Source organism: Trichosurus vulpecula, chromosome 4, assembly GCF_011100635.1.
Source record: "Trichosurus vulpecula isolate mTriVul1 chromosome 4, mTriVul1.pri, whole genome shotgun sequence".
Classification (NCBI taxonomy): domain Eukaryota; kingdom Metazoa; phylum Chordata; class Mammalia; order Diprotodontia; family Phalangeridae; genus Trichosurus; species Trichosurus vulpecula.
Window position 1 is genome coordinate 215,075,432 of NC_050576.1, and position 60,948 is coordinate 215,136,379.

Sequence of the window (60,948 nt, forward strand, 5' to 3'; positions counted from 1 at the left end):
AGTAATTGATTGCATCTTATCATAAACACATAGAACATAAATGGATTCCTATATGTGGAGTTAGTAGAGAGAGATCCTGGGTCCATACTCTATCTCAGACATTTTACCAGCTGTGGGTCCATGAGCACATCACTTAACCTTGACGAGGCTCACTTTTCACACCTGTAAAATGGGGAGAATAATCCCTCCCTCCCAGGGTCGTTGTGAGGATATAAGAAAATAAATGTCAATAATGGAGGGAGATCCACAGGTGTGTAACATTGTCTAGAATGTCAGTTTTTTTCAAAGTATTGATTGGTTTTGCTGAATTCTTCTCATCTTTTTCTTTAAAAAAAATCCTTTGTTATAAGGGTTGTCTTTCTGAAGGAGGAAATGGAAGGATACAAGGGGAGAGCTAGATAAAGTAAAAGCAAAAGATATCAATAAAACCTATGTATTTATTTTAAATAGTGTCTCAAACCTTCAAGTGCTGTGTGAATGTCGACTATCATCTTTGCATCTGTCGATGTCGTATGTGGTATTGAGAGCAGCTCTGTCACGTACCTAGGACCCTTCTCTGAGGTTGGGGATCCAGCCAGTATCCTCTCCATTCTCCCCACCCCCACCCCCCAATTATCTTGTCCTCGTGGTTTATTTTTAAAACTTCACTATCTTTCCTAGCAGCCCTTATATAACTCATCCCACCCCTTTCTCCTCTCCTGTCCCCCACCTCCTCACCCCCTGGCTCCACCAAACCTGTTTAGAACCTACTCCACTGCCTGCCTGCTAAGCTGGCCCCCACCATCGCCCCCTGGGCTGAGAGCCACCCTTGGCCAGGGGGTTGGATCTTAGACCCGGGGGCTGGTAGTGACTGGCTGGGAAAAGGTCTGCTTTCTAGCCGGCCCAGATTAACCTAGCTCTTAGCTGGGCTATGGAGGGCACATTTAGGTAAACAGCACTAGGGGAATGTCCATAAACACAGTCCAGACTTTAGTTACTTATTGACTCACCAATGGGGGCAGGGAAGTGACTGATGTCACCAGGAAGTGCTCTAACTTCGGACAGAGCCTCTTACGGTCAGCAGTGCCCATGAGCGGCCGTGCCAAGGGGACATGACCAGGCACCTTGAGAGGAGACCTTTACTTAGCACCTCTCGAAGTCTCTCCTACATGCTCCATGGACTATTATATTCACAGGCTCTCTCTCTCTCTAGGGGTAAAGTTGAAGAAGTGAACCCACCAACCAAAGTCTTGTCCCTGGATCCTGGTTCTCTTCCACTCTCTGGTCTTATCCATACATGTGAGCTATATGACCATGGGCAAGTCACGGCTTTGGTATGGCTTAGCTTCCTCATCTGTAAAACTTAGACTATGGACCTTACAGAGTCATTGTGACATTTTGTAAATCTCAAAGGGCTGCATAAATGTGATTTGTCATGATGGCCATGCAGCATGGTATAAGGGAAAGACTATTACAAAGACCTGGGTCTAAATCTTTGTTCTTCCTCTTAGTGACTTGGAGGAAGTTACCTACCTTGGGCCTCAGGTTGCTTATCTTGCAAAATGGAGGGATGGAATAGACTTTAAAGGCCCTCCTAGGTCTAAAATGCTGCTGTTCTTTGTCCCCCTGGAGAAAGCTCACAATCCAGCCTAGGTCCCTGGGCTCCTCCCACTGCCCCCAGGTGTAGGGGTGCTGTGTGAACCACAAGTACCAAAAGTATGGCAGAACCCATACTTTTAGACCGAGAGCTTGGGCACGGCCCAGTGGGGTACTTGATCCTAAATGAGAGGCCTCTTTGCTCTATGGCACTGTGGCCTTGTCAGTGCGGTTTCCTCCCCTGATCGCTGGCTCAGGTTAAATCCCCCACACTTCCCAGTTAGAGTTTGTGCCCTAGTCCCCATCCCCAAAAGAGGGAGGAACAGTGACGGGGCTGAGATCTTGGGTGCCAGTCAGTTCCCTTCTGGCTGTCCCTGCTGAAGCTGAGGGCAGGGGTTCAGTTCTGTTACTTCCCCCTGATTCCAGGGCCATGCCTCACCCGGGAGCTGAGAACTAAGTACGTTAGCCTCCTCAGACTGCATTAGCCAGAGCAGACAGCACCAGCCCTATCAAATCAGGAACCATTTGAAGAGGAAAGAGGTGGAGGTGGTGGGAAGGAGCCTGCGGGGGTGCGGGCTTTATAGGGTCAACAAGCCATCTCCAACAAGCTTCTCCAGCAATTTGAGAGGTATAGACAAAGACCTAGATCAGATTAAAAAAGTAAAAAAGTGAGTTGGTTTTCACCCTGTCTGCCTGGGAAAAGAGCTGAGTGAAGCACGAGGTTAATATGGAATAAGGACAGACCCCCATTGCCCCACTAACACCTGCGTTAACACTAACACCAGATTGCTCTAATGGAAAGATTGTTGGACTCAGACCCCAGGAAGCCCGAGTTTATAATCCTGGCTCTGACATTGTGTGACCATGGGCAAATCATTTAATCTTTCTGAGCTGCAGGATCATGTGTAAAATGAGGGGTAATTTTACTTCAATTGGCACAAGATGGTTTTGTGCCAAGGATGACAAATGTTAAAGGGCTATAAATGAGGGCTGTTTCTCTTATATCTCATCCCTAGGGGAGCTCACAAGGGAGGGGATGGGGCCCTCCAGCTCCATCGTGCCCACGGCCTTGCTAGAGCTGCCCACTGCATGGGGGGGACTCAGTCAGACCAATCGTGTCTACAACAAAGTCTTCTCTCTCTTCCCCTGGTGGGGCTGGGCAATTCTTTCCAGCCACCGTGTAGAGAGCAGCTGCCGTTTTTGAGTTCCCAGATTGCATCTTTTCTTCTCATAGTCTGGAGTATATCAGGCCTCAGATACCAGTTATCGTATTTGTGTATCTACATCAGTATTTTTGGCTCTGCCCAGCCTGGTTTACAAGTTTAGAAAATGCTCCCCATCTTTGAAATTCCTCCTCCTTCTCCCTCACACCAAGTATACAAGTCAAATCAGTATTAATGACCATTAAGATTTACATATACATTTTTGATAATATGGAGAATGAGGGTAAAAAAAAATTAGAGCAATTAAAACCTTCCCCACCCTGACTGCAAGGAGTTGTAAAACTTCTATGGAGGGTATGGAAAAGAAACAGGAAGTTAAAGAGTTTTTACTGACCCAAAGTAAATCTGGTTTTCCCTGCGGGGAACAAAGGAGGAACAGGAAGGAGTTATTATCTGGGCTGAAGTTCCTCACTGCCCTTGGTCATAGGTCACCATCTCCACTCCTTTGGAACCCTTTGCTCCTAGTCAACATCATAGTGATGACTTCTCTGGTGCCAGTGTCCTCAAGGGCGTCTGGAAGCTCTGGGGAATTTGTCCCAGGTTAAGCACAAGGCCCCTGGCCCAGGAAATATCTAGGATGTCTGCTTGACCAGCAAGCAGAACTTTTCTGAGTCCTGAGATTCCCTGGCAATGCCTATGGATATGGCAAGACAGGTTACATACTGAATGCCAGGGGCAGATAGAGAGAGAGCCTGGGACTATCTAACTCATTGACTGACTGAACATTAGGTTGTCAGATTTAATAGCTATCATTTAATATAGAGTTTTTATGTTTTCAAAGTGCTTTACATTCACTATCCCATTTGATCCTCATCGAAATCCTTTGAGGTAAGAACTATAGTTACTATTCTCCCTGTTTTTTACAGATAAAGAAAATAAGATCTACAAGTACCATGGGGTAGACAACAGTAAACACTGTCACTGATGGTGAGAACCAGTGTTGGATAGTGGAAAGAATGCTGGTGGCAAAGCTGGCAACAAAGGGAAAGTGACAAATGTTGGAGGGGCTGCAGGAAAACAGGCACATAAATGCATTGTTGGTGGAGCTGTCATTCTGGAAAGCAATTTGGAACTGTGCCCGAAAAGGTACTAAACTGTATATACCCTTTGACTCATTGAGAGCATTACTCAACCTATATCCCAAATACCTATGAAAGAGGAAAAGGCCCTATGTGGGGTTGTTGTTTGTCTTTCATTTTAGAAGAGGACCGATGACGTCATGGGGTGATGTCTTGACTGGCTGGTGAACTGGACTTAAGTGAGGTAGAGTTATACAAAGCCTCACTCTCTCTTCCTGAGTCATTGAAGTAGTACAGTGGTGAGGTAAAAGTCAGGACAACCATCGATGGCTGGGGATGCAGTGGCATCTTCAAAGCCAACTTCATGGTGTTGGATTGTTCTCATCCTCCCATTCCACCGAGGGAGGTCTTCACATGCTTGAGGTAGATATCCCCCTAATTTACAAACAGGTTTGAAGCCCGTCAGTGACCCTCAACCTGGCTTTGCCAGGTCTGCTGGAGTGGTATGCCTGGGTATGGCCATTGTGCAGCCAGGTCAGAATGATCTGGCATCACTCTTTCAGAGCAAGGCGTGCAGTATCTTACTATTAGGATTGCAGGGGTACCTTGACAGAGTAGGGGGTTTCTCTTCTCTATTCCCATTAGCTCAAACCCTCACCAGCTGGGTTCCCCCACTGTTAAGTATAAGTGACTAGCACCCTAGTTTAATTTACTGAACTTCAATTAGCTTTTATAAAGGGGTAGTAACATCAAAGATATAGTGAGAATACAGACATTTTCCTCCAATACCTCAGGGCACCACCTCCCCTTTCCCACTTTCATCTCTGGGAATCGTGGGCTCAAACTTAGCTCAATTCCTATGTTACATTGGTCCCACTATGTTCACATCTAGATGGGCCATGACTGTCAGATGAGTCCTCATTTAAGCAACTACTGTGCTGGGTCCTAAAAGTCACTCCTAAAGATCGTTCCTTGTTCCTCAGGGCATCGATGCTGAGTGGCCTGGGCAGCTAGGTGGCACAGTGGGTAGAGCACTGGGTCTGGAGTCAAGAAGACTCATCTTCATGAGTTTAAATCTGGCCTCAGACACTTACTAGCTGGTGACTCTGGGCAAGTCACTTAACCTTGTTTGCCTCAGTTTCCTTATCTGTAAAATGAGCTGGAGGAGGAAATGGCAAATCACTCCAGTACCTTTGCCAAGAAAACTCCAAATGGGGTAACGGAGAGTTAGACATGACTAAAACGGTTAAACAAGAAGGATGCCTGGATGCCTCAATGCTCACTCTCTGGACCTTTTGGAATTCAAGTCATAGTTCCAAACTCCTTCACCTAAAATGGAAAAGAACAAGTGACAACACAAAGGGCCCCACCCATGTCCATAGGGCCATTTGTCTGCCTCTCTAGAGATGGCCCAAGTCTTCTCTCCTTATAGCATTATCTCCTACCAAAAGCTATCAGCAAAGGAGTCAAGCCGAGAGCAGCCAAGAAAAAATGGCCAAGGCTCTGGTTGCTCATCCTTTCCGAATGTCTTTGCAGATGAACAAAGAGCCTCCTATTCATCACGTAGTTAACTGACCTGAACCAGTTACAAAATGTCGGCACATACTCTGGTGTCTCTCCATGTCATTTCCATTACATGAAATCATGGCTCTCCCAGAAGCAAGCTCCTAGTCTCTTTCCCATGGGGAATTTGGATCAGCCAAGTATGCTGATGCACTCTGTGCATGAGACAGTCCCCAGTTATAAATATATATATGTAGAATATATGTATACACACACATACACACATGTATGTATATATACACACACATATAAACATTTATTTTTTTAAAAATAATTAATTTTTAGTTTTCAACATTCATTTCCATAAGATTTTGAGTTCTAAATTTTCTCTCCCTCCTTCCCCTGCCCGCACACCAAGACATCATGCAATCTGACTTAGGCTCTACATATACATTCATATTAAACATTTTTTTTCACATTAGTCACGTTGTAAAGAAGAATTAGAACCAATGGGAAATTAGAACCATGAGAAAGAAGAAACAAAAAAAAGAGAGAGCAAATAGTATGCTTCAATCTGAACTCAGACTCCATAGTTTTTTTTCTGGATATGGACCACATTTTCCATCATGACTCTTTTGGAGTTGTCTTAGATGCTTACCTTGCTATAGGTAAGTCTATCAAAGTTGGTCATTGCACAACGTTGCTGTTACTGTGTACAATGATCTCCTGGTTCTGCTCACTTCACTCAGCATCAGTTCTTGTAAGTCTTTCCGGGTTTTCTGAAATCTACCTGCTAATTTCTTCTGGAACAGTAGCATTCCATTACATTCACAAACCATAACTTGTTCAGCCATTCCCCAATTGATGGGCATCTTCTCAGTTTCCAATTCTTGACCACCAACAAAAGAGCTGCTACAAATATTTTTGTACATGTGGGTCCTTTTTCCATTTTTATGATCTCTTTAGGATATAGCCCTAGTAGTGGCAAAGTTTTATAGCCCTTTGGGGATAGTTCCAAATTGCTCTCCAGAATGGTTGGATCAGTTCACAACTCCACTATAAAAACATTTATAGCGGGTTTTTTGCAGCGACAAACAACTCCAAACTAAGGGGGTACTCATGAATTGGGGAGCTTCATATAATGGAAGACTCCATTATAAGAAATTATGAAAGAGGTCATTTCAGAGAATCCTGGGGTGACATAATAGCTGATGTACAGAATGAGATGCACATTCTTGGATGTGGCCAATCCAGGAATTTGTTGCGCTTGACTACGCAGATTAGTTATAAAGGTTTTGTTTTTCTTTTCTTTTTTTTCATGAAGAGGGAGGCTGTTGTTTTTGCTCAGTCATTTTCAGTTGTGTCCGACCCCATTTGGGGGTTTCCTTGGAGTGGTTTGCCATTTACTTCTCCAACTCATTTTACAGATGAGGAAACTGAGGCAAACAGACTGCAGGCCTGGCAGGCACTGTGTGCACTGCACCAACTAGCTGCCCAAAGAGGGAGGGAGTAAGAGTGAAAAAAAAAAGTCTGATAATTGAAGAAAAATAATTTTAAAAAAGAAAAATTAGTGCTGGACTTGGCATTGGGGAGACCTAGGGTTAATTACTTACTACCTGTGACACTTACTAGCTGTGTGAGTATGGTCAAATCACTCCATCTCTTTAAGCCTCAATTTCTTTATCTGTAAAATGGGGATAATACATCTGTAAAATGCAGGGTTTGGTTTAGATGACCACTAAAGATCTCTTTTAGCTCTAAATCTATGGTCCTGTAGATCTGTAGTTCCTACTGCTCAGGGTTGCTATGAAGATCAAATGAGAAAATATGTAAAGTGTTTAATCTTCAAGTGCTATAGAAATGTCAGCTGTTCTTGTGATGATCTCTTTCAGAGTAGTCTGGGGAACTCTGGGACCTACAGGGGTAACTCAGTCCCTAGCCAAAGGACTGGCCTCCCACACACCAACTTCCCATTCCTCAACAGAGATGCTAGAGAGTGGAGATCAGTCCATTCCTATATAACATTGGTCCTACCAAGTTCACATCCAGATGTAGCATGACTGTCAGGTGAGTCCTTATCTAAGCAACTACTGTGCTGGGTCAATAAACATTTTATAAGCATCCACTATGTGCAACTAGATGGCACAGTAGATAGAGTGCCTGGTGGCCTGTGATCAGAAAGATTCCTCTTCTTATGTTCAAATCCAGCCTCAGATACTTACTAGTTGTGTGACCCTGGGCAAGTCACTTAAACCTGTTTGCCTCAGTTTCCTCATCTGTAAAATGAGCTGGAGAAGGGAATGGCAAACTACTCATGTATCTTTGCCAAGAAAACCCCAAGTGGGGTCATGAAGAATCAGACACAGCTGAACAATAAATGTGCCAGGCACCATGCTAAGTTCTGGGGATTCAAGGAAAGGCTAAAGACAAACCCCAGTTCAACAGAGGAGATAACATGCAAATGACTATGTAAAGACAAGCTATGTACAGGATAAATTGGAAAGAATCAAGAGAGGGAAGGTACTAACATTAAGGGAGATATGGAAAGGCTTCCTGTAGAAGGAACTCGAAAGAAGCCAGGGCAGGTGAAGCAGAAATGTAGCTCAGATTGGTTGTTAGGATAGGCTCACTATGCACCTGCTCCATCCCAAACACATACAGTTATTCCTTCCACAGCATGACTTTCCCCATCCCGGTTTCGAAATATGGAGGGTTGGCGTAATAAATTAAATGTGAATCTTTTGGAAGTTCTGTGGAAGCCGAAGACGACAAAGAGCCTATAACCAAATACTTAGCCCAATTTTACAATAATATCTTACTCATAAAATAAAAAGAAAAAATTCAGACTTCTTCTCTGGCGTGAAGGCAGAGCCAAAAAATTTCACAAAGATTTTCCAGATTGTGAGGCTGCCGAGTCCCTCCCCTCCCCTACATGCAAGGCATAAGCGTGGATAGACTCTTTAGGTTGGGACAGTGGCCTCTCACACCTCCAACCAGATCTGGGGTCTTGAGTCAACGGTCCAGGAAGAGAAATATTCCTACGATGCACTTCAATTCCTCAGCCCCAGTGGGTAGTGGGAAGGGCATGAGGGACTGGAAAAATGAAAGCCCACCAGGAGCAAAGATATTGCTCTTCCCCAGCCTTCAGTCAAACTTTGCCTAATAGTCTGCACTTCAGAGGAGGTAGAACGGAAGCTCCCTGAGGGGCGGCACCAGTTCTTTTTGCTTTGTTTTGAATTCTGCAGGCCTAGCACAGTGCCTTGGACATGGTGGGCAGTCAATAAATGCCCGTTAGATTGGACTGTGGGGCCGTGGAAACAGAACTGAACCTTGGAGTTGAGGGACCTGTAGGTGAATGCTGCCTTGCTGCTGACCTTGGGTAAGTGGCTGCCCATCTCTGGCCCTCTGTTTTGTCATTTATAAAGTGAGGGGGTTGCATTAGACGACCTCTGATATTCCTTCCAGCTCTATCGATCACCCTACGGCAGGAGGGAGGGTGATTAAGGGCAGGAACCCTGGGCAGGAGGTCAGGAGAACAGCTTCCATCTGGGCTTGCCACTGCCACGGACCAGCCCTGTGTCCTTGCACGTCGTCTGCCCTGTCCAGGCCATGGCTTTCTCGGCTGTGAAAGGAAGGAGTCTCTTCAGGATTGGAAATGTGAGCTGGCACAAGCCTCAGCCACAGGGTCCGGCCGGATTTCTTGTTGTATCAGTGCAGCACTGTCACCACCCAGAGGCCAACCTGGGAGATGCCAGCTGCAAGATGAAGGGAGGGAGGGAAGGAGGAAAAGAGAGGAAGAAGAAGGAGGAGAGGAGGAAGGGGAAAGAGAAGGGGAGGTAAGGGAAGGAAGAGAGGAGGGGAGGAGGGGAGGGAAAGGAGGGAGGGGAAGGAAGGAGGGGAGGAAGGGAGGAGGGGAGGGAAGAAGGAGGAGAGGGAAAGAAGAGAAGAAAGGGAAAGAGGAGGGGAGGAAAAAGAGGGAGGCAAAGAAAGGAGGGGAGCGAAGAAGGAGGAGAGGAGGGAAGGGAGGGGGAGAGAGAGAGGAAGGGGAAAGAAGTAGGGAGGGAGGGGAAGAAGGAGAAGAGGGAGGGAAGAGAGAGAGGGAAGGAAGGAGGGAAGGAAGGAGAAAGGGGGAAGAATAGAGGAGAAGGAAGGGGGAAGCACGCATTAAGCACCTACCATGTGCAGTCACCGTGCTAAGCACTTTACAAATATGCTCTCACTTGCCCCTCACAACGACTCTGGGAGGTGGGTGCTCTCATTACCCCCATTTTTCAGTTGAGGAAGCTGAGGCAGGCAGAAGTTAGGTAACTTGCCCAGGGTGTGCCATAACTAGTAAACGTCTGAAGTCTGTCTAAACTCAGGTCTTCCTGACTCCAGGCCCAGTCCTCTACCCACTATGCCCCCTAGCTGCTTCATATGAAAGCCCAGGTTGGCACATGTGGGATAGGGGGCATGTCACAAAGAGACAATGGACATTTCGTTGATAATGGAAGCCTGTGACCTGAGGAGTCCATTAGTAGCCCTGAATATACACAACCATGTACGGAATCCCTTCTGGGCCATTCTTCCAATTTGCACGTATGCGTTATAATCTTATCTGGGCCTTTCCTTCAGGAAGGGAATCCTTTTGCAACTCCCTGTCCCACCCACCACAGCTATTCTAAACTTTTTTTGATCTTTCCTCAAGCCTCTTAATAGCACCCTCTCACTCCCACCATTTCGTCTGAGGATCTTGTCTCATACCTCACCGAAAATTTGAGGCCATTCTCTGAGATCCCCCCTCCTCCTCACCTCACAGCACTCAGATGCCTTATCCCACAATCTCCTCCTTCATCACTGTCTCACACAAAGAGGTGACCTTGCTCCTTGCCCAGGTTAACCCCTCTACACGTTGTTTTCATCCCACTCCATCCCACCTTCTCTACCAGATTGCCGTTTCTAATCATCTCTACTCTCTCACTAATACTCAGTCACTCCCTGGCTACTTTCCTGCTGCTTACAAACACACTCCTATCCTTAAAAAACCCTCACTTGATCCAGTTCTAGTAGCTATGGTCCTGTAACTCTCTTCCACTTCACCCCTTCATGTCTAAACTTCTTGAAAAAGCCATTTACAATCAGTCGGATTCAGTCACAGTGCAGCACCTGAGGACCAGAGGGCCACAGGTGGCCTCAAGGCCGAAGGTTCCCCACCCCTGGCTAAGGGAGTGGAACAACAGAACCTTGAAAAGCCTCTCTTTGTCTTTCCTGTGTGGCTGTGAAGGTGAGTGCCCCCAGCTCCCTGCCATGTCTCTGGTTTCTGAAACTGAATCAGGATTTTACCCCAGTCCAATAACACCTTCCTGGAATTAACAAAACCCTGAAATTACAGGTTTAGATGCAAAGGAAAAATTGGCTGCTCCCCCAAATTAATATGCAAACTTCTCTTTCTAGTACCCCTCCCCAGTTAAAGTTAGTTAAAGCAAATAGTTGCTTTAAAATGGCAAAGAAAAAAAAAAAGGACATCCTTCCAATGAACTTAAAATGGCTCCAGGAATGCAGGTGCAAAGGGGAAAAGTCTCAAAATTTGGTGTAGGTCTCTAAGAGAATGCTTTCTAGGGGAATGAATTGTCAACAAAAGTCTGCCTTGGCTTTTCTGGGTGTCTGTCAGTGTGCGGTAAACAGTTCAGTGAGAACGCTAAGTGAAACCTTTAGCTTTGGAAAAATGGCAGAAGTACTTAAGCTCACCTTTGAACAGCTGTGTGATTTTCTCTCTTAGGAGCTGGCCAACCAGAAGAGAAAGGAGAAATAAATAAGGAAAGCCTGGAGAGGGGGAAAATGGCCCCAAGGAAGTTGAACGTTTGGATTTTGTTTCAGAAGAATGGCAACAATATTTGATTGAATTTCATAAGGATCTTACTATGGATTGTTAGATTGAGAACTAAGAATCTGGATGTTTATAATCAGTCCTGGAATAAGCCAAATCCCAGAAAGGGGATTGTGTTTTGCTAATTCACCGTGTATTGTTTTATGAGGCAAAAATGTGTCTAAGATGATTTATTATTTAAACTAGAAGATATTAAGCTAACCCCTTCTTTCTGACCAAAGTATGTTTGGTGTTTGGAAAAGATTGTGCTTTATGGCTTAAAATTTTTCGTGTTTTTTAATACCTCCAAGTATGTAAACTGCACATTTTGTTTGAAAAAATCTTGAATGCTGTGATTTGTAATGCTAGGGTTATAATTTTAAATGGAAAAGAAAGTAGCCTTCAGGAAAAACAAAACAATACTTGAGTCTTTGCATACCAGATAGGGAGAAAAAGAATTTAGAACATGGCGCTTTCTCTAAAAATGTTTAAATATTTGGATCTTTCATGTGCCAAGGTGGAGGAAAAAACAACGTGAGACTTGGACACGTTAACAAACCTGAAGGTTTAAGGAAATGTCTGGTAATCAGTTTTCTGTGAGGAAAAAAAAAATGCCAGTTTCAGTAGGAATGTGTGTGAAAATAAGAAAGCGTCTTTGGATTTTAACTTTAGTTTCAGATTAATAGGCTTTATTCTAAAAGGTTACATGAATTTTTTTTTCCTGTGTGAGAATTCTTTTTTTTAAATTTAATTTATTTAATATATTTAGTTTTCAGCATTGATTTTCACAAGAGTTTGAATTACAAATTTTCTCCCCATTTCTATCCTCCCCCCCACTCCAAGATGGCATATATTCTGGTTGCCCCATTCCCCAGTCAGCCCTGCCATCTGTCACCCCACTCCCCTCCCATCCCCCTTTCCCTTCTTCTCTTGTAGGGCAAGATAAATTTCTACGCCCCATTGCCTGTGTATCTTATTTCCTAGTTGCATGCAAAAACTTTTTTTTTTTGTTGTTGTTTTTTGAATGTCTGTTTTTAAAACTTTGGGTTCCAAAATCTCTCTCTTCTTCCCCCCCACCCCCCCACCCTCCCTAAGAAGTCAAGCAATTCAACATAGGCCACATGCGTATCATTATGTAAAACCCTTCCACAATACTCATGTTGTGAAAGATTAACTATGTTTTGCTCCTTCCTAACCTATCCCCCTTTATTGAATTTTCTCCCTTGACCCTGTCCCTTTTCGAAACTATTTGTTTTTGATTACCTCCTCCCCCTGTCTGCCCTCCCTTCTATCGTCCCCCTTTTATCCTCTTGCTCCTTCTTTCCCATACTGAGTGTGTATGGTATTCCTTCCTCAGGTCAAATCCGATGAGAGCAAGATTTACTCATTCCTCCTCACCTGCCCCACTTCCTACAGAACCTCTTTTTCTTGCCACTTTTATGCAAGATAATTTACCCCATTCTATCTCTCCCTTTTTCCCTCTCTCAATATATTCCTCTCTTATCCCTTAATTTGATTTTATTGTTTTAGATATCATCCCTTCATATTCAACTCACCCGTGCCCTCTGTCTCTCTCTCTCTCTCTCTCTCTATATATATATATATATACACACACATACATACACATATATACATACATACACATATGTACATACATAGACATACACATGTATATATATGCATACACCTATATATATGCATATTCCTTTCAGCTACTATGATATTGAGGTCTCATGAATCATACACATCATCTTTCTATGTAGGATTGTAAACAAAACAGTTCGACTTCAGTAAGTCTCTTATGATTTCTCTTTCTTGTTTGCCTTTTCATGCTTCTCTTGATTCTTGTGTTTGAAAGTCAAATTTTCTGTTCAGCTCTGGTCTTTTCACTGAGAAAGCTTGAAAGTCCTCTATTTTATTGAAAATCCATATTTTGCCTTGGAGCATGATACTCAGTTTTGCTGGGTAGGTGATTCTGGGTTTTAATCCTAGCTCCATTGACCTCCAGAATATCATATTCCAAGCCCTTCGGTCCCTTAATGTGGAAGCTGCTAGATCCTGTATTATCCTGATTGTTTTTCCACAATACTCATATTGTTTCTTTCTGGCTGCTTATAGTATTTTCCCCTTGACCTGGGAGCTCTGGAATTTGGCAACAATGTTCCTAGGAGTTTTCTTTTTGGGATCTTTTTGAGGAGGCAATCAGTGGATTCTTTCAATTTCTATTTTACCCTCTGGTTCTAGAATATCAGGGCAGTTTTCCTTGATAATTTCTTGAAAGATGATGTCTAGGCTCTTTTTTTGATCATGGCTTTCAGGTAGTCCAACAATTTTTAAATTATCTCTCCTGGATCTATTTTCCAGGTCAGTGGTTTTTCCAATGAGATATTTCACATTGTCTTCCATTTTTTCATTCCTTTGGTTCTGTTTTATAATATCTTGATTTCTCATCAAGTCACTAGCTTCCACTTCCTCCAGTCTCATTTTTAAGGTAGTATTTTCTTCAGTGGTCTTTTGGACCTCCTTTTCCATTTGGGTAATTCTGCCTTTCAAGACATTCTTCTCCTCATTGGCTTTTTGGAGCTCTTTTGCCTTTTGAGTTAGTCTATTTTTTAAAGTGTTATTTTCTTCAATATTTTTTTCAGTATTTTTTAGGGTCTTCTTTAGCAAGTCATTGACTTGTTTTTCATGGTTTTCTTGCATCATTCTCATTTCTCTTCCCAATTTTTCCTCTACTTTTCTAACTTGCTTTTCCAACTCCTTTTTGAGCTCTTCCGTGGCCTGAGACCAGTTCATGTTTTTCTTGGAGGCTTTTGATGTAGGCTCTTTGACTTTGTTGACTTCTTTAGGCTGTATGTTTTGGTCTTCTTTGTCACCAAAGAAAGATTCCGAAGTCTGAGACTGAATCTGAGTGTGCTTTTGCTGCCTGGCCATGTTCCCAGCCAACTTACTTGACCCTTGAGTTTTTCAGCAGGGTATGACTGCTTGTAGAGCAAACAATACTTTGTTCCAAGCTTGAGGGGATGTGCCATTGATTTCAGAGCTATTTCTCTACAGCCAGCTCTGCCATACCAGCACTCCTCCTTCCTCAAGAACTGCCAACCGGGACCTGATGGACCTGAAACAAATCTTAAGCAGGCTCTGCACTCCTGCTCTGATCTGCCACTTAATTCCTCCCACCAGGTGGGCCTGGGGCCGGAAGTAACTGCAGCTGTAGTTCTGTAGCTGTACCACCCCTGCTGCCCCTGGGGTGGTGGCCAAACAGCAAACTCTGTCCCCTGAAGCTTTTCCCACTAACCTTCTCTGTTGTTTTTGGTGTTTGTGGGTTGAGAAGTCTGGTAACTGCCACAGCTCACTGATTCAGGATTCTAGGGCCCGCTGCACCTGGCTCCCAGTCTGGTTGGTCCTGCTGCCGCCCACGCTGAGCTCCGCTCCCCTCCCCTCAGTGCGGGATAGACCTCATCCAGTGACCATCCAGGCTGTCCTGGGCTGGATCTCTGCTTCCCTCTGCTATTTTGTGGGTTCTGCAGTTCTGGAATTTGTTCAGAGCCATTTTTTATAGGTTTTTGGAGGGACCTGGCAGGGAGCTCACGCAAGTCCCTGCTTTCCAGCTGCCATCTTGGCTCCACCCCTCCACCCCGCCCCGTGTCGGCTACATGGATTTTTAGAAACATATATTTAAATATATGCTTGTTTGGACAATTGCTTTCAACATACAGATATTAACATTTTCCCTTTCCCTTTCTCACTAGGATTAAAGGGGAAAGGCAGAAAAGATAAGGAACTAGTGAGCATTCTTTGAAAACAGTGCAGCTCACAAGAACAGGGAACAATTGGAAGTTAATTGTGAAGATGTTGCTTATGTAGTATATAAATGATGAATTTGGTGGTAAGTCACTCTGTGCGGGCTACAGTCAATTAATTATCTTTCCTCTTCAGAATGTCACTATTTTAGCCTCTGGTAAATCTATCACTACTTCTATTTATTTTTGGAGTTGTGAATAATTATGGACAATTGTGAAAAGCTATCTCATTTCCTATGACTCGCCATGGTATATGGAAAAAGTTCGCTTATTAAATTCTTACTCTAGCCAGGGGTTCAGAATCTTTTTTTGGTGATGTTTCCCTTTGGCATTGTCTGCTGAAATCCACAGACTCCTTCTCAGAAGAATGTTTTTCAATGCAAAAAATAAAATATATAGAATTACAAAGGGAACCAATTACACTGAAATGCAGGCAACTAGGTGGCACAGTGGATAAAGCTCTGGCCATGGAGTTAGGAAGACTCAAGTTCAGATTTGGCCTCAGACACTTATCCTAGCTGTATGACCCTGGGCAAGTCACTTCATCCTGTTTGCCTCAGTTTCCTCATCTGTAAAATGAGCTGGAAAAAGAAATGACAAACCGTTCCAGTATCTTTGCCAAGAAAACCCCAAAAAGGGTCATGAAGAGTCAGACATGACTGAAAATGACTAAACAACAAAAACAGTTATCAAAACATATATATACTTTTTAAAACTCAAGTTCATGGACCCCAAGTTATGACATTCACTTTAGCTTATATAACTACACGGTTAGGGGTTTTTTATGACTATGACAGACCTGATTTTTCAGAAATACTTGAGACAAAATATATTTATATATTATACAAATATAGTATTTATATAACAACGGTATTTGTAAAATAGATATTTACTGCCTTAATAATTTAAATTAATGGATTAAACTATATATAATGTAGAAAATGAGTTTTAATTAACATACAATTGGGTTATCAAAATGTGACTTGCAATCTGCTATCAAAAAATAAAACCGCTCAAGAAACAAACTTGTTATTTGTAAGTACATCTATACAGTGAAACTAAAAGCTTTCTTTGGCATTAATTAACATTGCTGAAGCCTACTTTAGTGGGCTTTAGCCAAGCCCAGCTTCAATACTCACTAAGCCTAGGAGACAGACTTGAAGGAGCATGGGTATGAAGAAGTTCTCGTAAGGCTGCACAAATTCAGCTCTGTGGAAAACGTGTGAAATAGAGGAGAGAAAAAGTCCAGAGCCACAGAGACCCAAGACATATATTTATGTAAATTGTCTGAGCAGGATAAAGTGCCATCCAGCATTTTGAAAGATAAAAGCAGTCTTCAAGGAGGAGGAGTCATTGCCAGGTACCAGGTGCAGGCCCAGGTAGAAATTAGGGGAAGGCCTTTCATCTTTACCCCAAGAGTTTTTGTTAGCAAAATCAAACTGAATGCATAGTGTGCGAAGACCTGTTAGAGGGGGTGAGAGGTGGGGTGCTTAAGGGGGTACCAGTTAGGGCTGCTGGGTTAGAATGGTGCTCAATACTGACAGGACTGACCCCTTGATTTACCCAGACCAGCCTGCATAGAAAATAGTGCATCATCTCAAGAGGAGTTAAGCAAATTACTGTACTCGTAACAGACATAAAATTAGGCTGGGTAGTAAGACTAATTCTTTGTACTCTTTGACTCATCACCACCTGACTTATGACAAAAGCCATGGAGGCAGCAATTAAATGTGTCTGTACCTGTGGATGGGAAGTAAACCCCAAGAAAATTCTGGGGCTACAAGTGCGACTCTTGCAGAACATACTAGTGGCTAGATTGCTACCACCAATAATAAGGAAGCCCACTCACTAGTTGGGATTTGGGGTTTGGCAAGTCCCATATCCCTCATTGGCGCCCTTTGCTAGCCCCATCTACTGAGCAACTAGGAAAAGCTGCCTGATTTGACTGCTTGGTTTGTTGCTGCCTGAGAAGACATCAAAACATCAGGGTGGAAGCTTAACTTTTTGGCCTTTTGATCCACAAGGACCAAAGATCCTGGAGCCGTCTGCTTTCCCAAGCCAAGCAGAATAGCAAACTTTCATGGGGAAAACATGAAATGGCCCTTAGGATTTTGTAGCTGGTAATTCCCTGAGGCAAATACTCCATACGTTGCCTTTCAGAGACGACTCCTGGGCACGTTACTGAGGCCTGGTCTCCATGGAAAGGCTTATTCGGGTACAACTCATCACTCTTCCTCCCACACTGAAATCTCTGTCTTGGGGTGGGGCATGTAGACAGCAATTCCAATGAGGTGGAACATGGCCAAGAGTCCTCCATAGTGAAGGGGAAGAGAGGCCAAGCAAGTCAGTGTGCTACATGAAAACAGAATTAGTGGTCCCCATAATGGTCCAGGACATGGAAGGGGTAGACTATTAAGTGGGCATTGCTAGGGGCCAGATCAATGGCAGAAACTTGAAAGCAGTAGCCACAAGGATTCCTATCAGAGTGGGCCTAGGTTAGGACTTGCTGCTCAGAAAAGGTTGTAGTGGGACTTGGATACCCTTGTCAGGTTGGTATCAGTTCAATTTATTCAGGCCATGGTGACTTGCTAGGCATGTGATCACATGGTCCCTCTGACTAAAGACAATGTCACCACAGCTGGGCTGACCATGACCCTGAAGGCCAAGCAATGCAACCATTCCTTAAAAAACAAGTGGATTGGGGGCGGCTAGGTGGCACAGTGAGTAGAGTACTGGCCCTGGAGTCAGGAGGACCTGAGTTCAAATCTGGCTTCACACACTTGACACACGTACTAGCTGTGTGACCTTGGGCAAGTCACATCCCCAATTGCCCTGCCTTCCCCCCTCCAAAAAAAAAAAGTGGATTTCAAGACACCCATCTTTGGAGGTAGATTGGGAAAAATATGACCTAATTGTGGCAATCATTCAAGGTATGGAATTGGAATTCCAACCACCACCACTTCGACCTTTCTCAAACACATTCCCTTCCTTTATGGATGACCAAACCCAATATCCATGGACAACAGTAAAAGGGTGCAAGGTTGGACAAGGTCTCACCACATGACTTAAAAGTACCATCTCCCATATCATCCACAGGCTGTGAGGCCAAAGGTGAAATGCATTTCTTAAAGAATAGTTTTGATTACTCAGCCCCACACTTTAGAAATACATTGGCCATCTTGCCTCAGCAGTGGCCACCCCAAACCATTGCCACCTCTCCAAAGGTAGTGTCATACCTGTGCAGGCAGTTTTGAGTAGTGGCCCCAGAAATAAAGAGTTTGGATGTAGAGGCTCTCCTCACAGACATAATGTCAATAAAGACTAACCCCTTTTTTCATTCCAATAGTTGTCATTTTGGGGGCAGGGGACTTGGTGATAGCCTAGGGTGGAAGCATTTCCCCACAAGTAATACCACTCAAATTAAAAATCTCAATTTCACCAGGAAAGTTTGGATAAATCCAGGCCCAGCCAGGGTTGGCACACCAAGGAGTGGTATGGTAGACCTGGATTACAATGGTAAGTGAAAATATTATTACATAACCAATGATTTGAGGGATTAAATAGGAGAAAGGGGATATACTGGTGTGTTGGTAAGCAAAATGGCCTTTGTTTTCTTTGAGTAATTCAGTGTATTTCATTGAGCTTTACTAGGTGCTAAGCCCCAGGCCCAAACCCCTATTAGGTGTGGAACCTATGTGGGTGTGGATTGGTGACTGGGGTGGGGCCCAAGGTGGGGCTGGCTAAGGGGAGGTGCTAACTCCAGAGCCATGTCTTGAGTCTTACTAAGTGCTAAGCCCCAGGCTCTAACCCCTATTAGGTGTTAACCTAACCTATGTGGATGTGAACCTCCCAGGGTCCTAAGGGGAGGTGCTAACCCAAGAACCAATCACCAGAGCCTAAGTTCTGGTCATTCAGATGATGCTTGATGACGTCAAAAACTCTATAAGAGAGAGAACACAGCTTGGAGACTGAGACTTGTTGGAGCCAGAGACAACTCTACAGCCAAAGCTGAAGATAAAGCCAAAGCCAAAGGAGCTGAAGAAGCAGGAGCTGCTGGTAGCAGGGCTGACCTGCATGTGGACTGGGGAGTGCTGAACAAGGGCCTGAGGCCAGTGGGTAATCTTCTTACCAGAGCAGGGAAGCATGAATATGATTTGGTTTAATGCCATCATGATTTTCTGTAGCCTCCCGTTTACTCTTGTGAGGCGGACTTATTGGGCCTGGAAGCTTTTGACCAGGATATCAAAACGGGGACGCTAGTTCGTGGCTCTGCTACTTGGAGCTTGAATAAGTGCTTTAATTCTTCTGCCTTCTATTTGGAGAATTCCTTATATCCTGCGGTTCTGAACCATTCAGACATATATATGATTATCTTTGAAATCATAAATTCTGCCTTCATAATACAACTGGTCCAGCAGATTCTTCTGCCCATTCAAAGGATCATTGATGAGGTTCCCTATGAGGGACCCCAGAGGCTGTCTAGTTTAAGCCCTTCATTTTACAGATGAGGAAACAGAGGCCCCAGTGAGGTTGTGACTTGCCAAGATCAGACAAAATATCAAGTCACAGAACTAGGATTTAAACCCAGTTTCTCTAACTTCAGGCCCAGTAATCTTTCCACTGTCTTCTTGAGTAAGAGTTAAGGGTAGGTTCTCCCCAAAGCAGTAACTTGTGGGGACAGGGGACAAAGGATTAGCAAGTACTGGATGGAGTTTGGTTTTGATGGGGTGCTTGGGTGCTTGTGCTTGGACCCTAGTTCCAAGATCACATTTCTCCCTAACTTCAAAACACTATCCCTGACTATTTTCCCAGCCCAAGGACACTACGCCTAGCAATAACTCATGAGTGGGCCCTAGTAAGACAAACTACCTTTCCCCACAATTACTCATGAGTGGGCCCCAGTAAAACAAACTCTTTCCCATCACAACAACAAGCTGACCTATGAAGAAATCCTCTTGTAAAAACAGGACTATCTTGTAACCACAGAATTACCATGTATTGATTCCCAAAATTATTGTATCCAATCCAGAGGTCAAGCTATAGACATCAACTCTGAAAGCTATCTTGCTACAGGCATAATAGACCATGATACCCCTGAGAAACCCCTTCCCCTGGTTTCCAGTAGTGAATGACACCTGTAACCAAGGTTGAAAGTTATCACCTAATTAGCATACCTGACAGATAATCCACTACTTGTCCTATATAAGCTTTAGCATCATTCCTGTTAAGTGGCAAGCTTCTTAGGGAGCTCTGCCCACCATATTGGCATTGCAATAAACCTTTTAAAGAATGCTTGGGTCCATGAATTCATTCCAGATGACCCTGTCCAGTGCTCCAGTCTTTTGGGGTTCCCTGAACCCCTTAAGTTGCATCATATCTGTAGTGGTCCATACGGGGAGCAGTCTGAGGTCTCAAGTTCTCTAAGTCAAAATAAGCCTCTCCTCACCCTGTTGTCAGATTTCTCCCCTCAAGTACCTAGGAAAACTTGCAGGGGTTTTGGGTCAAGCCTGCAACAGACTCTGGCAGAATTCCCTCCCCACAGGGGTTCCTTGTTTTAGAAACATCTGCTGGTCATTCTCTCCCTCTTCTATGATGCTGGTCGAGATGAATAGACTATAGGAGCTCTATAGACTTACAGGCAAAGAGATGGGCAAATTTCCCCATGGATCTGCCCCTAGGTTATCTTAAAGCTTGGTCTCCAAGACCTCAAAAGGGCGATGTCCTACCCGGCCTCCATTACAATCTGGAGGGTCAAGCAAAAATGTCTGATTTGTGCATGGGATTTCTGACAAGCCTCTCTGAGCTTTTGGATTCTCCCTGTCATAATCTGTATCACCGTCTGTATCTGTTCTGTGTTTGTGTCTCTGTGTGATGGGAATGATTGTCTGTGTGTAATCTGATACTCTGTTAGGGTTTAAAATGCAGCCAGCCAGCAAGAGTAGCCTCCGAGGGCTGCAGCTGGACTACTGCTATCTCTGTCTCTCCCCCTTTCCCTCCCTTCCTGATTGCAGCAGCATCAGAGGAGCAGGTGGATGGGAGAGAGAAAATGAGAGAAAAATACTTGACTGTTTAGGTTATATGATAAAGGTGAGTGGAAGAAGACAGAAGTGTCAGGTCAGAATTAGAAAGAAATAAGGTGTGTGCAGTTTTAAAGGAGCTTTAATCAAAGTCCACCAGAGGGATGAGTAGATAGGAGGAAAGGCAAGGATATTTAAGCATGTAGGAAAGAGAGGAGGGTGGATAGAAAGGAAGGTATAATCTATTTGCATGAACAGTGTTAATAGAGGGTTTGAGAGTAAAAGGTTAGGAAACTTTTGGAAAGTTGTTGGGTACAGTATTCCCTCTTTCTATTCTCCCTCCCTCCCTCCCTCTCTCTCTCTCTCTTTCTCTCTCTGCATTTCCTGTGACACAACTTCCTTTTCCTGTCAGGAAGCTCCTCCCACCACATGTGACTTAGGCTTCCTATGATATAAGCAGGTCACATGGCCTATGAACGGGTGGGAAAGATCTTCAAATCTGAATTACCACCACAACCAGATATTTCTACCTTGGCCTGTAGTTAAGGAGGAGGTTACGGCTAAAATGATTTGGCATCACTTATGAAAGCTGTAAGCTTGTTAACTAAGTTATTTGGGGTTACTGTTTTAATGCTAAAACCTAAAATTGCTTATTGATTACTGTGTGTGGAAAGGAGGGGATTGGGTGAAAACCTTATCCAGATTGGTTCTGCCCATTCAGAACAGTCCTCCTGTATGCATGTGTGTGTGCTGTCAGGCAGGGGCACCAGTATCAGTCCCTCCCTGGGGTCCATGTCACTTCTCCTTATTTTGTAAACTTGCCAAGGACCCTAAAAACCATTTGTATGGGCGAGGTCATCAGACCTGGAAAAAGAACTTGTTTGGGTTATGAAGTTCCTAAAGAATGAATTTAGCTTGCTGAGAAGTTGCAAGTTTATGTACAATAGATAGAAAGGATTTCTAATGATTGGCTTTTACACCAGGACAAGTTTAAATTTGAGAAGAAAAGATAGTAAGTGTACCCTTATGTATGTGAGTCCTGGTAAATTTTTATTGCTTATTGCAACTCCATGAGAGTAAAAATAACTTTATCTGGCTCTAAGCTGTAATTAGTGAAACTTGCTGTTTGAGATAAAAGCCTTTGAGGACAATAATTTTGTTTTGAGTTTGAATTTGGGTATAGTTGTCTGCATTAAATCAGTATCTGAGAGAAATGCCACAAGCTACTCAGAAGGAATGTGATCCTGTACTGTTCACAGGTGGAGGTCTGCATCTGGAAAAAAGCCAAGAGGACAGTCTTAGCCTCAATCTAGGATGGGATCCTCCTGGCTCAGTTTCCCCACTGTGTTCTTTTGAATGTTTTCCACCTATTCCTGAGTCTGGGTGTGAGGTGGAATGGTCACTGCATGGTTGGGGAACTGTAGCTCTTATCTGAATTCAAACAGAGCCAAGGATGTTTTATCCTGTCATATTTGGTATGTCACATGTCCCTGTTTTTTTCCTTCTATAGCAAATTTCAAAGATCAGAGCAAGTGGTCAGAGCAAAATATGAGCACAATGTATGTATGTGAGATCTTGCTGTTTTATTCTGAATTTGTAGTCATTCCATGGCCTATGCAAGAGTTTGAATTTATCATATGTAAAAGATTCAATTTCTGAAGTGTCTCTTTCCTCCAGAGTGAATGTAATCAGAGCAGGATAAACAAGCTTATGAAACAGGGAAGTATATCTATTCAGTTGTGAGGTTCAAGTCAGGAACCTCTTTTGTTTAAGGCAGTACATGTTATGTTAGTACATTAGTGACAAGTAATAACTTATGAGCTATCTTGTCTATGGTAGAAATATAAAGGAAAGTTGAGTAGTCTGAGTAATGGGTTCGAAAGATTTGGAAAAATAAAGGCTTGATCAAAAATATGGAAGGCAGATAAGAAAGTCTGAGGATAAATGAGGGTCACACCCAAGTCCCTCCCGTCCCTAGATCGTTGTTCCGGGTACCTTCGTGCCAGTTTCAGATGGTTTAAGTATGTTGAGTATGAGGATGTTTAACAGTGGTTTTCATATTTTTTTTAAATTTTCTTTGGGTGGGGAGGGCAGGGCAATTGAGGTTAAGTGACTTGCCCAAGGTCACACCACTAATAAGTGTGTCAAGTGTCTGAGGCTGGATTTGAACTCAGGTTCTCCTGCCTCCAGGGCTGGTGCTCTACTCACTGCATCACATAGATGCCCCAGTTCAACAGTATTTTTTTTTTAAAAAAAAGGAAAATTATGTAGCTTGATTTGAAAATTGATAGCTCAATCAAATTTCAGATGGCCCTGTCCAAAGGATACTAGCCCATACCCACCCCACCTCTGGTTATTTTCCTCCTACTCCTTTTTGGTCCCTGTCTGCTTAATGTCTTTGTCAGATTTGTCTCTTCTATGCTCAGTGCCCTCCACTTGCAGATGACACTCAGGCTGGGTACCAACCGCTATCAGAGACCATGAGCCATCACCCTCTGGACCTGGCATCACCAAGGCATCACTGGCTAAAGAACCAACCCCTTGAATGGAGAAACCCCATGAGGCAGGGACAGCTCTATATCCAGTCCCAGCATGAAGCAGTTTCTGAAGTCAAGACCTTTGACCCTTACCCCAAAAGATTTTGAGTCCAGGGTAGCTAGGTGGCGCAGTGAGTAGAGCACCAGCCCTGGGGTCGGGAGGACCTGAGTTCAAATCCAGCCTCAGACACTTGACACACTTACTAGCTGTGTGACCTTGGGCAAGTCACTTAACCCCAATTGCCCTGCCTTCCCCCTCTTAAAAAAAAGGTTTTGGGTCCCATCTGTTTAAGGGGGGAATGATGGAGTGCTTGTATCCCAATTTCAAGATCACATTTCTCCTTAGCTTCAAAACACTATCCTTGACAGTTTTCTCCCCAGCGCAAGGACACTACACCTAGCAATAACTCATGAGTGAGCCCCAGTAAAACAAACTATCTTTCCCCATCACAAGAACAAGCTGACCTGTGAAGAAATTCTCTTGTAAAAACAGGACTATCTTGTAACCACAGAATTATCATGTCCCAAAGTTATCGTATTCAATCCAGAGGTCAAGCTATAGACATCAACTCTCAAAGCTATCTTGCTACAGACATAATAGACCAAAAATACCTGAGACCCCTGAGAAACCCCTTCCCCTGGTTTCCAGCAGTGAATGATGCCTGTGACCAAGGTTGTAAGAGATCACCTAATTAGCATACCTGACAGATAATCCACTACTTTTCCTATATAAGCTTTAGCATCATTCCTGTTAAGTAGCAAGCTTCTTAGGGAGCTCTGCCCACCATATAGGCATTGCTATAAACCTTTTAAAGAATGCTTGGGTTCATGAATTCATTCCAGATGACCCTATCCAGTGCTCCAGTCTTTGGGGGTTCCCTGAAACCCACTAAACTGCATCATTTCCACTCCTGAGGAGGGCTCCATCAGGGAGAAAAAGGTAATCACAGAGGTCCAGGTAATACAGAATAGATGGAAGAAATGGAAGGACAAGGCTATAGGCTGTGTCTAAGAGACAAACTTCAGCAAGGGAGCATATGAGTCCTTAGTAAATACAAGTTTTTATCTTCATCACTAGCTTTAGGACACCAGTCCAATTACAGACTCATTTAGACAACATGAGTGGCAGCTATGGTGGACAATGGGCAGCCATCCCCCTAAAAAAGAAGTTTCCTAACAATGGCATGAACAGCTGTGGCACAACCTAGGCAGCCAGAATGCTGGCATGAATGGAATACTCATTCATCCAAACCATAACACACTAGCATATAGCCTGATTGTAAATGACATGACCTTGTAGGACAAACAGGAACTTTACCCAGTGGTTACCTGCTCCCACTCAGAAGGCATCACCATTCTTCCAATGGGAGGGATAAAGAGGACAATCTCTGGGTGGTTCCCAAGGAAATGCAATATAACCTGGCAGGTTCCCTTTACTATGGCTGATGAATCCATGTTACTATGGCTTCAAAGTGGGGGAGTGAGGAGTGTTGGACCCCACGGATCTAGTAGCATCAGAGTTGGATAAGTGGGGTGTAATGAGTTGCCATCTGAGCACTGACCAGCTCTTGATACATTTGTCTCCAAGCTGCACTTTGGGCTTTCTTCTACTATGTTCCTGAAGCTCAGTCCAGCCCTAGAACTCACACATTGGAAGTGTCCACTTCTTCTGTGGCTTCTACTTTCAATTGGATGGCTCTTTTCAGAACTTCCATTTAAGGAGGGTGCCTAGGAGAGCCATATTTCATACCTCTCCGAGGTGTACTCCAGACTTTCATGCTTCTCTTTCCCCATAAGCTTCCCTCTTGTGTATTGTCTTCCACAAAGTGGTAAGCTCTTTGGAGGCAGAGTGTGTCTATTTGTATTCCCATCACTTAACACAACAGCAGTTACTGTTGGTTGACTTGGCAGACCATCGAAGCTTTGAGATGCTCCATTGGAAGTCTGGTTTCTGCCATGCAGCAAGGCTTTTTATACAAACCTCTGGACTGGAGGGGGACATGGACATAGGAACAACTGCACCCAAGAGGGTAATGAGAAAGACCTTGGGCATAGGTTCATAGTACATGCTCTCTATTCCCCCTGAAATGGGGGGACCCCAGATGTAAAAGGCATGATTATCAACCCAACCCCTCATTCTGTTCAATAGCTTTGGGATCTGGAAGAACACTAAATTCTGCCAAGTGCTTCGAGCATTATTCAGACAGGTAAGGGTGATTGAGTTGGGGACAAAACCATCAAACACATTAACTTATCTAGCACTATTGAGTTAATTGTGAATCTTACAACCAGAGCAGCCTCCAGGCTGAGACTACCAGTGCAGCCCACATTTATGCCCAGAACCAGTAGGTATTGCATGGAATGAATGCTAGCTTCTCAAAGTGAGGTTTGTACTGTATCAGTGAAATACATTGATTCTATATTAACCAAAGTAGAAAAACTGAGAGGATGAGTAAAATATAGGAAAATATAGCTACCTTCCATGCAGTGGCCCTTGTAGATAAGGGACTAGTTCCTTTGGATATCATAGATTAAGGTCTTGGTAGGTTGGGACACATTGAGAAGTTTATCTTTGAAGCCTTGCAGGTGATTACAGTTTTAGCAATGATGAACATGGCCCGGGAATTTATTTCCTCTGCCTTAAGATGGGATCAGTACCTTTGTTTTAATTCCCTTAAGCCCACCATATTTCTAGACTGATCCAACTGACAGTTAAGTCCTAGCTCTGGTCAATATTGAGAAATTACACACGGAAACTGAAATGCAAATTAGTCCATCTCCAAAGCTAATAAAGCAGACGCCAACCAGTGCTCCTGAGGGGCATATTAGATTTCTTCAAGATCCAGGAAGGAGTGTTCCTGTGGTTAAATGTATTTCCTTAAAGTTCTATTAGACAGCTTTTGAACAAGATGTGATTCTTTTTACCATGACAGGTTCTAGTCTCAATTTAGTCACTAACTCCCTGGACAACTTCAGGAAAGACACATATCCTTCCAGGGCCCCAAGTTTCCTCAGTTGCAAAATAAAGAGGCTGGTCACCTATACCCATCAAATTAGCAAAGAGAGAAAAAGAGTATAAAATGGGAAAAATTCAAAATTCAGTGGCATTTCCCAATCAGTGGGATCAGCTAATGGGGCTCAGGAAAACACACACACAAATTCACTGCTATTAGGGCTATGAACTGGTTGAACCATTTTGGGAAAGCAATATGGAATTATCCACTAGAAATTACAAAGACATTCATGCATTGTGACCCGGAAAAGGGGCTTATAGCCAAAAGAAATTTGTGACAGGAAAACAACATCTTTCTGTACAAAAATATTCATAGAAAACTGAAAATAAACTGAAAACGACAATTGAAGAATGGCTGAATATGTTACGCTGGATAGATGGAATGGAATGTGATGCTCTAAGCAGTGCTAAATATGAAGAATCCCAAATAATGCATGAAGACATGCGAAGTCATGCAGTGGAGAAAGCAGGACTAAAAGAATACACTGATTACAACTATGTAATTGAAGATGACCATTGCAAAAAAATTCATGTTAAATACAAAAGACAGTATTGACACAACCTTGTTAAAATTAATAGTTTCTTTTAACAACTGGTAAATAACATTGAATATCGTTACACGTGCAATCACTTGCAATCACTTTTTTTTTTTGCATGGTTTTGTTCAGTAGTTTATATTTGTTTTTAATCTCCCATTTTTGTTCATATATTTGAATGCTCATGTTGGTGGAAATTGAGATATGACTGATCAACCAAAAAAAAAAATCTAAAAATGCCAACCAAGAAACAAATGAGAAACTGGACTAGATAATCTTCAAGGTCCCTTCCAGGAGGTACTGAGGTATTATGGGAAGAGGGGTCTTGGTTCAAGAGATCCAATTCAAGTCCTAATCCTCAATTGCTATACTGTGTTGTATTTGGAACGGTCACTTCAACTTGGCCTGTTTCCTCATCTGGAAAATGGTGATCTATCTACTCTCAACACCATCCCATGATGCCATGGGCAAAATGCTTCATTGTCGTTCAACACCATATGAATACAAGCTACTTCTGGTTCTAAAATTCCACAATGTTATTTTCAACAATTCCTCTGAGACTAGCCCTAGCCTTTGTTTTGTTTTGGGGGGTGGGGTGGTGACAGTCCTGTATTCATCCAAAGCTACTTTCTAGGGGAGAGGGGGGCAAAAACCAGGACCAGAAAAAGCTAGTTCAGCAGTGACCTGTGCCATTACAAAGACAGGGTAATGAAAATTTAAATGCAGATACAAACTTTTTCTGTTAGTTCTACCACCCAAATCATTACCCATGTCAAGTAAATCAAACTGGGTACTCAGCTCAGTGGAATGACCCTCCCACTCCTTCTTGTACCGTACCAAGGAAGGGTAAAGGAAATCTCTGGAAATCTTAGCAAAGACAAATCTCTGCACCCCTTCTGCTAACTACCTTTCTTGGCCTCATCAAGCAGAACTCCTTAGCTCTGAACTCCTTTAAACACCAGCTGGGGGCTCAGGACTAAGAACATGTGGCACTGAGCCCTTAATATAGAAGCATCTATACACCGCAAAGAAACCATCTAACACGGGAAGTGGGGAACAAACTCAGAGAAGAACTAGAATAAAGAGCCTGGCTCCATTTTCCTCGAGTGCAGGGAGTGGTGGTGATAGGTGGGCAACGGAGCTCACGGTAATTGAGGCTGTTTATCTTATTAAATCCAATTTTCTAAATGACTGCTACAAGGATTCCCCAATGCCATAGAAACTCTACCCTACTGCGTACGAGCAGGTACCTCACATCCAGATGACAGTGACAATATCCCATTTGGTCATGGCTCTAGTTTGGCACATGGCAGCCCTCAGTAAAGACCTGTTCCTATGAGATATGTTTCTGGTCCAGGCCACGCTCTCCTCTGTAGTTCCAGAATCAGTTTCCAGTTGCTTCCCCCTCATATGCTGTAAGCTCAAAGGGCAAGCGATGTCTTCTTTGAATACTCTCTAAATCTCAAGACCTGGTTGGTGCTGGTTTGCCAAGAGATGAACTCACTAAAAACTGACTTAGAAAGGGAAAGCTTTTCCCACTGGTTTATGGAAGCTATTCTGAATCATCGATAAGCTGCCTGACTGATCTGCAACCGCTCCCATACATAGGTAAGTAGCAGTAACAGCAGCAGCTCACATCTCAATAGTGTATAACACACATTAGCTAATATAATCCTCGCCATAGCCCTGTCAAGTAGATGCTGTCCTTAGACTTGTTTTTATAGTGTTACTTTATGATTTATGACGATACTGCTGATATATTTATGACGAGGAAATCGAGGCTCAAACAAGTTGAGTGACTTGACCAGGGTCAAAAGAGCCTAGTGTGAGTGGTCTTCCCAACTCTTTAGTCCAGGGCTCTAACCACTAGGCAATTCTGCCTGTCTCTAAATTTTCACAGTACATATGAGGACACAGTATCCTTCCTAAGGGCCACAGGGTGGGTAGTTGACAACAAGCAGAAAGGAACACTAATGTCAGCTAGAAAAATAATGAGCCCAGGGTGGGGGTATAAAGACACCTCCAAATGGGTGCCATAATGGTTTGGCTGGAAATCAGCCAACTTGACTGGTCCAACTTCTTTCTACACAAGTAATATCAAATATGAGGGAGGTAGGGAATTGAGGGCTGAGAAAAAATAAAAAGTCAAAATATACATCTGCTTCCTTCCACCCCCAGGCCTCCTGAGCCTTTGTCCAACACAAGTCACTCAGTAGCTGTGGTGAAATGTGGTACCATAAAGTAAGGAGATGGGGGGCTTGGGAGAGGAGAAGAGAAAGCAGAAGGCAGAGAGGAGAAATCCCTGAAGACAGCAGCAGCTATTTGGTGCCTGAGTTTTGGCTAAAATTTGATCTTTAAAGCAATCACTGAGCAGTTGGCAATGGAGGCCACTAGAGATCTGACTTGGGAGGAAGGGACAGTAAGCTGTGGTGGCGTAAGGGAATGTTACAGACTGGGTGATGTTTTAGCCCCTTTGATCTGGGTGGCAAAGGGACAGAGACTAGGAAGACATGATGGACTTTACGGTAGAAATGATGAGAGGGGGAGAAAGTGTCACCGGGAGGATGAGAGAGGGAGGAAAAGAAACTATCATCTTTTTCTCACCAAGACCCATGGAGAACCATACCTGTTGGATATCAATTTTCCTCTTTCACAGTCAAAAGAGGAAAAAATAAGGCTCACAGTGCTCAATTCTCCAATTAATACACCCCAAAATGAGAATAATCTAAGAAGGAAACTAAACATATGTTCACCCGGGGTACCAAGCCAAATCTGGATGCTCCATATTCTGTTATGATTGACAGACTGAAGATATACCTTACCTTACCCCTCAGTCTCTCTTTGACTACCGAAATAGTATGGAAGGTTACCATCCATTCAGTGTTAATTACAGTAGTTAATTTTCCTCTACAAAAACTTTTGCACTTTATAACTTCCCGGGGTAAGGAAGGCTTTAGAAAGACGTCTCCACCCGATCTTTAGGCTGGAGGGCTACCACCACCAGAATGTACTTCACATTCCCAAGGAAAGGAAGCGGGGATTGGAGGAGGGGAGAGTTCCTGTAAACATTTATTTTCCCCACTCGTATAAAAGCAAAGGGAAGTCCAGGGTAGGATAGGGAGGGAGGAATAAGCAGTGGGGGGAAGGAGTCACATTTCAAGGTTTTTTTCAGATTGGCTACGAAACATATTGGAACCTCCCCTTCTATGAGGCAGAGGGTAAAGCACAGAAAGCATTCTGAGGGCCCAGACGAGAGGCCAAGGGGACAGTTAAGGCAAATTAGGCTACATAGATGGAGTGAAAGGGACTGGTAGGATTAAGAGGCTTCTGTCAGGACAGGATGAAAAACCATTTTGATCCCTAAGTTTGGGGGAGAGGGGGAGAAGGTGAGGATTTGACACCTTTGGGACAACCACGCTCATGAGCCAAAGTGGACACAGGTGACACAAAAGGGGAAAACAAGAAAGGAATGTGGAAAGTACTGGCCCCTGAGAGGGTGCTGAAGCACTCCCTCCCTGGGTCTCTTTGGAAGAATTCTGGGTTGACTGGGAGCCTTGCAGCATCTGTATGGCTCCCACCAAAACAAGCCCAGCTCAAGCATCCACTCCAAAGTATAATCGGAGCTGTTCCAAAAAGATGAAGGTGAGGACGGTGTGGGGGACTAGACGGATTCCAGCAGGTAAAAAGCCCTGAAACGAGATAAGACAAGATGAAATTAGAGGGTGGGGTGTGCTGGGAGGGAAAAGAAGGAGCAGGAGAGAGGGAAGGATGCTGAACTCTGCAGAAAATTCCAGAGTCAGGGCCCAAACATCCAAATACAGTGCCCACAATCAGAGCTACAACCCACCCTCCCCAAATCTTCCTGCCCCATAGCTCATTGGTACCTTGTAGAAGGCCAGTGGTCCAAGTTTTGCTGTCTCCAAAGCACAGTGAATGACACCCTGAAACAGAAAAATAAATCCATGCCTCTGGAGGAACAATGGCTCCATCATACCTTCTATTATAAAGTATGTCCCCAGATCTCCAAGCTGACCACCCCAAGAACACCAGAATTAGGTTTACTTGACTGTGTGGTTTTGGGCCAGATACTTTCAGACTCAATTATCTCCTCTGTCATTTAGATTAAATGATCTTTTAGGTCCCTTTCAGTTCTGATGTTCAGTGAGGATGGCTCAGGACACACCAGGAACTTAGTTTTCTGTAGCAGATCAACTGGGTTTCTGAGAAGGTGAGTGAGGGAATAGTTGGGAACTATCCTGAAAGTTGTAGGCCTCAAGGACAGAGAAAAGATGGGTAGCAGGACAGCCCATATACCGGAATAGAAATAACACATGTTGACATAGTTACCCGATATTCCCCCTTGGAGTTCATCAGACGAGTCTTAAGTACATCCAGGGGTTGGCACAGAAAGGTGGCACACCCGCCCTATGGAGAAGCAAGGTTATGGGCTGCAAGAGAGTCTCTCTTTCATAGGTCTTCTTGAGGTTCTCAGGGGTTTTGCCTGGTAGACAGCTCTAATAGACAGTCTGGTATCAGAAAAAATATTACCTGACTGCCCTGGGATTAACCAACTGAAGAGTCACTAAAGCTTCTCGCCCTTCTGCTGTTTTAGGCCACAGAAGAAATTAACCAGACCACCCCCATCAAAGCTGCCTCCCATCCGCCCTCCTCCTCCCTCCTCTTCCCATCTGCAAGCTCTTCTATTGGCCCCCTCACAGCGCCTCAGCCACTCCCAAGTGTTTTTAAAAACCAAGGCATGTTTTTATTGGATAACAGGATGCCCCACTTCTGTGGGTCATTCCACAGCAGAATCGCATCCATGAACTTCAGGGGGCCCTAGTGCAAACTGGAACGATAACTTAAAGGACATGGGGAGCTTACGGCAATGAAACTGGACAGGAAGTGGGCAAAGATGTTGTCTGAGATCATTTCTGTGCTGAGGACCAGCTGCTTGACTTGGTCATAGCAAGATAGCTGCAAGGAGTGAGGGAGAAGGACTGTTAGTGGCTCCAAACACGCCCAGAGGAAGCATTCCCTCAGGGACAGCATTAAAAGGGTATGCAGCTGCCTTCAGAGAAGCCTTGTGGGAAGTAGGAAGTGTTCTGGTGAGGCTTCTCTCTAGCCCATAACCCATTCTTCCTGCATGAGACAGTCTGTGTTAAATTAATGCAAAGCAGCGCTGATTAAGCATCTGTGAAAGGCACTATGGTGGGTACAAAAATAAAGAGGGACAGTCCTTGCCTTTGAGGAGCTTATAATCTAGGAGAGGGATGGGAGAGGTAGGAATATGACAAGGTCATAAATATCTTGTGAATGGGAGCATAGCACTAGCCTCAGAGTTGAGAAAACATGGGTTCAGTTTTGTCTTTGACATATATTGGCTGTGTGGCCATAAGTAATTCACTTAACCTCTCGGTACACCCAGGCAAACAATCTTAAGGACTGACAAGTTGCAATCTTTATAAGGGAAGGGAGTTTACAAACAGATGAAGTCATAGATCTAGCTAAATTAGGGGGAATAAAAAGGGGAGGGGGAAGAAAAGATACATGTTATGAAAGCCCAGGGTCTCTCTTCGTCAGCTTGAGTATCAGAATCCCAGCCCTCTCATTTACTTGACTGTGTGGTCTTGGACCAGACACTTCTCTTTTTCTCTAGGCTTTGGTTTCTTCCTCTATTCAAGTACCTGAATTGATTCTTACAGTTTGACAAGGATTTCAGAAAGCCAAGGCTGGGACTGGGGTGAAGGGAGGAAAGAAGGCATTCCAGGTGGGAGTGGGAGGACTGCAAGAACAAAAGCAGAGGTCGAGGTCAGGGAACAGCAGGGGTGGAACAGAGAATGTGGGGAAGGAAAACAAGCAGCAGCTTGGGGCTGCCAGCCACTTGTCACAGCTGAATTTTGCATTCTGTTTTCCTAGCCAAAGAAGAGCAAGAAAGCGAGTACCCCTCGCTCGCTCTGCTTTGTGCTATTGGCCAGTTGCTCCGTGTAGGAGGTGTGCAGCTCAGAGGCCACCTACCTGCCCCACTGTGACAAGAGCCCCTCGGGATGCTGCCATCGTAGCTCCAGAAAACAGTTTTGTTATGCCTTCTGCAAATGGGGGAAAAGACCAGGTTAGTGGTTTCCCTTTAGCTCTCTTTCCTGGTGGCAAGAGAACAATTTCAATTCTCACCTTAGCCCCTGTTCCCTGGCAGTCCATCATCCTACCTGCCTGACCTCTGACTCTGCCACCCCCTACAAGAACTGAATCCATTCATTCAGCATACATACTGGGAGTTTCCTTTAAGCCCACTACTACTGGAACCCACCTGGTGTACATTTCACCATTAACAATTCGATTCCACTAAAACACTGACTATGTGCCTACCATGTGCACAGTAGGTATTTTGCTAGGTAAACTGGATACAAACAAAAATGAAGGTGTCTTTCTAGGACCTTAAAATCTTATAATTAAAAGGCAGCTAGGTGGCCCGATAGACAGAATGCTAGACCTGGAGTTAGGAGACCCAAGTTCACATCCAGCCTCAGATGCTTACTAGCCGTGTGACCCTGGGCAAAAGTCACCTAACTTGTCTCTGCCCCAGCTTCTTTGTCTATAAAACGGTAATGATATTGGCCCCTACCTCAAACGTGGTGAGGACTGAATGAGACAACATTTGTAATATGCTTTGCAAATGTTAAAGCACTATATGAATGCAGCTATTGTTATTATTAATCTAATAGAGATAGGGAATAATACAACATGGATACAAATAAACATGATTTAAAGTACAGTATGACAGGAAAAAAAAGAAGTGATCCAGGCAAAGTGGTTTAAAAATCATGAAGGAGACTGCCTTCAACTAGAGAAAAGAAAGGGAGAGAGGGAGGGAGAGAGGAAGAGGAGGGAGGGAGGAAGGAGGGGGGAAGGAAGGAGAGGGGAAAGAAAGAGGGGGGAAGGAAGGAGTGGGGAAAGAAGGAAGGGAAGAAGGAAGAGAGGGAGGAAGGAAGAAGGGAAAGAGGAGAGGGGGAGAGGAAGAGAGGGAGAAGGCTGTATGAATTTGTGGGTATAAGGGAGTACAGGACGATACCAGGGAACTGCACAGGAAACTGGGGAACCCTATGAAATAAGTGGCTCTGGAGTCAAAGGATCTGACACTTACAACCTGGGGGACCTTGGGCAAATCATTTAACACCGCTGAGTCTCAGGTTCCTTTTCTAAAAAATAAAGGGGTTGGAGATGACGGCCTCTTTAGATCCTTGATCCTATGAACCTGTGAGAAAGGTATGTATGTTGGAGCCAAATTGTGGAGGGCCTTGAATGCCAGGCTAGGGTTTAACCTATGGAAACCATTCTAAAGGAACAGATTTGACAACTTCCCTCAACTCAGGCCCAGGGACATAGGATGTTCAGTGCTGAAAAGGCCCTAGAGGAGGGCTGCCAACCACTGACCCAGAACCATGCCACCATTCTGGAATGGATCTTACCTTCACGGGCTACACGTATGATGCCATCTAAAGCATGGGAATAGCTATGGGACATAAGACAAGCCCAAGTTAAGCTCCCACTTAAAGGGAATTCCCAAACATGCCTCCCTCCCCACCCTCAATGACATTCCTTCTGGACATCTGCTCATCTCCTTGCCCAAATCTTGGACAATCCTTGGCTCCTGTCCTTGGGTCTCCAGACCTCCCCACAGCAGCTTGGGTAAGAGTCTTCACGGCTCTTTTGTTCAACCCTCACTCCCCTTCCTTCTGTCCCAATTTATCTTCCAGCCCAACACCTCGAGTCAGCGTTGAAAGGGGTTTCAGAGGTCTTTAGTCCGAGCCATACTTGCTACCAAGCTCCTCTATAACATACAAGTCATGACCTAACCTCCAGCGATAGGGAGAGGGCCTCAACGTCTATCAAGGCATTTCATTCCACTGTGGGATAGCTCTGAATGTTACAAAGTTGGGTGCTGCTGCTGTTTTTAACATACAAAGATGAAATATATTTCTCTGTAACTTTTTCAATTGCAGGTTCCAAACCTCTTGGACCAAGCTAAACAAGTGTCCTCCATTTTCCCTACAACAATTCTTGAACTATATGAACACATTAATAGCCCTAGGTCTTCTCTTCAGGCTAAACAGTCCTTAGTTCCTTCAAATGGAATTCCTGTGATGGTCCTTGACTGTTGGATGCAAGCAGCTACAGATGCTTCTAGATCCAAGAATGGCAATCTCCCAAGTTCCTTCTGATTTTACACAATGAGAGGCCATGAAACACAAACCCTCCTCAGGTACCCAGTCCCTCCTCGGCTACTCACTTCCGCCTTTGGTGCACAGGTAACTTCATGTCGTTCTGCATCCTGAAATCCAAAACCACACACAGCAATCAAGAAAAGCAAGACCAGAGAGGGTGGGCGGCAGAGAGGGCCGAGACGTGAGTCTGCCTGCTTCCAATAGTGAGGCCCTGATTTCTATCCCAAGTGTCTGGAAGTTAAGAATTTTCAGACAAAATTGCTTTAAGACTGCTAGCTGACCTAAGATTCATTAGGCAATCCCTCTATTATGGAATCAAATTATCTCTGCATGCGAAACTTCGGTTAAAATAGGGCAATGAAAGAAAAGTGAGTTTGGAGATGGGTTACTCAGAAAATTTTTGACTCTGTATTATCACTGTCTATAGTAAGTTATAGCTATATGAGAGAAGAATGAGGGTTTTTTTTTTGGGGGGGGTGGGCATTTGACAGTAGTAAGGTACTCAAAAGAGGACTACCGGAGATTAAAACTCACAAAGGGACCAAAAGAACATAAAGTTGAGCTAATGTCAGAAAAATAGTTTGATTTAATACAAAAAAATTCTGTATGTTAAACAAAACAAAACAAAAAAAAAAGATTGCTTTCCAGCTTGACTTTCTTGCTATCTGGGCTACTTAGTTCTTATTCAGAGAAGAGGAAATAAAACAGCCATTTGACCATTTTTTAGATTAAACCAGACAAACAGGCACCGATCTAGTGACATCTTTTGTTTGTTTCTTTCCTTAACTCTGACCTTGCCTTGTGTCCCACAGACCTACAATAAGAAAACTGGGATAACAGTGGTCTTAAGGGAAAAGGCGGACTAAAGCTGACCCATCATAACTAAGAGGCTACACACTTACCTGACATTCACCATATCTGCAGGAGTCCCCACAAAACCACCAGCAAAACCTGAAAAAGGAAAAGAGAGCATGAAACCCTCACTGAACTGCATTTCAGACCCTTCTGCTGAATCTGAGCTCCCCTCCCTCTGCCCCCACAAATATCTTTTGATAATTCTCTTACCTCCAAAAGATCCCAACAACACCTTCTTATAGAAAGGGATGGGCCCCTGGTTCCCTGCAGTCAGGCGGTCTCGGAATGACTCATAGATGGCAAATCGGGTAAGGGAATAGGTCATCTGCAGATGACAACATCATCATTTGAAAGGAAAGCTCTTGATGAGACATCTTCACACATGTCATACCATGACACAGAGAGGGACAGGCTGTACCTGGACACACAGCCAGCAGCCCTCAAAGCAATGGGGAAGCCCTCTAGGGCTGGCCTTCCCCTGTCTCTGGGGATTCCCCGTTACTGCAGTTGCCACACATTCTGTCTCCTTCCTCCCTTCCCACTCAGGCTCAGGCCCAGCCCTCCATTCAGGACGAAGTAGGTGCTTCTTTGTCTCTCTGCAGTCCAGGTCACCCTCTGTGACTCTCTTCTTCCCCAATCTCTCTACAATCTTCTCTCGGCTGTTCTGGTGAGGACTTCTGTTTGGTAGAGCCCAGCTCCTGCTAGGGTCAGGTGAACTGAGTGCCCTCCTCATTCCTGCCCCCATGACATCCTTTCTCTTGTTAGGGGGGGGCCTCTAATTAAGTTAGTTTGGTTTTTTTTAATTCAATTTTATTTTCAGTTCTGAATTCTTGTCCTCTCCCCTACCCCCTCCTTCATCCTTTGAGAAGGAAAATACAAAATTCATTTCAAATATGTATAATCTTGCAAAATAAATTCCCACATTGGCCGAGAGAGCGAGAGAGAGAGCGAGAGAGAGAGAGAGAGAGAGAGAGAGAGAGAGAGAGAGAGAGAGAGAGAGAGCGAGAGAGAGAGAGAGAGAGAGAGAGAGAGAGAGAGAGAGAGAGAATATGCTTTAATCTGTACTCTGAGTCCATCAGCTCTCTCACTGGAGATAGATAACACGTTTTATCTCAAGTCCTTTCCAAAGGTGTTTGGTTATTGCATTGATAAGAGTTCTCTAGACTTTCGAAGTTGTTTGTTTTTATGACATTGTTATAATATAATCCAGTTGGATTGAGGGGGAAAAAATCAACTAGACTTCTTATCTCATTTTAATCCCCATTTGCTTTTCAAGGTTCAAATCCCAATACATAACTCCAAGGCTCTGGCTGGTGTAGTAAGGAAGACAAAAAACTTACAATTGTAAAATTTTAAAGTATTTATTTCAACATAACAAATACGGAAATATGTTTTATGTGACTGCACATGTTCTGCTTACTGTTTTCAGAGGGGGAGAGAGAGAAAATTTGGAGCTCAAAAAATTTTTTAAATGGATGTTAAAAATTGCCTTTACATGTAATTGGAAAAAATAAAATACTATTTAAAAAAAAAGTATGTGCTTCTTTCTGCTCACCAGGTCTTAAATTCTAGCTCCAGACCTTCATGACAAAGAGTGGGACAAAGAAAGCAGGGTCCAGTTGGAAGGAAATTTCAAAAATTTTTTTAGCAAGGAAAGGTCAGAAAAGTCGTTCTGTATGGTAGGAGCTCTTCGTAAAGTTTGTATTTTTAAAGTTTAATTTTTTTTTTAATGTTTAGCTAAGTTTCTTTAGTTTATTTAATGAATAAAAACGATTGAATATTCAATAAATATTGGCCTTAAAAAAAACCCTTGCATGCACACACTCATGAAATGGATAGTAAACATCTACGCTGTTCAAGAACAAAGAAAGACTCCGTGATACCAAACTTTATAGGGACTAGAAAGTGGCCAGTTTAGGAAAGTTTACAGAAAAAGAGAAAGTAGCCTAATTAATGACATTCAAACTCAACTATTCTCCAGCTCCTCTTCTGATTTTGTTGATGCATACACACACACCCATTTTTACCAGTTGTACATAACTGACATGGATGTACAAATCTGTGTTCTGCCCCCTTCACCTGATCCTACCTCACGTACTCATTTCTATGAATCAACCTAACCCACATGCTTGACATTCTGAATAACAATCTTAGATATTAAAATTGCATGTAGCAAAGGGGCAAGCACACCTTCATAGGGTAAATACAAAAGAGTGGCTCAGCCCTACAAGAATCGGAGTAGAAAGGCATCTGAACCTTTTAAAAATTCTAAGGAACAATTAAAATGGCTTTTAAAAAGCTGAGTTCAAATGAGTCCAACCATCATAGAAAGTAATTTGGAATTATGCTAAGAAAGTGACTAAAATGCTGAGGACTGATGGCCCAGAGATCCTGCTGCTAGCCGTATGCCTCCAATGAAATCACTAATTTTTTAAAAGGGTACCATATAGACTAAAATTTTTGTACCAGCACTTTTTGTAGTGGGAAAGGCCTAGAAACAAAGTAGATGCCAATTTATTAGGCAGGACTTCTTAAACTTTTTCCACTCACCCCCCCTTTAGTGCTTCTTAAACTGTGGGTCACCACTCCATACGGGGTTGCAACCCACACTTTAAGAAGCACCTGATTAGGGGATGGTTAAACAAATTGTGAGATATGAATGTAATAGAAAACAATAATAACCATTGGAAATTAAATTATGCATAAGAAATTAAATTCTTACATACTGAGAGAAATGATGAACATGATCACTACAGAGGAATGTGGGTAGATATATATGAATTGAGGCAACATGAAGCAAGCAGGATCAGGAAATCAACATATGTTAAAAGAACGACAAGGAAAAAATTAAAATTGAATGCAATGTAATGATAATGATCAGGCCTGGTACCAAAAAGATATAAGAATATACTTCCTTCCCTTTTCTTGGAAGGCGGGATGTGTGTGGGGAGGGATTTGCTATGGGTGTGGAACACTGAATAATTAATGTTGAGATTTCGCTGATGTCAGCCTTGCTGAACCTGTTTTTTTTTCTAGACCTTTTAAAAATGTGTGTCAAGGGATAGTTCTCTGGAAGATGAAGCAGTAAGGATATAGGGGGAAATATAAAAACAAAAATATCTAAGTTTTTTTTAAAAGCTACATTCAGGCCACGAAGGCAGGGCAATGTCCATACCTGGAATAGCTAATGCATTAATAGTTGACAGAACCTATTAAAATTTGCTTCCATCTTCTCCATTAAAGAGAATGGCCTTTAGCTTAAATAGTAAAACCAACTAAAGCCTTAAGAAGGAATGAAGAGTCAGCACACAGTGACTACTTAATAAATGCTGACCAGCACTGGTAAAAGGAGTGTCCTTGACTGACAGGAACTGATGCAAAGTGAAACGAGCAGAACCAGGAGAATGTTGTACTCAGTAACAACACTGTATGATGATCCACTGTGAAAGACTTAGCTCTTCTCAGCATTACAATGAGCCAAGACAATCCCGAAGGACTTATTGACGAAAAATGCTATCGAACTCCAGAGAGAGAGCTGATATGGTCTGAATGCAGATGGAAGCATACTTTTTTTACATTCTTGGTTTTTTTGGTCTGCATTTTCTTTTGCAACATGGCTAATACGGAAATGTTTTACATGACTGCACATTGTCTTCTCAGGGAGCAGGGAGGGGAGGGAGAGAGAGGGAGAACTTGGAACTCAAAATTTTAAAGAATGAATGTTAAACGTTTTTGCTTACCTGTAATTGAGGGGGGAAAATTAATTTTTTTTAAAAGGAGTTTCCTTATCCAGGAATTTCCTATGCCAATAAATTACAGGTCCAATCTCTATGCCTAACGTTACTGATAAAACAGAAATAACAACTGACTGAACTTAAAGATGAGTCATTAATGCATGGATGACGCCTTAGACATATCCCAGGAACCTGCCCTTGAATTCAGGCTGTTCAACATTTTGCTCAATGACTTGGAGGAATGAGGCGAATTTGTGCTTATTCTATCTATAGCTGCAGATGCCACAAAGTTGGAAGGGACATGTCATATGTTAGCTGACAGAATCAGGATCCCAAAAGATCTCAATAGACCAAATCTAATAAGATGAAATTTGGCAGGAATGAATACAAACTCACATTTGTAGCCCGATACCCCCATTTTTCCCTGAGATGCACAATTTCATTAATTTCATCAATAAGGAACTCCCAGTATGGAACATGAGTCCTCTGCAGTTTGGTCTTAGTGAGATGTCTAAGCAGGGATGGGGAACCTGCGGCCTCGAGGCCACAGTCAAAGGGCCACACTTGAGGACCTAGAGGGCTACATGTGGCCTCAAGACCAAAGGTTCCTGACTCCTGGTAGGGGCTTACTTAAATTAAGTGACTTCCTTGCTCCTGGTCACACAGTTAATGTGTTAGTGGCAAGACCTCACCCATCTTTCTGAGTTGAAAGTCGGTCTTCCATCCACTAGAATGCTCTTAATTTTACAAGAGGAAACTCCCTTTCCCAAAGACATTAAGAAACTTTTCAAACTTTTTTTGGGGGGGGGGAGGGGGGAGGAGAAAGGAGGACCAAATCCCAGATTTCTTTGGTATACAGACACTCCCTTTATCAATGCACATCAGCACTGGCCTGGCATCTTTTATTTTTAGGCTTGTCGGAGCCTCTGAAAGGTTAAGTGAACTGGCTAGGAGTCACAGGCAATACTTACCAGAGGTGGGACAACCCTGAAGGCCTGCATTCAAGCACAGCTCTCTATCCCCTCTCCCAGCACCATCTCTCACCCAGCTAGGATGCTGACTCTAAATATAGCACTTTTTCCATTATGTCACATTCTCACGAGAGTGTGTATGAGAGTGTGTGTGTGTGTGTGTGTGTGTGTGTGTGTGAGAGAGAGAGAGAGAGAGAAATCAGCAGCACTAGGACCAGGTAAAAGAAACATAGTTAGACAACAAACCTGTGTGAAAAAGACCTTAGGATTCTGTTAAACATGCTCAAAGTGTCAACAGTGTAGTTCATCAAAAAAGTTAAGGAACTGTGCCCAAAAATGGGCAGGTCAGAGTCCTCATGTCCCCTTCCCTGAATGGATCCTAATTAGGACACTCGATTCAATTCTGTTTGCTACATTTTAGGAAGGATTTTGACAAGCCAGAGTACGTCCACAGGAGGGCAGGCAGGATGGTGAGGGGACTGGGCAAAAAATGGAAATATTTAAGATGAAGCAGAGAAGAGCTGGGGGGTCCTGATCATTACCTTCTGAAAGTATCTGAAGGCTGATACCATGAACTCCAAAGATCTGACTTAATTGGCCCCAGAGAAGAGAAGTATGAGCCCCGGGTGAAAATTTCAGAGGCAGTTTGGCCTCCTTAACCTTAGTGCCTCTGAGACTATCTCCAATTTGCCTTGTATGGGTCTTGTTTGTTCCTATTTGTTTGCATGCTGTCTCACCCATGGCTGTTTGCACACTCGCTGGCTTGAGAGAAGACACTGTTTTTGCTGGCTTTGCTGGCCTTTTCTTGCATGCCTAGAGCACATCAAAATAAGATCTTAAAAAATGTCTGCTGACACAACCTCACATACCAGGAAAAATTTCCTAACAATGAGAACCATCACAAACTGCAGGAAACAGCAGCATTCCCAGTCACTGCAGCTGTCCAAACGGAGGCAGGTAGAGGGGGTATAGAGGTGACTCTTTGTCAGGCACGCAGGGGTTGGAATGGATGATTTCCAAAGTCCATTTCAGCTCTGCAACTCTAGGAATTATCCAGGTCCAAAACAGGGAACAGCCTTTCACAGGGAGAGGTTGGGCTGACTCCTGGTTAAGGACTCTGTGGAAGAGATTCCCAGAATCTAGACGATCAGAAATCCCTATCGGCTTGAGGCTGCGATGATTTCCTAAGGCTGGCCTCCACCCAAAGTGAGGAGGGTAGTTGCTATGCCTTCAGAGCAAGAAAACCCCACAGCCAAAAAGTCACCTCCTACCACACTGGAGGCCAAGCAGAGCAGGGGATAAAGCACTGGACTTGGACTCAGGAAGACCCGAGTTCAAATCTGGCCTCAGACACTTACTAGCCGTGTGACCTTGGGCAAGTCCCCAAACCACTCTCACTGTCAGCCTTTCCCAATCTGTAAAATGGGGATAAGGAGAATCCCTCATAGGATGGTTGAGAGATCCAATGAGATAACATACATGGTAGAAGCTCCTATGAAAAGTGTTCTGGTATTATCATTCCTGTCACTACCATTCACACCACCCACCTGCCGGCAGATGGAGGCGCTGATGCCATTGTACAGGGCCAGGAAGCCATCGGTCCGCACCACCTTTAACGCCATCCCAGTCATCTTCATCTCTATCTTCTGCTGGGTCTGTAGATGGACCTGCGCAAGTCAGATCAGCAAGCATTTATTAAGCGCCTACTAGATACTAGGCAATTTAAGTTGCAAAGGCAACCCTTAACCTCCTCCTTTCCCCCTGCAAAAAAAATAAAAAGAATTCTTGTTTTCAAGGAGTTCACAGTCTAATGGGGGAGACAACATGCAAATGATTATGTACAAACAAGACAGATGGAGGGTAAATTAAAGGTGATCTCAGAGGGAAGACAAAGCAACTTCGGGCATCCCCAACATTGCGGGGGAACTGGGAAAGGCTTCTAGCAGAAGGTGGGGTTTTAGCTGAGATCTGAAGGACGCCAGAAGGCAGAGATGAGGAATGAGGGCAGGCCAGTGAAAATGCATACTGGGAAGATGGAGGGTCACACACAAGGAACAGCACGAAGGCCAGTCAGTGTCACAGGATCTCACATACCGGGGGAGGGAAGGTGTAAAGGTAGTCTAGGAGTCCCTTCAGGGAACTGCATTCAGCCAGCTCCAGGTGCTCTCCCACGAACCACCCACATCACTTCCTTCCACAGCCAGTCCTGAGCTTTCTAGCACTAGAGTACATGGAATTCCCCCCCTCCACCCCAAGGATCCCTTTAATCTCTTTGAGCCGCCCTCATTGCCTCCAGACAGCCTCTGTTCTGTTCATCCCCAAAGACCCAGCCAGTGATTTCTAGGCAGATGAGAGGTAGGAGCCAGCTCTGGGGATCCATCCAAGGTCCACGCAACCAGGTAGGTAACCACAAGGGAGCACAAAAAAGTAGGCACTCCGTAAGACAGTGTGAGCAGACTTGTTCTGGGGCTCAAGGGAAGAAGCTGTCAGGTAAGGGCACGGCAAGGATGCTCCTGTCCATGTTACCTGCACACACGTACACATAACAGCAGTGCCCCCAACAAGGTCACCCACCAATCCCTGAAGAGGGCAAGGGATGAGGAGGCATTCAGATCTATGCCAACTTAGTATCTGGCAAACAGCACTTAATAAATGCTTGCTGACTCCAAGAACATAGCCAATCCCTTTTAATCTCTTGAGTCTTGCTGTATACCTATTCGGAGGACTGGTTCTAGAACAGACATGGTTGAGCAAAGGCATGCCACAAAAAGTAATACTGATACCAACTCAACACCAATGTTTCCCTCTTTGGAGGGAGAGTTTGCTGCCAAGAAGTGATACTGCATACAGCACATAGTAGGAGCTTAATAGATGTTTATGGAATGAATAAATCTACTTGCTTGGTGCTAAAATACCTTTCCAAGAGTCCAGTGGAAGTGAGGAGGCCCAGACCTAACTACTACCTGTGGATCTCTGAGATATAACAGGACTGCTGTTGGAAATTATGTGACACTAGAAAACTGCTGGAAATTATGTGCTGCCAGAAACAACTGACCCTGGATGTCTCTGACAAGGGATGAAAATTAACAACATATCCTTCAGTTATAGAGAGTGACAAGTAGTTCAAGGTCAAAGTCAGTTAACATGTATTGTATATAAAATGTATACTCATCCAGGTACCATAAAGAGGTGGAAAAAGGCATGACAAAATCCATCTAGGAGACCAAAAGGTCAATGATCTCGAGGGCACTGATGGAAAAAAATGGAAAGGAAGGGGATGTAACAGTAACAGAACGCAAACTGTGCTACAAAGCAGGAACAACCCAAACAATTCTGTACCGGATAAGAAACAGAGAGGTCAATCAGCGGGACAGAGCAGGCACACAATATACAGAAGCAAATGAGTACAAAGACCTAGTATTTGGTAAACCCGAGGCCTTCCTGTGACTTAGGCAGGTCATCAAAGATTCCCCATTCAATCAAAGACTCGCAATTGAAACAAAGGCAAGATTCAAAGGCACTTGATCTCCTTAGTGCTGAGAAGCACTCCGAAAGAAAAAACAGCAAAAAGTCCCACCCTGCTTGCCATGACATCATTCAACAAAAACCGTTGGGAAAACTGGAAAGCAGTCTGGCAGAAAGGAGGGTTGGACCACTACCCGGTGCCATACATCCAAACGGGTCATTCTTCAGTTGAGTCCCACACTTTGTGACCCCATTTAGTATTTTACTGGCGAAGATAACTGGAGTGGTTTGCCATTGCCTTCTCTAGCTCATATTATAGATGAGAAAACTGAGCCAAACAGAGCTAAGTGACTTTCCCAGGGTCACACCACTAGTAAGTGTCTGAGGCCACATTTGAATTCAGGAAGACGAGTCTGACTCCAGGCCTGGCATTCTATCCACTGTGCCACCTAGCAGTGCTGCATTTTAAGACACAAAGAGGGACATCATAAACAAATTAGAGGACCAAGGAAGAAATTACCTGTCAGATGTATGAAGAGAAGATTCCATCAACAAGCAAAAGACAGAGAGTCACAGAAGGTAAAACAGACAATTTTGATTACATAAAATTAAAAACCTATTGCAGAAGCAAAACCAATGCACCTAAAATTTAGAAGAGAAGATGGCAAATGGAGAAAAAGTTGCAAGTTTCTCTGATTAAGGTCTCATTTCTACACGTCTATATAGCAGCTCCCTATATATAGGGTATCTTCAAATTTGTAGGATAAGAGTTATTCCCCAATTGATAAATAGCCAAAGTTTATGAACACGTATTTTTCAGAGGAAGAAATCACAGAGCTATTAATGGCCATATGAAGAAAATATTCCAAATCATTAAGTAATGTAAATTAAAACAATTCTGAGGTTGCTCCTTATCTATGATATTGGAAAAAACTAACAAAAAGGGAAAATGACTAATGTGGGAGGGATGGTGAACAAACAGGTACATTAATTAAAATACTGTTGGTGGAGCTGTGAACTGTTATAATCATTCTAGAAAGCAATTTAGAATTATGCATAAAAAACTATTAAACCATGCATACTAGGTTTATAATCCCAAAGACATCAAAAGAAGAGTACAAGGATGTATGTGCAAAAATTCGCACAAAAATATGTATAGCACCTTTTTGAGGTGCAGAGAATTGGAAACTGAGGGGGTATCCATCAATTGAGGAATGGCTGAACAAGTTATGGCATGTGAATGTAACAGAACATCACGTGCTTTATGATGAAGGGGGTGGTTTTAGGGAAGCTTGGGAAGACTTGTATGAACTGATACAGAGTAAAGTGAGCAGAAGCAGAGAATAATTCATACAATAACAATAATATAAAGACAAAACAACTTTGAAGGATTAATGGAATAACCAAGCATGACTCCAGAGGACTCATGATGAAACATGCTGCCCATTTCCTGACGGGGGTGATGGACTCGAGAGTGCTGACTGAGACGTATTTTCTTTGGACGTGGTCAATGCAGGAATTTGTTTTGTTTGACTATATTTGTTTGTAACAGGGCTTTTGTTTTTCTTTCTTTCTCAATAAAGGGGGAGAGGAGAGACAGAGAAGGTAATTTTTATTGACTGAAAAAATTAAATTTAATTAAAAAAAATCTCTATTCAGCTTAATAGTAAGGTTGGGGAGGGGAAGGCCACAGGAAAAGGCAGAAAAGACATTACAAAATCCTTAAGGTACGATGATCCATTTGAAAAAGCCCAGATATCCAGAGGAACATTTGGAACCTTGCTTGCAGGGGCTTGGATACTTGTTGAGACAAGATAGAAATTAATTTTGAGAAAATAGAAAAGAAATAAATAGAACCTGAGGTACACAGGTCTTTACCCAAACCATTTCTCTGAGGAAGATGGGAGGATCACTAGGAAGGCTACCACTCTATGCCAGGCCAACCAAAAGCATAAGGCCACCTTTGGCCAAGCTTCCACCAAGTACAACCACAACACCCTCCCCCGGCCAGGAAACTCGGGTCACAAAACAAGGCCTCATACTTCTCCTATTTTATCCTTTCTTCCTGCAAAGGGCTGAGGGGTTTTAAAAAAAATTATTTTTTTTCATTCTAAACTTAAACAACAAATAAAACAAGCATTATGTACAGAGTACACCAAAGAAGGAGGATTGCTTAAGAAACTGCAGAGGTCCATTTCTCACAGCTCGCTTTTCTTCTAAAGTCTCAGAATAAATTTAGCCTCAACGGGCTGTGGGTTTTGCTGAAGTTTTCATTTCCCATACTGGTAGTCTTTTTTTTTTCTTAACCAACTGGACAAATAAACCCTTTTTAGCTCAGAATGAGTTGTAGAAGTGAAAACACCCAAACAGAGGTACACAAAGGGCTTTTAGTCACCTTAGACCAGAGCTGTCCAACCTTAGGTTTTTATTGAAACAATAGACAATATATTTTGATTTGCCATTTTGGTGAGGGCTCTGCGGTAGCGTTTACTAAAGCATTTACGTAAATTTCTATGCTTGTAGGCAAGCCGCATTTTGGACAGCCCTGCCTTAGACCATTCCCCTCCTCTGTCATTTTGAGGGGCTGCTGCCATTCCAGCTTCCATGCTAGTCCTTCAGAGACCATGTCAGGAAGGAGCTAAGTCACTCAGTTCCAACCCCTTCCCTTCCCCATATCGCTTTTCCACTCTGGCCATTCCGATAATGATAGTAATAATATCTAGCAATTATATAGCACTTCGAGATTTGCAAAGTACTTTACATACTATCTCATTTTATCCTGCCAACAATCCTAGGAGTAGGGGCTATTATTCTCCCCCACCCCCCCATTTTACAGATGAGAAAACTGAGGCTGACAAAGGTTAAGTGATTTGCTTAAGTCACACAAAGTAAGTGTCTGGGGTTGCATTTGAATTCAGATCTTTCTTCCTGAGGAGGCGGCTACGTGGCAGAGTGGATACAGTGACGGGCCTGGAGTCAGAACACCTGAGTTTAAATCCAGTCTCAGATACTTACTAGCTACGTGATTCTGGGCAAGTCACTTAACCTGTCAGCCTCAGTTTTATCATCTGTAAACTGGGGATAATGATAGCATAGCCCCTACCTCCCAGGGTTGTTGTAAGGATCAAATGAGATATTTGCAGAGTACTTTGCAAACTTTATCATTATTATCCACGAAGACACCAGCTACCTACCACTGCTTACCTGTATCCCTAACATTTAGCATAATGCTTAATAGTTTTTCACATATTCACAGGCAACACTGCCCCTAATAGGAATAGCTCTGGCATGGCCTGGTGGATAAGAATCCAAGCTTAGGAGTGACTGACTCAACATACTCTAATAACCACCTTAAAAATAGTCAGGGACACACAGATACACACACACACACACACACACACACACAACCAAAGAAGTTTCGGAAGGGGACACAAGCAAACAGGATAATTGTGTTCCTATCTTGTTAAAACTTAATGCACACTTTTCTTTTCTCCAAGTCCTTTATTATTTCCCTTTTTAACAGTCCGAGGCAAAGCAACATTAAAAAGTTGGACTTTTATAAAACTGAAAGTTCTCTATAGGGCTTGCAAACCAACATTTTTGAAATTTCTGTAACATTTTATATCTGAGCAACACCCTTCATCCACAGGTTGAAATTAAAAATGTAACAAAAGCAGGCATGATGATGGTAAAAATATTATACTCCATTTGGGTAACTGCTGCAATCAGATAACTTTGCTACCTTCAGGAAAATGCACGTTTCCAAAATGCTCCCAATGCTTTATGCCAAGTATGAAATTATGAAACAAGTCCACACAAAGCAACTTGTCTTTATTCTAGGGAATGGGAAGGAGCACATACGATTCATTTGCACTGTCAAGATATTTGGAGACACCCTATTTCCCAGAGCTAAGGCCCAGCAAGCAGGCTGTGCCCTGAGCTTGGCATAACAAGAATCCTTTGCGCTCTAGATGATTTCACCCTCTGGTAAAGTGTATTACTTTGACCAGCACTAGGTGTTAGTGAACAACTAGGGAACATCTGAGGGATTTATGTTTCATATTAATCAAAAACTGTTTAATTGGAGCTCCCCCTATTTCCCAGGGACCTGAGAGCCATCCATTGCACCTTCTGACATGCTTGCAATATTTGTTTCTTATAACAGCTAAGTGAACGGAACCAGGTACTGCACTCCTGTTCCTGCCATGCTAACTCTGGTTCTGTACCCCGCTGTGAGGCAATCAGTTTGGGGACTGTTCCCACAGAACCCAGGAATGCCTGTGCTGTCCATGCAGGAGCCTGCCCTGGGAACAGCTAAAAATGATTATGTCATGGTCCAGCCCGCTCGTGTATATAAAGCACTGCCTTGCCCCAGCATGTTAAACCCTCCTCCTCAGGAAGACTTGTGCTTGCAAGCATTTCCTCACCCTGAAATTAAAGTTCTGTTTGTGTCCTGACTTTTCTGTCTCTGGCCAGCTCTGTTCAGCTGTGACCACCCACAGATTAGAGGCAGTTCCCGTCTAGTTGATAGCACATACCAGAGTTTGACATTATCAAGATGGATTGGAGTTTTATAAAATATAAAATCCTTCAGGCAGAGAGTATAGACCAGTTCTTATGGATACACATCTAAAAAAATTCAGAATGCTATTCTCTAGCTTCAAGGTCTGATATTTTTCACCAAAACTTTCTGATGCCATATGTACCTTAATAGCATTAAATCTGTACCTCCCCACCAAAATACAACTATAATTTGCTAAAAAAAAAATTATCATTTTTCATTTTTTAAATGAACAATAAACATTTCAGTTCACTAAAAATTTTTCTCACAACAGGGGCCCAATTTAACACACATCTTTTAGAATCAGAAATGGCAAGTACAAATGACTACCTTTATTGGGCCTTGATGTCACAAGAGCATGGATAATCATTACTTTCCTCTATCCAACTTTATCCCATTCTTGTCTTCTTCCTTTCACTTATGGGTGTCTGGGTGGATTATAACATGGGGTTGTTGTTTTTAGTTTAGATCTCTGATTCCACATAGGGAATTCCTCGGTATAGAAACTCCACCACTACAGATCGACAATTACTTTAAAACTTAGAATTTCTCCATGATTTTTCTTCTTTCCCTTGACTGTTGAAGTGGTCTGCTCCCCTCTACAGTTCTGTGATGCTTCACTTCTTCCCAAGAAGCTTGCACTTTGCTACTGCCTCGTCTTAGTCCTCAGTAGCAACCCTCTTCCCCTAAGTATCCGTAGCTTTTTACAATAACATTTCTTTAACGCACTCGGATCATCCAGCCAAAGGAGCTCCACAAACGCTTTATCCCCTTAGCAGAACGGCCTTCTCTCCCATTTTGACTCCCCAAATCATCACTTTAAGGTTCTCGTTTCTTTGTGGTTCAGTAGTGTTAGCAGAGTCCCACTCTTCGTGACCCCATTTGGGGTCTTCTTGGCAAAGATACCAGAGTGGTTTGCCATTTCCTTCTCCAGCTCATTTTCCATATGAGGAAACTGAGGCAAACAGGGTTAGGTGACTTGCCCAGGGTCACAAAGCTATTAAGTGTCTGAGGCCAGATTTGAACCCGGGAAAATGAGTCTTCCATCACTCTATGCACTATGGCGCCACCTAGTGGCCCACTTCACCTTAGAACTCATCTAATCCAACCCATACCTGAAAAGGAATTCCAAAAAGGTTGTACAGTCTCCAATTTAAAGATGTCCTGTGACGGGGAATTCACAATATCCTGAGACGACCCACTCTACTTATGGATAGCTAGTTGTTGGAAAGTTTTTCTTCACAACTGATTTTTAAACCGAAACTGATTTTAAACTAATTTAATTAATTAAACTAAATTTAAACTAAACAAATTTTAAACTAAAAAGAAAAACTCATCAGAGTAATAGGTCGAAGAAACCATTTTGGAATATGTAATAATACTTATGACTGGTAAGATTAATATGTATGGAAAATACAGCTTTGACAATGAGGAAAATAATCATAGAGGTGAAAAGGAACTCAGATTACTTAATACCAATCTCTCATTTTATAGGGGTTCTGTAATAATGGAGACTAAAGGAGGGTAAGTAATTTGTCCTACAGACGGCTAGGTGGTGCAGTGGATAGAGGCCCAAGCCTGGAGTCGGGAGGCCTGAGTTCAAATCTAACCTCAGGCACTTACTAGCTATGTGACCCTGGACAAGTCACTTGACCCTATTTGCCTCAGTTTCCTCATCTGAAAAATGAGCTGGAGAAGGAAATGGCAAACCACTCCAGTATCTTTGCCAAGAAAGCCCCAAAATGGGGTCACGAAGAGTCAGGCACGACTGAAATGGCTCAACTAAATTTGTCCTACATCAATCACAGATGTTAATGGCAGAACAGAACAAGCACACACACGTTTCTGAGGGTTACTAATTCAGTGCTCCTTACAATAACTCTGAATTGCAACTGCAAGATAAATAATCCAGGACTCACAAGCTTGTTCTAAATAAAATAATTTTAAAGGAGTTTTTTTTGGCTGTTGATAGCTGTTGCCCTGTACACCAAAAATATTTCCTAAATGTATCCGTGATTATTTTTATGAACAGGATCTACTTCACATCTGGGACTTCACAGCTTGTTAGCTTTAGTAAATCTTTTTAAAAAGTCAACAGTTTTCTAATACACTGCAAAATTTACTAGGATAAGCCAAATCCACCCTTTAGCTCTCTAACCACAACGCAGAATTCCTTTTATTACCTTAACTCTGTTTTTCAAAAATGAGCACTAAGAATTTTAACATGTAGAAGTATGTCATATGTATCTTATAACTACATGTTTTATAAGTGATATTTGCATAACTCATAGTGTATTTATAAAATGAGATTTAAAAAAATTAAAATACACTTCTTATTAAGATAAATAAAATCCAAGCAACTTATCTGCTGTCTGTCCTTCCTTTTCAGACAGGACAATGATGAGCTCAAGGAGGTGATGCCAAGACATGCAAGTGAATTGGACATGAGTGAGAGAGGGCTGTGCAAAGTCACCAGCCTCACTTTCTCCTCCAGAGCCATCTGGGTACAGTGGCCAGATATGGATCAGGACGCAGCGGGAGACCTTGGCCTTTTTGGGGTCTTTATGGCCCCAGTTTGACTGAGGCAAGGCTTATGCAGTGATTAAGGATTAATAAGAAATGAGGCAAAGAATGGCCTCTTAAAAAAAAAAAAATATCTGGGAGGGGAAGACCCTCAGCCTTTCTGACCAAAACAGAAACACAATTGCTACTTACATTCATTCCGAGCCAGTCAGGGCCCAAGCAAGGACCAAGTAGGGCTTGGCCTGGGATCTATTATTGGCCAGTCAATGACAGCTGGAGTGATTTGGAGTGTCATAGTGATTGGGGGTTAAGGCTGGCGTATAAAAGTAAAAAAAATCCAAGCAAAACGTATGTGTACAAAAAATCAAGCTTGGCAGATTTCAGCATAATACATAGTCCATAACCAGCAGGTTTGCCCTTTTCCCCCCATTGCTGCTCATCTTCTGGGCTAAGAATTATTTAAAAATTTTCTTTATAAAAATCTCATTATGTTCTTAACCCCAATTGCCTCCAGAAAAAAAAAATCATTATGTTGACATGTTTCTCGGTCCACATCGTCTTTGGCCAAGTCGAAGCCAATTCTCTGGCTGACTGTCTGCAGCTTACTCACAAGCATCTGAAACAAGGGTGGTAGAAGACTTTGGGGGAGAAGTGTGGTGGCTCTCCCCCCCCTCCCCCCCGCCTCCCACCTCGGACAGCCATGGCATTTGTCCAGCAGTCAACACCCTTTTCATATTCACCCTGGGCTGGTAATTCCTCACTAAGCTGTGTTTCCTTCAAGGAAGGACTTCTGGATGGCTTCTGCATCTTTAAGGTCAGGTAACTTGGAAAACCTAGCTCTCTCTTCAGCAAGCTTCTGTTTTTTCTTTCTTTGCTCTTGGAGCCTGTTTTTGAAGTTGGGATCACTCGGTCTCTTGTAGTAGAAGTAAATAAAAGAGCTGATGAAGAGGGCCTCCTACTCCTCTCCCCCAGCCCCACCCCCCCCCAACACTCCAGCAGCTACTGAACCAGGCTGGCCTACAGAGTTTCCAGCTGCTGTTCATGATGGAGATGGCAGCAGTGCTGTCATCCCCCTCTGACCCCCCAACCAGGAGAGTCAGACCATTCCCCTCCCATCGAGTTAATGTACACTTTAAAAAAGTAAATTGTCTGACCTTGGGCAAGTCACTTAACCCTGATTACATAAAAAAATTAATACATAAAATAAACTATAGGCAATAGAGGTTCACAGTTTCACATACAACCTTTTGTTCTTTGTATATCAGAATGTTTGTGTTCAGTGACAATTAAGTCCGTAATAAAAAAGAGAAATCAATAAATGCTCAGGAAAATGCTGATTTTCTAAGATTTTCCAGGAGAACAGGACTGTGAACGTCTACGAACTACAGAGTTTAGATAAGACAGGATTTCACTACCTACATTTGTCCAACTTTTTTAATTTTAAAATAATTTAATCAGAAGGCATCAGAAGATGCCTTTCTCTTTTACATTATAACCATTTTTTCTGGAAATTATCATCCAAGCTCCCCTCTGACCTTTTCTGGGAAGACACAGTGAAGAAAAGATGGGAAACAAACTCTTGGCTGGCCATGGAAGAAGACAAAGGAAACCTTTGTCTTCCTTCCTCCTACGTGCATTTTGCCTAAAAAAAATGTGTGAAAAGTCTCCTTTTGAAAATCATCTACCCACTCCTGAGAACATACTAGAACACTGGGTGAATACCTCCTAAAAGGAAACATCATCATTTTCTGCATATGACAAGGCTTTGGTTATTATTTGAATGCAGACCCACTCAGTGAAATCAACTCTCCTACCCTCCTACCCCACCTCAAACAGAATTACTTATTTTTAAAATTTAATCAGTATTTATTAAATACCAAAGGTTTTAGGTGCAAAGTGCCATGTGGTTGAGGGCACAAAGATGCACCCTGCCCTTAAGGAGCTCATAATTAGTCATAATGACACAGATTTTGAGCTGGAATGCACCATAAAGTACTTTTAAATCCATCTTCTTGAAGAACGTAGGCCTTTAGCTAAGACTTGAAAGAAGCCAAGAGGGACTTCTAGCTAGGAGCGGGTGTCATGGTCTGGCCATTCCTGGGTTGGGGAAGTCAACACAATCTTTCTGGAAACCATGATACTGTACGGTAGGTAGAATTTGATCACAGTATCTCCCATGATCAAATACCACCAAAACCTTTTATTTTCTAAATAGTATATTTTCCAATTATATATAAATACAACTTTAAGCATTTTTACAAGATTTTGAGTACCAAATTTTTCTCCCCTCCTTCCCTCTCTTCCTAAAATAAAACCCTTCATTTTATTTTTTTCCCCTTCATTTTAGAGATGAAGAAACTGAAGCTCAAGGGTGGGGAGGTGGGGAAGCAGGATTTGGACCTAGGTCCTCTGATAACTCTGATGAAGATGATGATACCAATAAGACCTCTGACTTTTATTTATATTAGCAGCTAATGGTTTGTTAAGCACTTTACGAATATGACCTATTTTATCCTCACAACAACTGTGGGAGATAGATGCTATCATTTCCCCTATTTTACAGATAGGACCTCTACTAAGGTGGACAAGAGGACAGGTGACTTTCCCAGGGTCACACAGTTAGTTGAGTGTGTGAGGCTGGATTGGAACCCAAGTCTTTCTGACTCCAGGTCCAGCATTCTACCCAGTGCAGCTCCTCACTGACTCTAAAGTTAGTGACATTTCTAGTGTGCCATGCTGTCTGCCTCTCCCAGAATCCTAGAGCCTAATTTTTTGGTACAATATTCATAGTTTAGAATATGCATTTTTTTAAATCATTTTGGCCCTGCTATAATCCCCGGGCAATGCAAGTACTGCAGAAAGAATGCTGACTTGCTTTGCCTTAACCCTACTTGTTACAAGATTGGGGGAGGAGGAGGAGGGAATTGTCATAAAAATCAGTGAGAAAAGATAGTGAGGCCAAAAGAATACTGGCACTAGACTCAGAGGACCCGAGTTCAAATCTCATCTCTGATGATGATCTGTGTAGTTGGGCAAGCAATATAATCTTCCTAGGACTCAGTTTCCTCTTCTGCAAAATGAAAGGGTTGGATTAGGTGACCTCTGTGTTCCCTTCCAGCTCTAGATCTATGACCCTATAATGTTTTTAATTAAAAAAAGACAACTTGAAATCTGAATCAGTCTCTAGTCCTGGCTCTGACATTAATAATAATTAGGCACATAAATGCCTTTCTTTGTTCTGTGCCTGGCACATAGTAGGTGCTTATTCTGCAGCTTATCCTGTATATATCCTTCCTAGTACACAGTTGTTTGCACAGGGTATCCCCCATTAGACTGTGAGATCCTTGAAAGCAGGGGCTGGTTTTCTGCATGTCCGACTCTTGTGACCCCATTTAGGGTTTTCTGGAGTGGTTTGCCATTTCTTTCTCCAGCTCATTTTACAAACGAGGAAACTGAGGCAAACAAAGTTAAGTGACTAGCCCAGGGTCACCCAGCTAGTAAGTGCCTGAGGCCAGATCTGAACTCAGGAAAAGGAGTCTTCTTGACTCCGGGGCAGGTGCTCTATCCACAGTGCCACCTAGCTGCCCTTGCCTGGCACTTAGTAGGCATTTAATAAAATGCTTGGGTTGATTTGCCTATTAAATGGGTTCTTAACCTGGGGTCTATGGATAGATTTAAGGGGGTCAGTGAAGTAGAATGGGAAAAAAGTAACAGAGCACTTGAAAGTTGATATACTAATTATGTCATCTGAGTCTCATGGCAGAGTGGAAAGAAGATCAGGGTCCAAATCTCACCTCTGACCCTTGACTATACGTGAAGAGCTCTGCAAACTTAGGGCCCTTATGTAAAAATCAGGATTACCTTCATTACCTAGCTGTGAAACAATGGACGAGTTGACCTCATTCCTCTGGGCTTCCACGTTTACAGGTTCCCATAAAACAAGGAAGCTGGACTCTGATCTCAGACTCCTTGCATTTTTTTTTTATTTTTATTAGCACAACTTCCAACTGGGGACTCTTTCAGGTGGTTCTTCTGGAGCACAGAGAAGCTTAGGACACTTGGAAGGCAGCGCCAACCCCAGGGCGAAAGAACTAAAGGTATTTGTCTGCCTCTGTCCAGCCCCAAGAATGTTGCTGCGGACCTGGAGGTTACAGAATTCGCCCGGTTATCTGCCCCTTGGGAACCAGGCCAGGGATCTAGGGAACTAGGGAACTGTTCACTTGACCAGGCACATTCTGGTTAGGAATCTGTTTGCAGAGACTGCAACGTTACAACCCTTCACTGCCTGGATTACCAGTCAAGGTACACAGCCCGAATCCACCCCTACACCCTCCCCTCACCCTTTGCCCCTCAATCTAGCAAAACTGTAATCAAATACTGCCATAGTTTGCAGAAAGGGTGGGCTAACAGACAGCTCTATTGTTCCCCTCAGCATCCCAGGAATTTTCCACAGACCCTAACACCCTTTCCTAACCACAACTCCCTTCTGGCTTCCTTCAAGTCTTGGCTAAAAACACACCTTCTTCAAGAAGTCTTTCCCAGGTCCTCCTTAATCACCCTCCTCCTGAGATTACCCCCAGTTTATCCTGTTTAGATATTGAATCCCCCACTAGACTGTTAACTCCTTGAGGTCAGGGCTGTTTTCCTGCCTTTCTTGTATCCCCTATGTCTGGCCCATAGTAGGTACTTAAATTCTGAGATTTTCCCCCTCCAAACCTCCCCCGCTCCCCACCCAGTTTACCCTGTATTTATCCTGCTTATACATAGCTGTTTGCATATTGTATTTCCCATTAGACTTCGAGCTCCTGAGACCCCGGGCTGATTTTCTGGCTTATAGCTACAGTGCCTGGCACATAGTAGGCATTTCATAAAATGCTTGTTGATTTGACTTTGAGAGGGTTTTTAACCTGGGGTTTAGGGAGAGATTTAATGAGTCAGTGAACTTGGATGGGAAAAAAATACATCTTAATTTTCACTAACTTTTAAATGAAATTTAGCATTCATTATGAGAAGGGATCCGTAGATTTCACCAGATTGTCAAAGGAGTCCACGACACAAAAACAGTTAACAACTTCAGCTTCTACAAGAATCAAAGCTCCTTTCTATATTTCTATTCCACAGTTTAGCACACAGGTGTTCTTGTTCAGTTGCTTTCAGTTGTGTCCAACTCTGTATGTTATTTGAGGTTTTCTTGGCAAAGATACTGGAGCTGTTAAGATACTCTCTCTCTCTCTCTTTTTTTTTTTTGGAGGTAATCAGGGTTAAGTGACTTGTTCAAAGTCACACAGCTAGTAAGTGTCTGAATCCACATTTGAATTCAGGTCCTCCAGACTCCTGGCCCTGCACTCTATGGACTAAACCACCTAGCTGCCCCTAGCACAGAGTAAACCTACAGTAAGCCCTAAATAAATATTCATTCATTCATGGTGTGAGTATGTGGAGGTTGCCCGGATCAGCTTTTGACCTGGTGTTCCCTAAGAGGGTCACAGCCCCAGGAAAACCTGCAACCCTCACTCCAAAGTACAAAGTCAAGCAGAAGGAGCTGACAGCAAATCTTTAGAGGAGTTATAAATTTAAACACAAGGACATCAAAGTTGCCCTTCAGGGCCTTCCAAAACTTTGCCCTTTTAAACTGTGGCAGGTTAGGTAGAATCAAGGCAGGGTTGAAGAAAAGAGGTGCAAGTTAATGAGGCATTTTCTTTCAGCCCAAACTGAGAAGCCAAAGTCTCCCGGAGCTTAAAATGGAGTAGGAGGGAACACTGACATTAGAAAATGCTTTAAATACAATTTATAGTAAACAAACTGGTTTGTGGCGAGAGGTAATTGATGGGCCGGAACATGTGGCAAAGTCCCATGGAAAGACTCCCGGATTTTGAGGGGGGCTGGTTTTAATGTTAGATCTTCCACTCATGTGACTTTGAACAAAGCTACATCTCCTTCTGAGGGTCAGTTTTAAATGTCAGGGTTTAGATGACCTCTAAGGGGATTAGATTGAGAGATCAAGTTCCTACTTTGTGACACAGACCCTTTAAGGACTATCTCCAGTCCCATCTCCTCCACTGCAGTCTTCACTCAGATCATGCTAGCCAAGAAAAAGCTCTCAGAGGTCACCCTCCCCGCCCCCCCCCAACTTGGCCCCAGGCATATATAAGCTTTCCTACACTGGTGTTAATCTTTTTTTAGGTGAGTGAATATGGCATCAGAAGGCCTGGATTTTGAATCCAGACCCTGCCACTTATTCATTCACTCACCCTTTCTGGGCCTGGATTCTACTATTTTATATCTGCAATTTCAACAGGAAACAAAGACCTCCCACAGGCACCCCTAGCAAAGGGAGAGACGAACAAACGACTGGGGCAGAGTTGATCAGGCTGAGGGGTTGAATATCTCAAAATATGTCAAATCTCTTCTCTCCAAAAAAAGCCATGCCCTAGGGCTCTATCAACCCTGGCCATATAGATCAGCCTCCCTTCCCTCACTTTCTCATGGGTTGCTAATTAAATCAACACTACAGAGAGGGTAATGCTAAAATTATGGCTCTCTTCCCTTCCCTGACCTCACTGCTCTCTCAGCATGTCAGTCCAACATCCTCACGTCCCCACCGACCCAGACACACTCTTTACCCGCTTCCACTGCACCCTCTGGAATCCCTGCTCTATTTTTAACAAACTTCCCTGCACAGTGGAGAAGAAGGGAGTGGACGGAGGCAGTTCAGAACTTAAAATGTTTGTATTTCCTTCTATGTATACATGTTTCTCCTCAATGTGATGTAACCTCCTTGGGGACAGAAAATTTATTGTTTTGACTCTGTACCCTCAAGGTCTACCGAGCACTGGGTTGGTGCTTAATAAATACCAGCTGAATTGAATTCAATTCAAACCACTAGAGTGCCCCGGCATACAAGCAAGGCCTGCTTCGGAAGACAACTTACAAGATACCTGTCTTCCAGGAGCTTATTATGATCTAGGTTTTATGAGTAAAGGGGATACTTGAGCTAGGTCTGGAAGGATGGTTTGGAAACATTAAATCAGCGATCAAGTCTATTCTTTTCTCCCCACTCAACCATGACACCCTAGTCCCGGTCTCCATCACTGCTCCCTTGGATTTTTGCAATAGGTCTCCCGGCACGCAGTCCTTCCCTTCAACCTGCACCTGGCTATCGAATTGATAACGCTAAAATGGCAGGTGTGCCCACGTCCTTTCCCCAAGGCGCTGCTTCTTCGCCTTAAAGATAAAATGAACACTTCTCGATTTAGTACTTAAGCTACCCTGTTTCCCCAGGCTGGTGACCTTACTCAGCCAGAACAAAACTTGGCACTTCAAATGGCTTGCGGCTCCCATTTACATCACCAATACAGGTCATTCGCTCTCCTTTCACTCTCCTTCCTTTAACTTTGCACGGGCCGGTTTCCCCACGCCTGGGATGCTCTCCGGGAGCGTCACCTCCTTCAAGAAGCCTTTTCTCATTCCTGCCCCCATCAGGGTTTGTTTGGTTTTTTAAATACATATGCTGACTTTACTTCTGCCTAAGCTATGAGGGAACTTGGAGGCAGGATGGTTACCACTCTTCCAGGCACACAGGAGGTGCTTAATAAATGCTTATTAACTGACCGGACAAGACACAGAAGCCAGGGTTATTTCACAAGCGGTGAAAAAAGGAGGGAGGGCAAGGGCATGTATTGGTTGGGCTGGCTTGTGCTTCAGTACTGAAAGGTACGGATACGGGAAAACATTCTTCAGGGAAGGGGAAGGGATTGTTTTACTAGCTGAGCGCCTGACCCCACTCACTCTCCATCATTTAACCCTCACTTAAAGCGTCGCAGCTGCGGCGGAAAATCCCACCCAGCCTAGTGAGCTCTCTTAAGCCTCTATTTCTTTCGCGGTGGACACCTCACTGGTCGTGGGGGTTCCCCACCTTCCCAGAGGGGCAGACAACTCTCTTGCCCTCCTCAGGGCTGTGCTATGAAACGAGATATTTGTAAAATGCATAGCACAGTGCCTCGTCCACAGTAGGCGTTTAATAAATGCTCGTTCCCTTCCCTTCTCATTCCAGCTACCCCAGCCTCCCACCCAGGAGACTGCCAAAGAGGGGGATGGAGAGAAGGACCTTGACCACTGGGTGGGGGCAGCTCCGGGAGACCCCTGGCCGGGAGGAGGTGCGGGGCGGGGGCGGGGATCGGCAGCTTGGGCCCCCGGCTTCCCGGGTGGGGGATGCCGCTCACCTTGAGCAGGTCCAACGGGTGGGTGCAGCACGCGGCCCCGGAGGAGGCCAGCCCCCCGAAGTACCAGCGGGACACGCGCCTATTAGACATGGCTGCGCCGCGAAGCGCTGAGTTGCGCCGGGCTGCGCCGGGCTACTCGGGCCAGAGCCGGGACGAGGGCGAGCCGGCAGAGCACGGCACACAGCGCACGGGACAACGCGCAGTGAGAGAGGCCCAGCTCCTGCTCTGGCTCAGGGGAAGCAGGTTCAAAGCACCGCCCGCCGCCCCTCGCAACCAATACGCCGCGGCGTCCCGGAGGATCAGCCCCCGCCCCCCGCCGGGCCCGCCCAGCTTCAAGGGGCAAAGCCCCCGCCCGCCTTAAAGGGGCCGCGTCCTCGCCTCCGAGCCCGAGAGGCGGGGGAGGGGGCCGGCGGCCACGGTCAAGGGCACGGCGCCGGAACGTGCGCTGCGACTGCGTGCTGAGGGAGCCGGGCTAAGCCTCGCATATAGTTCTCCCCCTCCCCGCCCCCCCCCCCATCCTTAGTTCAGAAGGGAGCCCAGTTTATCCCCGTGCTGCCCGCTGGGGGCATGCGACTCCGCGCCCGGGAGTCCGCCGCTTTGCTTTTCCAGACCCTTCAGTCCTCCTTAAGTTTAGTGCCCTCCCTCCGAGGCTACCTACGTATGGTCTACCCCGGTACACTGTTGCACGTTGTCTCCCCCGTTCAATTCGGTCTGATTCAATAAACATTTATAATTGGAGATAGCTAGATGGTTGAGCCTTGGACTCAGGAAAACCTGAGCTCGAATCTGCCCTCAGACACTTACTAGGCACTTCTGTTTGCCTCAATCACTGGAGAAGGGAATGGCAAACTACTCCAGCGTCTTTGTCAGAAAACCCCTTGGCCAGTACAGGCGTGGTATGGCCCGGGGGGTCACGAGGAGTCGGACGCCACTGAACTAGGGCTAAGCGTGGGACTGTGAGCTCATTGGGGTAAGGGCTACTTTCCTTTCTTACTAAGCGAAAGCGCTCACCGCAGAGCAGGCTCCCAATGAATGATCCTTGATAAGTGTTGGAGCTCAAAGTGACCCGCATCTAAAGTCCACACGTCACCCCATCTTCCCTGATGCCCTCCGCCATACCTTTCCTGTATCCTGGAACGTTGCCTATCACCTGTAGCCGCTTGGATCGGCTCGAAATTTTGTGGTCTCCCTCCCACCTCACTACGCCCCCCCCCCCCCAAAAAATGGTGCTGGCTACAAACGTAACAGCCTTGTACTGGGGGGAAGCATCTCTTTGAAAGCTAGCTCTTGGCGCTGCAGAAGGCGCTTTGGAACCTGAAAGGTTCTA

At 43.8% G+C, this 60,948-nt stretch overlaps 1 protein-coding gene across 1 annotated transcript; it reads right to left on the reverse strand.

Moving 5' to 3' along the window:
* Positions 1-27,016: 27,016 nt before the first annotated feature.
* On the reverse strand, positions 27,017-59,824 carry LOC118847409 (mitochondrial dicarboxylate carrier-like). The gene is made up of 11 exons (XM_036755868.1): positions 59,622-59,824; positions 42,398-42,517; positions 36,356-36,470; positions 36,193-36,241; positions 35,356-35,397; positions 34,535-34,578; positions 33,087-33,157; positions 31,953-32,045; positions 31,419-31,496; positions 30,956-31,012; positions 27,017-30,760 (listed from the first exon to the last, which is right to left on the reverse strand). Exons 1-11 carry the CDS (start codon positions 59,709-59,711, stop codon positions 30,665-30,667), a joined length of 855 nt encoding a protein of 284 aa, XP_036611763.1. The 5' UTR covers positions 59,712-59,824; the 3' UTR covers positions 27,017-30,664.
* Positions 59,825-60,948: the final 1,124 nt, after the last annotated feature.

Excerpts from the sequence above, each read along its gene's own strand:
- LOC118847409 (XM_036755868.1), bottom strand. The coding sequence starts at position 59,711 with ATGTCTAATAGGCGCGTGTCCCGCTGGTACTTCGGGGGGCTGGCCTCC. Across the intron at positions 32,046-33,086 it reads CTCTTGTCACAGTGGGGCAG|CTATCTTGCTATGACCAAGT; the intron begins GTAGGTGGCCTC and ends CACTCCTTGCAG. Across the intron at positions 30,761-30,955 it reads GACCACTGGCCTTCTACAAG|GGCTTTTTACCTGCTGGAAT; the intron begins GTACCAATGAGC and ends ATCTCGTTTCAG.